Below are 72,089 nucleotides of genomic sequence, written 5' to 3'. Positions count from 1 at the left end.
CAATTGTTATTATTCGCAGTAAAATTAAAAACTCTCATTAAAATAAACATGAGAGAAATAAATCAAGCAAATAATAACATGAAACTGACAGAATGTAAAAAAAGAAGATGCGATATAGAATATCATTTTTGGCTGAAAAGGAACTGGAAAAAATTTAACGTAATGTCAAATGAAGACTTGGTAACGTTAACAGAGGAGTTTTTAGTAATGTCAGCTTTTAAAAATGCTGATTTTATTGCAAAAATAAAAAAATCTTTAGCGATCATAGGTAAATAAAAGGAGATATTATATATAGATATATAAAATTATTAAATCTGCATTTACGATTAAGAATAATATTTCATCAAAAAATTATATTATAGTATAATATATGATGTTCTATTTTGGTATATGGGCAAAAACCGAGTGATTAGAAATGAGAGGGATTAAAAGATATTGAAGCTACAGTATAACTATGAAAAAATTTCATCACTGTTAAAATTCAGCCTTATACAATATTTGAAAATCTGTTCCTTTTTAATCAATGCTTATATTTATTTTAAATTGATTTAGTTATTTTTCATACAGCTATAATAGCTATGAAAAGGTAACGATATAATAAGATTTAATTCGTTTTAAAATAATTTCAAGAAAACATTTTTTTCATTCCTTCAAGTATTGATAAAACAGAATAAAAAATCTTTTAGTTGTACCACCCTTATTAACATTTAAACAGTTTAAATTTTTTAACTTTAATACAGGTGAAGCCTTGCCTCTTTTAAGGGCTGAACGTATTATTGGCAAAGGAGTGGAAGAAAGAACATTAGTTATTTCAATGATATGTAAGACGCATTTATTTTATATCCAGTACTTATTCTCTTATCGAAACTTTAATATCTATTTCACTCGAGTATAAAATACATAGAGAAATTAAACAAAACCTATGTCTTCTCCTACTAGTAACAAAGCAAATATTGGTATAATAATTAATAATTTTTAAAAATTTACAATGTCCATATCTATGCAATATATATATATATATAATGATTTTTACCTTTATAGTGTCAATATTTTTTTGAATTAATGTTTTCTAAAGATATAAATTGTAAAATAATGTAGTATATACAAATAGACTTTTTCGCAAGTACATTATTGCAGTGTATGATGTATTAATATTTTGCAACTATTTTCAGCTTCCAAATAGTACTGCTTCGCTGCATGAATCCTTGGCAGATGTAACAAAAGGAGAAGAACCCTCAAGGCCTTGTCTGGATGCTCAAATACCTAAAGAAAAATATCATTCATAGATATTACTATTGTCGTTATATTATTAAAAGTTTTTATTCCTGTAGTTATATTAAGCATTTTGTGCAAATGATGATTTTAGTCATATATATTTTATTAAATCTATGAATAATCCAGTCTATAGGAAATGATACTTCTATTTATAATATCGTTGAAAAAAGAATTTCAATAAATTCTATAAGTTAACTCTGGAGTTCTTTTAGTTACCTGTGGCAATATTAAATAAAGTATACACATATATTCAAGAATTAGCATAATCAGAATTATGTTTAGAAAATTATACGCAGTAATGATTTAACTCTCATTGTTCGATAGAAAAATAAGTCTATTATAGGCTTACGTAAATGAATTAACAAATAATTTTCATTTCAATTTCATATGCCTTTGTGTATTGTATATTCTATAAATTAAGTTATACGTAATAAAGTACTATATATTTAAATTGCAAATTTTTCAATTACATATAAGGTATAGCCCAATAGTTGATTACCTTGTTATGGCAATACTCATTTTTCTCTCAATTCTCTGGGGTGCAACATATATGACAGAAAAATGTAAGCTTGCCTTATGCAGTTTCAATAAGTCTCACTACATGGACAGTTTTTGTTAATGCTGTAATATCCATCCAGCAAGCAGTGATGGGAACTTGTGGGAATTCGGTATCCCCACCATACCTCCTCGAGGGAACTAACACAATCGTATGTCTCGTTCGTGTGAGCCGAGTCTGCTGCACTCGGCTTGAGTCGCTAGTGCTTTAAGCGCAAGCGCATGTAAAGCCATCATCGGCTGAGTTCGGTGGACTTCGGTGCATGTCGGGTGTGCAAGCGTGATACACATAGATCTCTCTGTCTTTCGCGAGTCCTCGATGAAAGTTATCCTTCCTTAGGCGATCAGCTGGGCTGCTAGAGAAGGATAGCGACTATTATATTCTCCCTCTCTTTCTCTTCTAAGTTTAATTCGACTAATTTATGACTCTCCAAATAAAATCTCCTCGATCAATATTTTTGTTTAGCTGATCAGCTGGGCCGCTGGAGAAAGATAGCGACTGTTGTCTTCTCGCTCTCATTCTCTGCTCAGTTTAATCTGATTAATTTATGACCCTGCAAGTAAATATTGATAGAAGTATTCATTTTTCTGAACGCTGTGGGGCTTGGAAAAATATAATTTCTTTCAAGCTAACCTGGAGAAAACGCTTAATCAAATTTTCAATGTATACGTTTTAAAGGGAAAAATTTGTAATTTATTTCTGTAAAGTTAATAAAAGCATAAGCATAAATTACAATAACATATAGCAGTACAAAAGACTTCTTAAATTTAAGAGAATTGAAGAACTTGTAATGCTCCTTTATGTATATATTGTAGCGGAGCAGCTTCGGAAGATAGGGTAGAAATCGCGGGTATGGATGAATGAGTGTGAAAGTAGTGATAAGTTGAATGAGTGTGGGGGATAAAGGAATGTAAAGGAATGAGACATATAGTAGGTGTTGTCAAGGGATGTTTGGGGTGAGAAAAGAACATCGGTATGAATATGAACTAAGGCAGAGCAGCAATTACAGTCTTACCGAGTAGACGTGTTTCTAAGAATCTCTAAAAACCGACAAATAGCAAATATAATAAAGAATAGTAGTTTGTGTTTGGTCCTATTAAACGTTTTTGATTTCAAAGTATTAATAAGTGTTGTTTATTTCGCGCGCGGGTTACGGGAAACGTAACATTTGGTGTCAGAAGTGGGATTCGCGAAAGGAATCGTTTCCTTGTCCCACAATTTTTGTTTTTGAAGAATAAAAGGACTGATAAGCCTCATTCTGTGCGTGCGTGCGTGTAAAAGTTTGAACATTTTGATTTCGTGAGGGAGCGAGCGAGAAAAACATTGAGATGGCACAAGGATCAAGCCCTGGTAGATCAGCGTATGGAGAGCCCCAAAGGATGGGAGACATAGCGACTGGTGATGCATGGACTCTATTAAATCGAGAGGACCTCAACCGACTTTTGGACCAACGCGAGGCTGCCTTGGAGAAGCGGTTGACGGAGAACATCACCAGGGAGGTGTCAACGAGCGTTGTTGACAGGATGTCGGAAAGATTGCTGGAAGGGATTACCCAGAATTTACAGGCCAGTCTTTTCCAATTTGATAATAGGCTTAAGAATCTAGAAACTAGAAGCACAGCTTCCGCGTCCGCGACAAGAAGTGAATCGGTTTCCGTTCCGAGTAGGGAAAACGTTAATAGTGAAATGCCAGGAGGCAGGGATAACGTAGCATCGGTGTCAATTAGAAGGGAGGGAACAGTGGAAAGAGTAATAGATAGTCAGACAAGAAGTGAAATATGTCCGCTGTCATCTGAAGATCGGGTTGGTAATAACCTTCCGACTTCAGATCGATATGACATAAGAAGTGAGGAAAGGAACCAATATGGCGAAATCGATCGAGTGATATCATCTGGAGTTCTGGTTGACAGAAGTCTCCTGGCTTCGGATCGATATCGAATCGAAAGTACTAGAAATGACGTGCGAATTGAAGGTGGTCAACAGCTGTCATCTGGAGTGCGGGTTGACAGGAGTCTCCTGGCTTCAGGTGGTTGCTTCATGACTAACCCTCAGTGGCGACCTCTGTTGTTTGATGGAAGAGAATCATGGCCAGAATTTTATGCAAAGTTTTTGTCAATTGCATCAACCGGTGGGTGGGATGAAAGAACGAAAACAATGACACTTTTAAATTCTTTAGAAGGCCCAGCACTTTCAGTATTAGTAGGATTAAAGGATACTGAAAGAAATAATTTTGATGTTTTAGTTCAAACCCTAGATAGGAGATTTGGAAATAGGCATATGGAGAATTTATTTTATACAACATTCCAGACATATAAAAAAAAGAAAATGAAAGTATTCCAGCCTTAGCGAATGAGTTAGAAAGGTTAGCGTTAGCCGCCTTTCCGAATTGCCCAGCAGACATTAAGAATAGATTATTATGTGGGAAATTCATAGATGCTCTTAAGAATCCTTATTTACAAAGAGATTTAAGGTTATTTGGGGAAAATAGTTTTGATAGACTAGTGACTAAGGCAATGGAGGTTAAAGTAATTGTTGACATGTCGCGAAGGAAAGATAGTAGGTATTCGAAACAAGATAATAATAATGGGGAAAATAATGAAAGAAATAGTTCAGCAAAAGGATATAGGAATGATACTAGTATAAAATGTTACAATTGTGGAAAATCAGGGCATTTTAAGAGAGAATGTCCAGAAAGAAGAAATATTAATAAAGAGAATTCGAAGAAGGGAAACGCCAATTAATCGATATGGAGGGGAGAATGTCGATTCCAAAGGAATCCCCATTTAGTTTAGCATTAGTAAAGGGGGTTAAAGATTTCAGTGGTATTTATGTAACAGGAAAAATAGGTGAAACTTCAGTGGAATTTTTAATAGATACCGGAGCAGTAATTTCAGTTATTAATGAAGAATTTGTGCATAGAAATCAATTATTAATACAAAAGGAAAGGGAGTCTGAAGCATTAGAAGGAATAACAGGTGATCCTTTGTTTATTAGTGGAAAAACATCAATAATTTTACAATTTCAGAATTGGACTACGAAATTCACTTTCATTGTAGCAAAAATAAAGGAGATCTGTATTTTGGGAATGGATTTCTTAATGCAGTGTAATTGTTTATTGGATCTGGCTTCAAGAACTTTAAAAATCGAGGATGGAAGGAAAATACCATTACATTTCAACATTGAAGACAAATTACCTATGGAAATGAAATCGAAAACATTACCGGAATTTCTACAAGCAACTTTTAATAGGAGTTCAGAAAATCTGAAGGAAGCACAAAGCAATTTATTACAAGGATTATTATTGCATTCACATGAAGTTTTTGCTAAGGATTCAAGAATAGCAGGAAAATGTAATTTGGTACAACATTTTATAGATACAGGTAATCATTCTCCGATTAAACAGGTTCCTCGCAGAGTTCCAATTCACAGGAGGCAAATGATAGCAGACTTGATTAGTGAAATGGAGAGTAATGGGGTCATAGAAAAATCCTGTAGTCCATGGGCATTTCCAGTAGTCATAGTAACGAAAAAAGATGGAAAACCAAGATTCTGTGTGGATTACAGACCATTAAATGGGATAACAAGAAAAGATTCTTATCCATTGCCAAGGATAGAGGATCTTTTTGATGCAGTCACCGGATGTAGTTGGTTTTCAACTATAGATTTACAAAGTGGATATTGGCAAATAGAAGTGGCAGAAAAGGATCGAGAGAAAACAGCTTTCGTGGTAGGGAATGGTTTATGGCAATTCAAAGTTATGCCTTTTGGATTGTGCAATGCCCCTGCTACATTTGAAAGATTAATGGAAAGGGTACTGAAGGGCCTACCAGGATGTCGTGTATACTTGGATGATATCATCGTTTTCTCAAAAACATTTGAAGAACAAATATTTAATTTAAGGAAATTATTTGACAAATTGAAAGAAGTGGGTTTGTTAGTTAATGCAAAGAAAAGTGTTTTCTGTAAAAGGGAAATAGTTTTTCTAGGGCATAAAGTAACAGCAAATGGAATATCTACTGATATGGAGAAAGTGAAAGCAATAATGGATTGGCCAATTCCTAAAAAGAAGAAAGAGCTGAAGAGTTTTCTAGGATTGTGCTCGTATTATAGAAGATTCATTGAGAAATTTGCTTTGATAGCTAGACCATTACATAATTTAACAACAGATGTTAAATTTGTATGGTCAGAAGATTGTGACAAAAGTTTTTCAAAATTGAAAAACTGTTTGTCTTAAGCTCCAATGTTAACATTGCCTATTTTAGAAGAAGATTTTATATTGGATACAGATGCTTCTGGTGAAGCTATAGGAGCAGTATTATCACAAAAGCAAAATGAACAAGAAAGGGTAATTTCCTATTTTTCAAAATCATTAAATAAAGCAGAACGTAATTATTGTGTAACAAGGAAGGAATTGGTAGAAATAGTGAAATCAGTTGAGCATTTTAGGTATTATCTCTTAGGAAGAAAGTTTTTAATCAGGACGGACCATTCTTCTCTACGTTGGTTGTTAAATTTTAAGAACATTGAAGGACAAATGGCTCGCTGGTTGGAAAAACTGCAAATGTTTGATTTTGAAATAATACATCGTTCAGGAAAAAGCCACGCGAATGCAGATGCACTCTCCAGAAGACCCTGCCTAGAAAAGGATTGTGGATATTGTAATAAAAGAGAGATGGAAAATGAACATGTTTTACAAATTCAACGAATCAATTTCAGAGGAGAGGCAATAGATTGGAAACAAGCTCAACAACAGGATGCAATATTAAAAAGAATAATTGAAGCCAAAGAAAAGAACGTAGAATTAACGTGGCAGGACATTTCACAAGAATCGGAGGAGATAAAGATGTATCGTAATATCTGGAATTCTTTAATATTAAAAGAAGGGATATTATTCAGAGTTTGGCAAGCACCAAATGGTAAGAAAGAAGTGTATCAAATAGTTGTACCTCGCTCTGAAGTACAAGGAATTTTAAAGGAAACACATAACTCATGTACTGGTGGACATTTTGGAATTAATAAAACTTTAGCGAAGATTAGAAGAAAGTTCTTCTGGATAACTTATAAACAGGATGTGGAGACTTGGATCAAATTATGCTTAACTTGTGTGGCGAGAAAAGGTCCTATGGAAAAAGCAAAAGGAAAATGTCAAATTTATAATGTAGGGGCTCCTTTTGAAAGATTAGCTATGGATATTCTAGGTCCGCTTCCTAAGACAGGTAGAGGGAATAAATATTTATTAGTTATTTCAGATTACTTCACTAGATGGCCAGAAATTTTTCCAATTCCGGATTTCCAAGCGAAAACGGTAGTAGACGTGTTTGTCAGGGACATAGTTAGCAGATTTGGTATACCATTAGAAATTCACACTGATCAAGGTCGTTCATTTGAATCACAGGTTTTTCAGGGTATAATGAAAAACTTAGGGATTAAGAAGACTCGTACAACAGTACTTCATCCACAGTCAGATGGGCTAGTGGAAAGGCTAAATAGAACGATTTTGCAGTATTTAGCTTTGTTTATCTCTAAGCATCAGAAAGATTGGGATGATTATGTGCCATTATTTTTTTTGGCATATAGATCAGCTCAACATGAGACATTAGGAGAGACGCCGTCAATGATGCTTATGGGAAGGAATCCTAGAATACCCTTAGATTTACTAAGAGGGATTCCACCAGGAGATAAACAATCAGATATAGAATATTTGAATAGATTTAAGGAAAAATTAGGTAAAATACATGAAGATGTTCGAGGCAAATTATTAATCAGGTCTAATCAAATGAAAAGGAAGTATGATAGAAAATCTAATGAAATTCAATTTAAAGAAGGAGATAAGGTTTGGTTGTTTCAACCAATGAGAACAAAAGGAAAATGCCCTAAACTACAATCTAATTGGGAAGGACCGTATATAATTAGAGATAAAATTAATGATGTAGTGTTTAGGATTCAGAAATCAGGGAAGTCAAAGTGCAAAATAGTGCACATAGATAGATTAGCCAAGTTTTATGATAATTAGAATCATTTAAGTTATGCATAGGTATGAAATTTTTTTTTTTTTTTTTTTTTTTTTTTTTTTTAATGAAGTTCTCCGCCTTCACAGTTGTTTCGACTGGACCGGGATGGGAATTAGAACTCTCACGGGCTATCATGGTGCGCTAGGTTTCTATTCTGTCAGGGTCTGGGACGCAGGAGGTTTTAAGGTGCAAAAACAATTATTCCAGTAGGAGATAATTGTTTCTGAACTAAGGAGCTCTTAAAAGAGAACTACCTCTCAGCCGCCATCCATCTAACTTATAAGGTTAAAGACTGGTACGGGCATATGGTTGAATAGGAGTTCATGTATGAATGGTTGAATGAATGGTTAATAATTGTAAATGCATAATTTAAAATTATAGATAGTTAAAATTTTGACTTCAATGATTCCGTGAATGTGAGGGGTAAAATGAAAACGCTCACAATTAATAAAAATAGTTGAAAAGGAAAATATTACTGCCTCTACTTATTTTTCAGGAAAACAGAAGAGTTTCTGTTTCCTGGTCTCCTGATTCCGGTTCTGGAAAAAGGAGGGTGTCCATGCAGGATAGTCAGGCCTACATGGATGGCTGGGATTGAGTGGACTCTCCCAGGGTCTGGAAGGAGTTGATCGGCCTTCCAGGGTCAGGAAAAGTCGGCGTATTTTTCCTGGGACTCGGCTCGGGAGACGTCTTGAGTTCGAGGGACGGTGCAAGATAGAAGCTTCAAGCCTCTTGAGTGCCGGAGAAGAAAGAAAAGGGGAAGAAAGAAACCGCCAGTACACTACCGATCTTCCTAGGTTTTTGGCATAGGTTTTCCTAGGAATGCCAGTTGGGCAAGCGAATGCTGGTCGGTAGGGGAATTCATTTCGTCCTATGCGTATAGGTCCCGAAATGAATTCGAAGTTGCTCCGGGGAAGAATGAATTTCGCGACTAGGTTAAGTTAGGAAGTATGAGTGTGTTCGAGGACGAACAATTTTTTTTTAGTAGGGGAGTAATGTAGCGGAGCAGCTTCGGAAGATAGGGTAGAAATCGCGGGTATGGATGAATGAGTGTGAAAGTAGTGATAAGTTGAATGAGTGTGGGGGATAAAGGAATGTAAAGGAATGAGACATATAGTAGGTGTTGTCAAGGGATGTTTGGGGTGAGAAAAGAACATCGGTATGAATATGAACTAAGGCAGAGCAGCAATTACAGTCTTACCGAGTAGACGTGTTTCTAAGAATCTCTAAAAACCGACAAATAGCAAATATAATAAAGAATAGTAGTTTGTGTTTGGTCCTATTAAACGTTTTTGAGTTCAAAGTATTAATAAGTGTTGTTTATTTCGCGCGCGGGTTACGGGAAACGTAACAATATATTTTCAGCCGGATATATAAATGTAATTACTATCAGACTTTTCTTACCTAAATATGTATTTCGCTGACTAGAATAATTTTATATTATGTAATTACCTCTTCGACGATTCAATACAAACATATGATCTAAGACTTATTGTATTTGGCTAACGAATGTACATATGTAGCGTTGAAACATGTAACTCTTCCATGTAATTTCTCCGTTCCATTGTGATGATTCTGTAATAGATTTCATGCATTTATTTCTTGTTTACTTTCTCGAAATAAATATGTATTATAACCTAATCTGTACGTCAAAATTATTTATGAATATAGGATAATATGTGGAAACGTTATAGGGGTAATATAAATAAGAAACATCATTAATTCAACTTAATTATATTTATTTAAAAAGAAATATTAATAATAATAAAATACTCGCTCGGCATATGGCCGAGCGAGTTCCCGGGGCTCTTCCTCCCTCACTTCCCGGACCCGGCTTAAAAACTGCCTCCGGGATTGTCCGGCAGAGTATGGGCGAACTGAAAAAGAAAAAAAAACCTTTACTTAGTAAAAATAATAAACTATTTAAATGAAAAGTAAGGAGATCGAAATCAATTGTAACACGTGTCGATCGTAACATTAAAATTTATGGCTCTGTCCGCTAATGAAAATTAAAATCGTTTAGTCATGGTCTTGAATATTACAACTATTACAAATCGCTGTAATTAAAAATGTTTCACTACAATTGATTCCGGCCTCCAAAATTGCTCTTCGTTGAGACTTATAAGTTGACATTTTTTAATAATTAATATCTTCATATCTTACCAACATAGCTGGGTCTTTCAGCCCGGGCTGGCCGGGTCACCCTCTGCCGCGGGGGTTGTCGCTGCGGCGGCGGAGGTGGTTGTTGTTGCTGTTGCGGATGCTGCTGCTGCTGCTGCGGCGGCGGCGGCGGAGGCGGAGGCGGCGGAGGTGATTGTTGTTGCTGCTGGTGCTGCTGCGGCGGCGGAGGAGGCGGCGGAGGTGATTGTTGCTGTTGTTGCTGCTGTTGCTGCTGGAGCTGCAACTGCTCCATCTTCGCCCTTAGCTGTTGCAGCTCCAGCTGATAGGTTTGCAGCTTTTGCTGCTGCTGCTCCTGCTGGCGGTGCTGCTGCCGCAACTGCTCTTGCAGTTCGCCTAGGCGGTCCAGCAGCAGCTTCTGCTGGTTCTCCATATCTTTATGGTGCTGCTGCTGGATCCGCCTATCCTCTGCCCTCTGCTCCAACAGCTGCAGAATTAATTCCCTCTCCGTATCTGCAAAATAATTATATATTATTTAAAAATTATATTTTAAAATATCTTTAGTGTAAAATGTGCGTTTTTACTTACAAAGAATGGAGTCTTCTTCCGATATGGCCCTGCGAAAAATCAAAAAAGTAATTAATAAATAGTAATAATAATTTGTTTAAAGGGTTCTGAGATTAATTGTTAATAATTGTAATCATTAATATAAAAGCTAATTATATTTTTTCCGTTAATTTTGAAAAGTTCTATGTTTTGTCAACCGTACTAATATGAATTTATTTTAAAAGTGATTGAAGGTCAAAAGATTGGTTTTGTAGAAGTTACTGGATTTAATTTCATAAAAGAAATCTTTAAAAAATCAAAATTTATGCTAATTTAATATTACATGCAATAAACACAAAGGGGATAAATTCTAATATTTTACAGTGATATGATATCAATTTTAAATGTACTTACATGATTTTATTATCCTCTGTTTTGACACCTGTCACTGTCACAAGTTATAATACGAGTGAGCAACGATTATATTGTCTCTTCGTATCTTCTACAAATAAATATACAGGGTGTCCTATTGTTTCTCTGACTTTAGAGTTAAGAAATCATACATGTTTGGAGTATATGATTTCTTAAGAAATCAGCTTTTCTCCTGTTTATTTTTGTTGTGAGTAATTAGCTGTCTACCGTGTATATAAAGTGTAAACAGTATTACTTCAAAATATAGGAATACAGCAGGCCAGCATTTAATAAAATTACTGGTGTAGATAATTCAGCACCCCACGTAATTTTGTTACCTAAAATAATGTTGATTACTAGTAAACATGAAAAAGTATAATATTTTAAAATATGTACGCAAAATCAGAAAATATAATAGCGGATGTCCACTCAGAATCAGTCTATCGATTGAAGATTTGTAGATAAGCGTGGATAATGAAATAATGAATAATGACATTCTTAATTCAGAGCAAATTTGAAGCATCCAAAAATTCTATAAGATTTGAAAAAGGTTTCTTCATTATTTCTAAGTACACTCAATCCTCAAAAGTGTGCGTAATATATTTAATTCCTGTAAAAAGGCGAACGGTCGAGTACCTAGGGCGCGGGACTGTTAAACCTGTGGTCGCAGGTTCGAATCCTTGCGGAAAAATGAATAATTTTTTTTAAATAATTACTTGCTTATAATGTAACAGTCTTGAAATTAACTACTTTCCGTAAAAGTCGTATCGCTGCCTTTATTTGTAAACAATAATAAATGTATAAAGGAACATACAGCCGCTGTCTCTTGGGCAGTTGCCTTAAACGTTTTAAATTGGTAGCATATATCTTATCAATTTTGAAAGTTTGTGTTGAGAAGTGAAAAGTTCTGTTTTGCATCTGTGAAAAATGTCATCAAGTCCGGTGTCGAAAAGGATGAAAATGTCTTCTAGTCCGGAAAACAAGAAGAGAAGATGTAAAAAGAAGTTCCAATATCAGTGGTATGACAGTAATCCGTCTTGGAGCAAATGGGTACAACCGGTCCCTGAAAATGAAAGTAAGTTTCATTGTTTAATTTGCAAAAAATCCTTAGATTGCGGTCATTCGGAAATCGGGAAACACGAAAACTCCAGTATTCATAAAAGAAACGCAGAAAATTTTGAATGCCGCAACCTCCCGGGCACCTCTACTACCTTTTCAGACGTTGAAAAGGAAGTAAATATTGATTTTAATGATCGCGTAAAGGCGGCTGAAATTAGATTAGCTACTTTTTTCGTAGAACATAATATTCCGTATGTATCGAGTTCCGCGATGATAGATATTTTTAAAACTATAGGCAAGGATCCGCACGTCCTTCAAGCCATAAAATTAGGACGTCACAAATTATCGAAAATTGTGAATAACGTCGTTTGTCGCGAAGAAACGAAGAGTCTCACAGAAACGCTACAAAATACAAAGTTTTCTGTATTCGTTGATGAGACATCGGATATAACGAATGAAAAATGGTTCTCCATAATGGTACGGTACGTAGAACCAATAACATTACAGATACAAGCGCGCCTCTTGCAACTAATTAATCTTGATGCAAGAGATTGTTCAGCGGAAAAATTATTTACCGCATTTAATAACGAATTGATTAAGAAACAAATTCCTTTAGTTCAAGTAATAGCGATGAGCTGCGACAATGCATCGGTTATGATCGGAAAAAATACATCGTTTCGTACAAAAATGTTAGAAAAAAATCCGAGAATAATAACAATTCCGTGTATATGCCACGTATCAGCACTTGCTGCATCTGCAGCATGTAAAACGCTTCCTTCGTTTCCCGAGGATTTCGTGAAAAATATAGTAAATTTTATAAACGGTAGCCCTAAAAGAACGGCAATTTTCCGGGAATTTCAAAGATGTTTCACGGATAAGACAATCAATCTTTTGAAACACGCCGAAACTCGGTGGCTCACTCGCCACAAGTGTATTGATCGCGTAATAGAAAATTGGGACGTGTTAAATAATTTTCTGTTGGAACTGTCGTCTGAAAACAATAGACAAGCTACCGAATTGCACAAATGTATGCAAAACGCGGAGACTAAAGCGTATTTATATTTTCTGCGTTTCGTTTTAAATAAATTCAATGCTTTTAATGCAGAGTTTCAATCTCGCGATTCAAAAATCCATTTATTACAGCCGAAATCGGTAGAACTTCTAATTTTCATATTAAGCCAATTCTTGAAACCTGCATTATTAAAATGTCTCATTGATGAAGACAATTTCCGTACAATAACTTTTTCGCGTGAACAAAATATTATGGAAATAGAAAAAATAAATATTGGTATCGATTGTAAGGATTATTTGCAAGAGAAATTGGACGAAGGTACTTTAAGTATACTGCAAGCTGATCACATCAAACAAAATTGTTAATGAAAGCTGCAGATGAAATCCGTAACCGTTTTCCAATCGATGCTCCATTTTTCAAATATCTAACAATTCTTGATTACAAATGCTCTCTTTTCGATTCGGATCGTGATTCATCAGCCACCATATTATTAAAAATTAATAATTTATTCAATATTGGAAACGAAATTGAATTAAAACAAGAATGGTTTTCTCTACATAACAATGAATCGGTAAATCAAAAGGACGCGTGGTCTAAAATGTCTTTCGATGACATGTGGATTAAAATATCGCAAACTACATGCGAAGGAAAGGAAAAGTATCCTCAATTGAAATCTCTTTTAAATATAGTCCGATCCTTGCCACATTCAAATGCAGAAGCGGAACGTTGTTTTTCTATAATACCCGACGTGAAAACGAAAAAGAGAAATCGTATTAGCTCTGCAACTCTAAATTCAATTTGCGTAATTAAGAATTACTTAAAGTGTACAAACAGTGATAGCATTACAATGCCAATAAATAATAATCACTTAAAATTAACGGAAAGAAGTAATTTATATGCAAAAAGTTATGTAGAGAATGAAAGAACTTTGACCATTCACGCGTACAAAAGTGACGACGATGATGACGAAGATGATTTACTTAACACTGAATGAAAATATGTCTGACGGGTTCGACAAAGTTAAGAAAAAGAGCAACATATGTCTGACGGGTTCGACAAATTTAAGAACAAGAGCAAAATATGTCTGACGGGTTCGACAAAGTTAAGAAAAAGAGCAACATATGTCTGACGGATTCGACAAATTTAAGAACAAGAGCAAAATATGTCTGACGGGTTCGACAAATATTACAAGATATACATAAAGCAATCACAAGCTTTGCAATTTCATTTATCGAGTGTCTGACGGTTTCGACAATTCGTGAATTCAGGGTTTTTTAGTGGGTAGGTGCTATCATAAGAACCATGTAGCCCGATTTCAACATATTTACGATCGTATAAATAAGCAGTGAATTACATTCATTTGTAAACATTGTTCTCTGTCTTGAATATGTTAAACGGCACAGGCATGGAGATAGTGAGTCCCACACTACTCAGTAAACGGTTGCAATATACAATTACTATGAAATTTTGACCGATCAATATGAAAAATTTATAAATATTTTTCATCCAATATTTCAATATATTTTGTCGTTTATAAATAAATATTTATTACTAATAATTGCATAATAGCAAAGCAATAAGTATATATTCGTTACACAAAACAATTTGAAATATTGAATGATAGAAATTTGTATTTTTCTCGTAATATACGATAAATTTTTTCAGTAACTGTATCTACCCGTGTTACTTAGTGTGCTACGACGCATTTTTCCCTTTAAAAAAAAAAAAAAAAAATCATTTTTGTTTTGAAATAACTACGCACAAATTTCACATGACTTATTTCATGTAAATTATCGTAGTCGTAAACAAAAATGCTGAAGTAAGTAATTTTATTATATAATAGCATATTTATTTTATGCAATATTTTTCTCTATAAAGGATTAGTGATTGCATCAATTTTTCCTATAGATAAATTGGATGTGTACATATATAAATACTTAAATGTAAGGATTATAATACAATGATAACACAGATATTATATTATAATACATATTTATTTCGAGAAAGTAAACAAGAAATAAATGCATGAAATCTATTACAGAATCATCACAATGGAACGGAGAAATTACATGGAAGAGTTACACTGCCGGTCAAAAGTTTAAGACCACTTGAGAAATTTGGCTCAAAAACAGTTACCTCTTTAAATGCCCATAACTTTTCAATGAGAAAAGATAGGAGAAAATTCAAAACACCATAAGAAAGGTGATGAAATTCTACATATGATGGAATTACTTTCATTCGCCAGAAGCTTATAATTTACGAATATCCATTAAATGAAATAGGTGTAAAATTTTTAATTTTTAATTTTTTGTTTCGCAAATTTAACTGCTTCTACCACTTACGAGAATTGTGGTACGTATCTGAAACTTCGGTGACATAAAGCTCAAAGTTTTAGCTATAATTTGAGCCATCAAACGTAACGATATTCATCGTATTTCCTTATTTTCATAACGTTTTTCTGAGTAATGTCGAGAAAAATTTTTGACCGAAAAACAACTGCCCAAGCATTCAAGACAATTTCAGATCGAAGAATCCGTCGGTATTAACGACTTATTCTACTTATTCCATATTGCACTTTTATTCAATTAACACAAAGCACTATTCAATTTTAAATTAAATCAACAAATGTAGAGTAATAATTAACCAAATATATTTTATTAATTCGAAGATTTACAATTATCATATTACTTTTAATTGAATAAAAGTGCAATATGGAATAAGTAGAATAAGTCGTTAATACCGACGGATTCTTCGATCTGAAATTGTCTTAAATGCTTGGGCAGTTGTTTTTCGGTCAACAATTTTTCTCGACATTACTCAGAAAAACGTTATGAAAATAAGGAAATACGATGAATATCGTTACGTTTGATGGCTCAAATTAAAGCTAAAACTTTGAGCTTTATGTCACCAAAGTTTCAGATACGTACCACAATTCTTGTAAGTGGTAGAAGCAGTTGAATTTGCGAAACAAAAAATTAAAAATTAAAAATTTTACACCTATTTCATTTAATGGATATTCGTAAATTATAAGCTTCTGGCGAATGAAAGTAATTCCATCATATGTAGAATTTCATCACCTTTCTTATGGTGTTTTGAATTTTCTCCTATCTTTTCTCATTGAAAAGTTATGGGCATTTAAAGAGGTAACTGTTTTTGAGCCAAATTTCTCAAGTGGTCTTAAACTTTTGACCGGCAGTGTACATGTTTCAATGCTACATATGTACATTCGTTAGCCAAATACAATAAGTCTTAGATCATATGTTTGTATTGAATCGTCGAAGAGGTAATTACATAATATAAAATTATTCTAGTCAGCGAAATACATATTTAGGTAAGAAAAGTCTGATAGTAATTACATTTATATATCCGGCTGAAAATATATATACATAAAGGAGCATTACAAGTTCTTCAATTCTCTTAAATTTAAGAAGTCTTTTGTACTGCTATATGTTATTGTAATTTATGCTTATGCTTTTATTAACTTTACAGAAATAAATTACAAATTTTTCCCTTTAAAACGTATACATTGAAAATTTGATTAAGCGTTTTCTCCAGGTTAACTTGAAAGAAATTATATTTTTCCAAGCCCCACAGCGTTCAGAAAAATGAATACTTCTATCAATATTTACTTGCAGGGTCATAAATTAATCGGATTAAACTGAGCAGAGAATGAGAGCGAGAAGACAACAGTCGCTATCTTTCTCCAGCGGCCCAGCTGATCAGCTAAACAAAAATATTGATCGAGGAGATTTTATTTGGAGAGTCATAAATTAGTCGAATTAAACTTAGAAGAGAAAGAGAGGGAGAATATAATAGTCGCTATCCTTCTCTAGCAGCCCAGCTGATCGCCTAAGGAAGGATAACTTTCATCGAGGACTCGCGAAAGACAGAGAGATCTATGTGTATCACGCTTGCACACCCGACATGCACCGAAGTCTACCGAACTCAGCCGATGATGGCTTTACATGCGCTTGCGCTTAAAGCACTAGCGACTCAAGCCGAGTGCAGCAGACTCGGCTCACACGAACGAGACATACGATTGTGTTAGTTCCCTCGAGGAGGTATGGTGGGGATACCGAATTCCCACAAGTTCCCATCACTGCCAGCAAGTGATCCGTTAAAATATTTATTTCCTGCCCAAGTCTTCTTATCTATAATCAAAATTACATTAACACAATGCATCATTCATCATTTGCAATAAGGTTAATACTCCTTATCCTTGTATTAAATTACTCATCTATAAATTAAAATTCGCTGTCTACTGTGTTTAGTTCAATTAAATTAAAATGAACGTCCTGTCATCATCCATATTATTTTCTTTCACTTACATAACCTTCCTGCTTTTGTGTCTTCTGCCGTTTTGACAGCTGTTTGACACTTTAGAAGTGTTATTTCCTGCACTGTACACTCTACGAGTTGGAACATTCACTTTCATATGATTAACATAGATAGTATTCGCTCTTTGAAAAGTAAAGACTGATGACGCCATTTTGAAACTAGAAAAATTAGGACACTTGAACCCCTACCTCAGGTGGGTCGGCGTCAAAATACCGAAAAATGTATAGTATTTTTTTTTTAGCGGTTGGTATTGATGATATTTCCTATACAGTATCATGGCGGTTGCGACCTTGTTCGGATTCTGTCAAAATCACCTGCTTCCGGTATTGGTAAAAGGAAGAAATAAGGAATGTTCAATCTTTACAAACTATATTTGTCCGGTGTATGATGTGTATTGTGTGTTAATTAAATGGAATTGTGTGTAATTAAGTTAGATGATTGAAGTTAAAGAATTTATTCTTAGTATTTTATGAAAAACTAATAGTAAATGTCTGAAAAAAAATGAGTTTGTATATAAATACAGGAATATATTTTATTAGATCGATCCCTACGCGTGAAAGAGCGAGCAAAATCTATTAATCTACATAATTATATGTAACATTTATTTTGTACATTTTATCATAAAACAAAAAATATTTTAATTAATATTCAGATGTAGGATTTAAATAACATTTTATTCTTTCTACATTATGAAAATGATATTTAATAAATCTGAAATTTAGTCAGTATACATAAATATTATGTTGAAGCATGAGATAATTCAAGATCTGTTATATTCAGACATTTGTATTATTTTTAATAACAATAAATGTGAATTCTACGTTATTATGCATGTATCTATTTTTTAATAACATTAATTTATTTCTTATTTCTGACAAAGATTCATTATTACCTATAGTTATTTTTGGAATATTTTTACCTTCTTTCATGATTTTTGATCCGTTTTTAACTTGAATGCACCTTAAATAGTTTTCCATATTTTCAATTTCCTGATTTTTCAAATTTTTTATTGCTGTAAAATTATTAAGCAAATTCAAAATGTGTCGAATGAAGTCTTCGGGCTGTACAATGACCGGCAGAAATGGCGTCCCTTGATGCGTTTAGGAACTGCGTTTTAGGATCCTTCACTGTATACTCTATTCTGCTAGGCGGAGAGAGGGGAATTGAACGCGATAACTATAGTAGTTCGTCTATCTCGCTCTAAATGTGTGAGTGCGAGAGAGAGAGAGCTTTATACGGCATAGCAGGGCAAGCCAGGCGTCGCAAGGCTTATTTCTATCTGTGCCATTGCCTATGGCTATCTCTCTCGCTCGGTAAGAATCATTCGTCCGTCCTTGTTTAGGTCAGTTCTACGCCAATGGATACTCTCTAAAGAAGATTTTCTCAGGCGACACCATTGAAGACTGCGATTACAGCGGGGATTTTAAAATAATGTGCACCTGTCACTGTCAAACGTCAGTATGAAAAATTATTGTCACTACACCGTTTGGAGCAATTAACATTATAAGTCTGGATTATTATATGATATTCTGTAATTCACGTATATATTTATATGTTATTTAACTTTTAATTTTTTAAACCAATAAGTTATTGTCATTATAGAGGAACCTCATTTAAATATAAGAATATACTGGTTTCCACTTATGTAACTTTTCTTGTAAATATAACATAATTTTAATTAATAAAATTCACTCATTTATTAATCAGACTAAGAAGAGTTATTTCTTTCAAATTTTGACATAAATAAAATAATATCCTAAACTCACACAACAAATTATTATTATGGAAATATTTTTATAATCGTTACACATTGATAATAATATATCTGAATATCCTTCAATTTAAAATAACATTTATATTGAAAAAATCTTGATCAATGGTCATGAAAAGTTCATGGCTCAGTGGCTAGGTCGCTTGCCTCGAAGATTAGATCAAGCCCTTTTGTCAGTGGTTCAAATCCCGCGGGAGATCACTTTTTTTCGTTTTACAAGCATTACTATCTTTTTTTTGTTATTCTTTGGATTCTTTGGAAGATGTAGCAATGTTTCCAAAAAATTACAAAAAAAATAGTAATGCTTGTAAAACGAAAAAAAAAGTTCTTCCGCGGGATTTGAACCACCGACAAAAAGGCTTGATTTAATCTTCGAGGCAAGCGGCCTAGCCACTGAGCCACAACTCTTCATGACCATTGATCAAGATTTCTTCAATGTAAATGACATTTTAAATTGCAGGATATTCAGATATATTATTATCAATGTGTAACGATTATAAAAATATTTCCATAATAATAATTTGTTGTGTGAGTTTAGGATATTATTTTATATATGTCAAAATTTGAAAGAAATAACTCTTCTTAGTCTGATTAATAAATGAGTGAATTTTATTAATTAAAATTATGTTATATTCACAAGAAGTTACATAAATGGAAACTAGTTTATTCTTATATTTAAATGAGTTTCTTCTATAATGACAATAACTTATTTGTTTAAAAAATTAAAAGTAAATTAACATATATATATATATATATATGAATTACAGAATATATAATAATCCAGACTTATAATGTTAAATGCACTAAACGGTGTAAGTGACAATAAATTTTCATATTGACGTTTGACAGTGACAGGTCCACATTATTTTAAAATCTCCGCTGTAATCGCAATCTTCAATGGTGTCGCTTGAGAAAATCTTCTTTAGAGAGTATTCATTGGCGTAGAACTGGCCTAAATAAGGACGGACGCATGATTCTTACCGAGCGAGAGAGATAGCCATAGGCAATGGCACAGATAGAAATAAGCATTGGGACGCCTGGCTTGCCCTGCTATGCCGTATAAAGCTCTCTCGCACTCACGCATTTAGAGCGAGATAGACGAACTACTATAGTTATAGCGTTCCATTCCCCTATCTCCACCTAGCAGAATAGAGTATACAGTGAAGGATCCTAAAACGCGGTTCCTAAACGCATCAAGGGACGCCATTTCTGCCGGTCATTGTACATCCTCAATTACTTTTAACATTTTATAAAACTCAATTATTTCTTTATCTTGCACACGTGTTGCTTTTTTCTTTTCTCTTAGCTTTAACGTATTATTTCTTATTGATTCTAAAATGTAATAATTTTCTTTTATCAGCAGTTTTAGGAAGTCTAAAAAAATAAAAAAATAAAATTAATAATGTAGATCTCACAATATTTTAAACTCAATATTCAAGTGACAATATTTTAAGGGAGAGTCCGACCAAAACTTGTAAGGTAAACTTATACCATGAAGGATTGCCTATATGCTGTGAATTAGCCAATTAGCATACGTATATTCGAGAAATTGGTAATCCTACATGATAAAATTTTACCTTACAGATTTTGGTCGGACTCACCCTTAGATAAAAAGAGTTGGATCAAATTGCGATGTAAAGTACTAGAAATAAACTAAAAATTACAATACTGGAAATAAGTAAAACTAAACTATATTTCTATTCTACTATTAGATTTGTATTAATGGAAGTCCTTTATTTCATAGGTTTAGAAAATGTGGACAAAGAGATTGAGATGAGCTAAGAAAGGCTGATAGTACATTATAACAATTTTATAATCTACTTATACTGTTAAGAAATTAAAATCAAATTACTATTCTATGGTGTTCTATACTGAATAAGAAGAAATATATAGAGGCATGCATAACATATTTTATGAATAAGTTTTATGCTACAAGCTACAGAGAAGTATACATATATGTATGTACATTTTATACCAAAATTTGCAATAATAAAAACTACTTAAACTGGAGGAAAAATAGCATATGGATTTATCTTTAATAATTCATCTGAATTTGACAATACTGACTTCATTAAAATATATATTAACAAAGGAAATAATTATTTTTACTATTAAAAAATTTCATATTTCCTAAAAACTAAAGTTTCCAATTATATGCTATTTTGATACGAAACAGGAAACAATAAATATATATTAGATATTATCTCGACTTACTAAGAAGCTGATTAATATTCGATTTTTTATTTAAATTTTTATTTAAAACCTTGTGATATGCTTCAGCGTTGTTATTAGTTCTCTCTTTTAAATTAAAAACGCTAAAATTTGCAGGGGTGGTAGCAACTAACCATTGTCTTTCGTAATAACGAAAGTAGTTATCAAACAAATGATTGAACTCTGTAATTACTTCTCTTTTAATAAGGTTATAAGTCTCAGTGACATACTGCTCCGGTAAAAGAGCCAGTAAAATCAATTTTTTTATGACTATAAATCTTTCTGGGCATGTAAATTTATTATATTTTTGACTGATTAAACCCATTTTTTATTAAAGCCAGAGATGAAACGGGAGATTGCTCATGCGAGGTTCCGAGGCAATTCCTACCGGTAGGCGGCGCTAGTGTTGGCAAACGCGTGTCTCAGGTCCATCTAACCCCTAACGCCATCTATCGGAAGAGACCACGAAGCACGAGCGTTAAGCTTAGAATAGGGTAAAACATATATGCATTGTTGCCAGAAAGCAGAATAAAGAGAGAGCGGAGATATTTTCTCGGACCTCTCTGTCTTTCTCGCTGTTAGCTTCTAGCAGAAGAGTCGAGGCAAAATCTTTCCGTTTCGCTTTGCCGAAAATCTACCAATATTCGATGTCATTTATATTTGCAGGCCAATGCCTTTATACATGATTTTTTCAGCATATTTATTTATCAGCATTGACTTATTTAAATCAATAATAAATTAAGGAAATGCGTATTTGATATATAATAATTATTTTAACTATAATTTCATCGTTATATTTCGCCTATTTCCGTAAAATCTGCATTTCTTTAGTTTATTATTGATTATTGTAAGTCAATGGCAATTTAAAAAAATTTAATCTTAAAAAAAAAAGAAAAGTACCGATCAGGAATCGAACCCGGACCCACGAATCGCCACGCGATTACCTTACCTCTTAGACCACGAGGCTTCTTCAGTGCACCGTAAACAGATAGTCTTTTTAAGGGCTTGAAATCTTCTATTGAACCATATAAATAAACGAAGAACCGACATCTTTATTCATTATTATTCTATCATAATGGTACACAAATTAAAGAATAATTATATAATGTAGATTTTCAAAAGCTTTTCCAATAACCAAGAACGGAAACTGCGAGCGTTGATTATTTATCTTCGTTCTTGGCTATTGGAAAAGCTTTTGAAAACTATTCAAAATATAATTATTCCTTAATTTGTGTACCATTATGACAGAATAATAATGAATAAAGCTGTCGGTTGCTCGTTTATTTATATGGTTTAAAAGAAGATTTCAAGCCCTTAAAAAGACTATCTGTTTACGGTGCACTGAAGAAGCCTCGTGGTCTAGGCGGTAAGGTAATAGCGTGGCGATTTGTGGGTCCGGGTTCGATTCCTGAACGGTACTTTTCTTTTTTTTTTTAAGATTAAATTTTTTTTAATGGCCATTGACTTACAATAATCAATAATAAACTAAAGAAATTCAGATTTTACGGAAATAAGCGAAATATAACGATGAAATTATAGTTAAAATAATTATTATATATCAAATACGCATTTCCTTAATTTATTATTGATTTAAATAAATCAATGCTGATAAATAAATATGCTGAAAAAATCATGTATAAAGGCATTGGCCTGCAAATATAAATGACATCGAATATTGGTAGATTTTCGGCAAAGCGAAACGGAAAGATTTTGCCTCGACTCTTCTGCTAGAAGCTAACAGCGAGAAAGACAGAGAGGTCCGAGAAAATATCTCCGCTCTCTCTTTATTCCGCTTTCTGGCAACAATGCATATATGTTTTACCCTATTCTAAGCTTAACGCTCGTGCTTCGTGGTCTCTTCCGATAGATGGCGTTAGGGGTTAGATGGACCTGAGACACGCGTTTGCCAACACCAGCGCCGCCTACCGGTAGGGATTGCCTCGGGACCTCGCATGAGCAATCTCCCGTTTCATCTCTGTTAAAGCCTATAGTTTTTAAGTATAATTTTATATTTATTTCGAACAGTAGAAAAATATTAGCTACACTGTACAAGATTATAAAGAACATAACATTATACAAATAAGAATATGTAAAACTAACTTTCATTTAATGTAAATAATAATTAATAGAATATATAATGTTGTGTCATGAACACTCAATTTATACCAATTTTTGTATGCTGTGAATACTTACTTGTGAATAGTGGAAATAACAATAACATATTTTTACATGTGGATAATTTCTCTTTAAGCCATTCCCTATAGCTTTTTCATAATCAGTCATGACTGTAGCTGGGTTAAATGAAGGAATATTATCTTTTAAATATTCAAACACCTTTGTATAATTTTCCTCATTTCTATTATTCATAAAAACCCAAATTATTGGTATAGCCTGTAAGAAGAATAAATAAGATAAAAGTCAATGAGCAATGATTTTGCTGGTGTAAATACAAAATTAAAGGCATAAATTGAATAAAATATTCTGCAAAAATAGTTTCATTTAAATTTGAATAAATAGTCCTGAACTGATATAAGTTCAAGGGTAGTTCTCTTAAAAATATTAAAATTCCAAATTCAATTTAATTTTCTTCTTTAACTTACTTTACCAATATTCTTATTTTCTACTTTGGTTAAAATAGTTAGAAGTTGAACATGCTTTTCCTTAAAGTTTGGGACGATTCTATAGGTTGCGTCTATATATAGTACAGCATTTTTTAAATTTATTTTGTTTATCAAACTATTATCGTATAGTAAAATGTTTACATCTGTTTTAAGCGATGAATTGGAAATAATAGATTTAAAACTTAATTTACATTTCTCATCTCCATATGTGTATTCAAGAAAACATGTGCTTTTAATATTTTCTAAAGATCTTGCAAAATCTACCAAAGATTTTACTTTTATATTATTTTGACTCATAAGGTTATTGCTCATTTTATATTTTTGAATCCTCCTTCTACATGAAGAATAGCTTATGTATCTTCCAACATCAGGGCATCTTAAAAAAAATTAAAATTATTTACTTTAATAATCAAAATTGTTTAAGAAATACTTAATACATTCTCTTAACTATGACTAATGAATGTACACCTTACCTTTCTTTAGCAGATGCATAAACTTTTATTGGGTCAAGACCAGGAATTTTACATAAGTCTTTAAGAATACTATAAAATTTTAAATTGTCGTTAGCTTCTTTTAGCTTAAGGTGATTATGAGTTTTTATTAAATAAAATTTTCCGTTAACATATTTGCCTCTTCCTTTGCAATTTAACAATTTATGCTTTATACAGGATAAATATCTGGAAATAAAAAGTAGATGAATTTAATACATAAATGCCTAGAAATAATATTTGAAATATAATAAACTCTTAGCGGTTTTACATTAATTCACAGTATTTAATGGACATAAATTTGGTTGTATAATTTTCAGTCAATATGTAAAGCACTGAATATGATAGATTATAAAAAAAATAATAAGTATTCTAAATAGTTAACGTACATAGTTTTATCAGTCTTCTTTTTGATGTAGTACTTATAGCCATCGAAAAACCACATTTTTTAAAACAGGAAATTTATATTAAGAATAACTTCTTTGTTTACAATATTCTAATTTAGCTATCACAGTTATTTTCATTAACGGAATATATATCACACACCGGTCAATTTTAGTTTGCTCAACTTAGTAATTGTAAGCATGAACGTTTTTCTTTCTTAAATACCGGAAGTACGTAATTTCGATAGAATCTGAAAAACGAGGTGTCGCAGCCGCCATGATACTGTATAGGAAATACCATCAATACCAACCGCTAAAAAAAAAATACTATACATTTTTCGGTATTTTGACGCCGACCCCCTCAGGTCCATCTAACCCCTAACGCCATCTATCGGAAGAGACCACGAAGCACGAGCGTTAAGCTTAGAATAGGCTAAAACATATATGCATTGTTGCCAGAAAGCGGAATAAAGAGAGAGCGGAGATATTTTCTCGGACCTCTCTGTCTTTCTCGCTGTTAGCTTCTAGCAGAAGAGTCGAGGCAAAATCTTTCCGTTTCGCTTTGCCGAAAATCTACCAATATTCGATGTCATTTATATTTGCAGGCCAATGCCTTTATACATGATTTTTTCAGCATATTTATTTATCAGCATTGACTTATTTAAATCAATAATAAATTAAGGAAATGCGTATTTGATATATAATAATTATTTTAACTATAATTTCATCGTTATATTTCGCTTATTTCCGTAAAATCTGCATTTCTTTAGTTTATTATTGATTATTGTAAGTCAATGGCCATTAAAAAAAATTTAATCTTAAAAAAAAAAAGAAAAGTACCGTTCAGGAATCGAACCCGGACCCACAAATCGCCACGCGATTACCTTACCGCCTAGACCACGAGGCTTCTTCAGTGCACCGTAAACAGATAGTCTTTTTAAGGGCTTGAAATCTTCTTTTAAACCATATAAATAAACGAGCAACCGACAGTTTTATTCATTATTATTCTGTCATAATGGTACACAAATTAAGGAATAATTATATTTTGAATAGTTTTCAAAAGCTTTTCCAATAGCCAAGAACGAAGATAAATAATCAACGTTCGCAGTTTCCGTTCTTGGTTATTGGAAAAGCTTTTGAAAATCTACATTATATAATTATTCTTTAATTTGTGTACCATTATGATAGAATAATAATGAATAAAGATGTCGGTTCAATAGAAGATTTCAAGCCCTTAAAAAGACTATCTGTTTACGGTGCACTGAAGAAGCCTCGTGGTCTAGGCGGTAAGGTAATCGCGTGGCGATTCGTGGGTCCGGGTTCGATTCCTGATAGGTACTTTTCTTTTTTTTTTTAAGATTAAATTTTTTTAAATTGCCATTGACTTACAATAATCAATAATAAACTAAAGAAATGCAGATTTTACGGAAATAAGCGAAATATAACGATGAAATTATAGTTAAAATAATTATTATATATCAAATACGCATTTCCTTAATTTATTATTGATTTAAATAAGTCAATGCTGATAAATAAATATGCTGAAAAAATCATGTATAAAGGCATTGGCCTGCAAATATAAATGACATCGAATATTGGTAGATTTTCGGCAAAGTGAAACGGAAAGATTTTGCCTCGACTCTTCTGCTAGAAGCTAACAGCGAGAAAGACAGAGAGGTCCGAGAAAATATCTCCGCTCTCTCTTTATTCCGCTTTCTGGCAACAATGCATATATGTTTTAGCCTATTCTAAGCTTAACGCTCGTGCTTCGTGGTCTCTTCCGATAGATGGCGTTAGGGGTTAGATGGACCTGAGACACGCGTTTGCCAACACCAGCGCCGCCTACCGGAAGGAATTGCCTCGGGACCTCGCATGAGCAATCTCCCGTTTCATCTCTGTGGATATTAGAAAATCATTCAATTAGACAATGCTACGGAGGATGATAAATATAGATTTCGACTAAAAAGAGGCTTGGTATTTTACATTGCGTAAGATCTATAAGATTGTAAGACAAAAATATTAAAATATATAAATACATATTCATGTTTTTACAGATATATTTTTTTGTATTAATTTCAGATTATGTTGGAGAATTCTGTTTGGTATATAGTGATACATGGTGCTTATCAATAATCTCTAATACAATAATATTGAGATACTTATTTCAATTTAATTTGTGACCTGCAGGTAGTGGAAATTTAAATATTATCACATTTTCGGTTCATAGCCTCTTGTATTGTTATTATATTCTTATAAAATGATTACCAGGCAATATATTCTTAAATAATGCAACAACAAGCATCCGAATGGAAAAAAAGAGTAGTAATAATTTGTATCCAGCAGCTGTATGTTGAGTATGAGCCATTTGTGGATATTATAAAATTATTCAATTATATTATGTTTGAGATGAGCTTTATGTAGCAAAGCAACAATTAAAAGGAAAATTATATTGTATAATACGTACATATCCAATTTTAATTCAAACCAATTTTCTCTTAAGTAGCATTATTTATATAATAAATTTGTCTTATTTACAGGATATGTTAGAAAGAAGAAGGAGCATCTAGAATAGTGGAAAATTGGGTAAACTCTCAAATATTTGCATAAAGGTATGCAGAAAAAAATTTTAACATACGTAAACTGTTGGTGCCTATAATTATTGAAGATACAAGGTTTAAGTAATAAATAGATTTTTCATCATTTAAAATTGTCATTAATTGTTGTGTATGTATATTTAAATAGTCAGCTTGAGTACTATTATATTTGAGGTGAAGTTTCAGTAGCAAAGTAACAATTGAAAGGAAAATTGTATTATACGTATCCAATTTTAATTCAAACCAATTTTCTCTTAAATAGCATTTTTTTATATTATAAATTTATCTTATTTACAGGTTATCGTAGAAAGAAGAAGGGGCATCTACAATGGTGGAAAATTGACTAAGCTGTCACGTATTTGCGTAAAGATAAGTGTTGTGTATGTGTACAAGTGGCGCTACTGTTCACAGTGCCGCTTTACTTATAACGGGGAATAAAGTCAGTCTCATAGTAGCAATCAACCGAGTAATATCAATTTACCAAAAATACAATAACTGGCGACGAGGATATAAGTAACACTTACACTAATGCCAGGTGTCACAGGAACCTCATGGATATACGAATTAGCTAAAGAAGATTTAATAAAAGTGTGTAAAACTAACGGTGTTGAGGTTAAGAGTGAAAGCACATTAAACGAAATAAGAGTAATATTTCGTGATTATCTAAAAGAAGAACTTGAAGCAGGAAGAGGTGATAATATAAAAACATTGGAGGACATAAAAAGCGTGACAAAACAAATCAAAATGGAAGTATCAGCAAATTTAGATTTTGATATACGCAAAAATGATTGGGAGAAATTTGTTGATCGTATAGTCAGTATTTTATAGCCAATGGCGTAAATGATGAAACAAAGAAAAGAGCAATACTTCTGAGTAAGGTAAATGCAGAAACTTATGATGTTATTGACAAAATTTGCAAACCAAAAAAGCCTGGAGAAACAGAATATAAAATAATTATTGAAAAAGTAAAAGTTTATTTAAAGCCACCTGCTTCGTATTTAGTGCACAGAAATAACTTCCGTAAAAGAGTACAAGAAAAAGACGAAAATGTTAGTGAATATGTAGCAATATTACGTGAGTTAACAAAAGATTGTCAATTCGATTCAAGTGTTGACGATCAAATATTGGATCAAATTATAGTAGGACTAAAAAATAAAAGTATAAAAGCAGAATTATTGAAAATGGAGCAACCAACGCTAGAAGCAGCGTTAAAAAAGGCATTAGCATAAGAAGCAGCAGATAAAGGGGCAGAAAAGCTTCAATTAAATTTAACGCATAAGGCTGAGGAATTATACAAAATGGATGCCGCTACACATTCAGAACGTAAGCAGAAAGGACCACAACAACGACAATATAGACCAAGAAATATGGAAGGAACAAGAGGCCGAAGTATACATCGAGAAGTACATCGAGGCAGGTCGCATCTTCAATCATCGCAAGGCAACAAAACAACAAGAAGTGGTAGACAGCAGCAGCGTGAATTACAAAATGGCGGACAAACAGAATATGCATGTTATCGTTGCGGTCAAGCGAATCACAATGTTTATAATTGTCCTTATATTAATTCAGTTTGTTATGCGTGTAAAAAACGTGGACATTTGAAAATAGCGTGTAGAAACAAAACCACGAGAAGAGTAGGTTATATGAATTCTAAAAACAAAGATGATTGTTCAGAATCAGATAGCATTTCAAAAGAATTAAGCGATATGTTTATACGTCATAATTTACATTTTTTTAGTACGAAATACGTACCCGGAGATATTAACGTAGAACCGCAATACATGAATGTTAACATAAATAATGTTAAGGTCAAAATGGAAATTGATACGGGAGCTGCTATGTCAATAATACCTATAGAGTTAAAAGAAAAACATTTTAAATATGATAAGTTAAATGAGTCGAAAATTGAATTTGTAAATCATGACGGTAGCATAAATAAACCGCTAGGAGTTTGCAGGATATTAAGATTAAAGTAAACAATTTAGAGGTTAGAGCTGATGTTTATGTTACAGAGTCAAAAGGTCCACCTATAATCGGTCGATCATGGTTAAAAGCTCTAAAATTATGGCCATTATATAAAGTACCTAATTTAAATGCTATCGAAAGTAAAATCGATATACAGGATAGGCTAAAAACTATATTACAAAAACATAGTAAATTTTTTGATTCGAAAAATGGTTCCTTTAATAAAGGAAAAATAAAGTTAGAACTTAAATCAGGTGCTACTCCAAAATACATGTTAGCGAGGCCAGTACCGTTTGCATTAAAAGAGAAAATAGAAATAGAATTAGACCGATTAGTGGAAAATAAGAAGCTTGTACCTATAGAAACTAGTGAATGGGCTACTCCAATAGTTCCAGTAATAAAACCGACAGGTGGTGTGCGTATATGTGGAGATTTTAAAGTTACGGTAAACCCAGAGTTAAAAATAATAAGATATGCACAACCGAATTTTGATCATGCCGTAGCTAAATTGCAAAGTAAATATAAAATCAAGAACGGTTCGTATGTTAAAAAGTATTCAAAAATAGATTTAAAAGAAGCATTTTTGCAAGTACCAGTACACGAAGATTCACAACAAATAATGACAATCAATACGCACAAAGGTTTATTTCGTTGCACACACATGATGTATGGTATAGCATCTGGTCCAGGATTTTTTCAAAAAACTATTGAAAATATATTGAAAGAAGTAAAAGGTGTTGCAATAGTAGCAGACGATGTTGTAGTAACAGGTGATAGTGAAGAAGAACATTTAGAAAATTTAGACTTAGCATTGACAAGACTAGTTGAATGCGGTTTAGTTGGCAGAAAAGAGAAATGTGCATTTTTCCAAAAGGAAATTTCATATCTTGGTTATAAATTATCCGATAATAATATCAGTATAAATGATAGTAAATATAAAGCTATTGTAGAAATGAAAACACCAACTAATCATAAAGAATTACAACTTTTATTAGGTAAAATAAACTATTATGGTAGATTAATTAAAAATAGAGTGGAAATTTTAGCACCACTGTATAAATGTAATAATACAGAAAATTTTGAATGGACAAAAAGTTGTGATAAAGCATTCGATCAAACAAAGGTGGAACTAAAACGAATAATTGTAAATTATGATCCGTCTCTACCTGTAATACTAACATGTGATGCGTCACCAGTAGGTTTAGGTGCATATTTAAGCCAAATATATAAAGAAGGTGAAAAACCAGTAGCATTTGCGTCGAAAAGCTTGACAAAAGCACAGCAAAATTACTCACAAATTGACAAGGAGGCTGCAGCAATAATTTTTGGTGTAACAAAATTTTATGACTATATTTTCGCGAGAGAATTTATATTACGCACTGATAATAAGCCTTTATCTAGAATTTTTGCACCTCAAAAAGGCATACCTAAAATGGCAGCAAGCCGACTACAAAACTGGGCTTATTTTTAATCGGCATTTAATTATAAAATCGAATGTATAAGTACTAAGGATAATATTGTTGCAGACACATTGTCACGTCTAACAGGTTCGGACGAAAAACAAGACGAAATATTAAACACAGAAAGGAAATATACATATTTACACTATGTAATAGAAAGCAAAATCGCTTGTTTAGATTATAAATTAGTTGCTCGTGAAACAGCGAAAGATAATATATTATTAAAAGTTAAAAGAATGGTGTTAAATGGTTGGCCAGAAAGTAAAATAAAAAACTGGCCAGACGAATTTAAAGCGTACGCATTGCGAAAAGATGAATTGACAATCGAAAAAGAATGTCTAATGTGGGGCCAACGTGTAATTGTACCTTTTAAATTACAAAAGCAGGTTATAGATAAAATTCATGAAAGTCATTTTGGAATAGTAAAAATGAAAAGTGTGGCTAGATCGGTTGTATGGTGGCCGAAAATAGATAAACAAATAGAAGAAAAAGCTAAATATTGTAAATATTGTGTAGTAGTCAATGATACTCCTATTAGAATGAAACTTTCACCATGGCCATATCCAAATAAACCGTGGCATCGAGTCCATGCCGATTTTTGCAGGTCCGTTTTTTGGATATACATATTTAATAATATTTGATTCGTACTCAAAATGGACAGAAATTTACATTGTTAAGAATATGACAGCGCAGCATACAATAGAAATATTTAAAAAGGTATTTTTAAAACACGGATTGCCTTACCATATTGTTACCGATTCTGGGCTGCAATTCACAGCTGAAGAAACTACATTATATTTTAAGAGTTTAGGTATTAAACATACTTATTCTGCACCGAAACATCCAGCAACTAATGGTGAAGCAGAATGTCACGTAAAAGAATTTAAAAGAAAAATCTAAGCGATAATACAGAGTAAAAATGTAGATGTAAAAACAGCAATTCAAATATTTTTGTTTGCGTATAGAACTACAAAACATACAACAACGAACGAGACACCTGCAAAATTAATGTATAATCGAGAATTACGAACTCCTTTGCAATTATTACGTCCAGATAGCAGAAAAATTATAGAGATTAAACAAGAAAAACAAATTGAACAGTTTAAAGGTAATCGAAAAGATATGTTCGAAGTTGGAGAGTTGGTAATGGCAAGGGATTTTCGTAAAGATCACACAAAAATGTCTGAGGCTTATATTGTATGTATTCTATCTCCAAGAAGTTGCATTGTGGAATTTAAAGAAGGAGGAGGAGAACATAAAAGACATTTTGATCAAATTATAAAATGGCGAGAAATTGATAAAACCGTAATTGAAAACCGAAATGTTGATAAAGTTAAAAATAACATCAAAATTGAACAAACTAAAGAACTTAGAAAATCAACAAGGAAAAAAAAACTATCGATCGCTATATAGCATAAAATATAATTGTACATAATTGTTATAAAATATATATGTAAACTAAATAAAAGGTGAAGGATATTGTGTATGTGTACAAGTGGCGCTACTGATCACAGTGCCGCTTTACTTATAACGGGGAATAAAGTCAGTCTCGTAGTAGCAATCAACCGAGTAATATCAATTTACCAAAAATACAATAATAAGCATATTAAACATTTTAACATACGTAAACTGTTAGTGCCTAACTATTGAAGATAGATGGTTTTAGTAATAAGTAGATCTTTCATCATTTAAAATTGTCATTAATTGTTGTATATGTATATTTAAACAGTAAGCCTGGGAACTATTATATATGACTTGAGCTATAAGTAGCAAAGCAACAATTGGAAGAAAATTGTATCGTATAATACCTATCTAATTTTAATTTATACATATTTTATCTTAATTAGCAATGTTTATATTATAATTTTCTTATTTACAGGTTATATCAGAAACAAGAAGGAGCATCTAGAATAGTGGGAAATAGGCTAAGCAGTCACATGTTTGCGTAAAGATATGCAGATGAAACATTATAACTTACGAAAATTTTTGGTGACTAATTTTTTATGAGGATAGAAGGTTGTAGTAATAAGTAGAACTTTCATCATCTAAATTTGTCATTAATTGCTGTATATATAAATGATATTGATTAAAACATAAGAGGAATAATGAAACGTGATTATATTTCTTCATACGCAAATGCAGTTATACAATGCATTGTAAATTGTTATTCAATTAGAAGTGTACTATTTCGTATAGGAGCAGACAATTCTCTAAAATCTTTTATTTTTGCTTACAGAAACTTTTGATAAATCTTTAGAGAATATTGATATTAGACAATATGCTGAAATCCAATTTGTTGGAAAGCGGCAGTATGATGCTGGTGATTTAATCACTGCTCTGTGTGATAAATTAAGTTGCTTGAATCGCGTTGTGCAACATTATCTAACAAAAACGGACGAATGTAGTACTTCATGTTATCATACAAATATTACCCAATCTTATAATAATATTTTATTACTTACGCCATTTAATGGTATGAAGAGTTGGTTAATTCCCAAAAAATTATGCAAAAGTAATTCTTGGAGCACATGAAAGAAATAATTCAGAGCAACTTCTCTAAGTGGAAAAAAACTATTGAATTCTTTGTGCAGTAATTGCATGAGTTCTTTAGAACTTCAGCAAAAAATTGCTAGTACAGTTACTAACAAAGTTCTGATTGTTAAATTATATCATTATATAATACTAAAACTGAAATTATAGAAAATGTTAAAGATTGGATTGTTCTTAAAAACTGAAACATTAAAGGTATACCTATTGAGAAATTAGAAATGGGTGCTAAAGTTTATAAAGCAAATTGTGCGATTTTCCATGACGGCAAGGATGCTGCAACTGGTCATTATACGTCTCTGATACGTAAGGATAAATCATGGATATATGCGAACGATCATATCGTTCAAAAGAAAACATGGCCCAGAAATTCAAAAGGTTCGTTTATCATATTCTTTAAGGAAATTTAATTAATTCAATATTACGTTATTCGTATTTCTAACGGCTGCTTTTATAAATGTTGAAAGTTGTTATCATGGGTAAAAACATAAATCTTAACATGTTCAACAATATTAGCACCACGGCTGCGTTTAAAACGCCATTTCACTAAATATTGGCCGCAATTATAGCGCCTTCGGCTGCAATATATCTAGTGAGTAAACTATTTAAAAATGATATGATTTCACAATGAGTTTCTATCATTATTAAATTATTTTCTCACTGAGTATCGCGCAGTTTCAAATAAAATCTCGTAATACATATTTTTTGTGCAGAAAATTATTGTATCTTTCATCAGCAAAACTATTTATAACGAGTTGATATGTAACTTTTCAATATATCATTTAAAATGTTGTACTTTCCCTTTTTTAATATTGTTAAATAAAATTGATTATTGTTAACAATATAATTATTTATATATTTCAATTTATATTCCCGTCCAATAAAATTTAATTATTAGAATACACATTCTTTCTTTAAGAGTTTCACTACATTTTGTATTATTTGCATAAAGAATTTCTTAAGATGTATCTTTGTCACATTACAAAAAGCTCTGAGATCCCCCAAAAAAACACTTTCGTGTAAAAAAAAGACGGCAAGTAATTGAAAGTGATTCCACTGAACAAAATAATCTATAAGACCAAAAATTTTTTAAACTCAAATGTTCCTTTAAAAATTTCTAGGTAAAAATATTTCCACACATCAAACATCAATACTTTTACAATAAAAAATAATACATTAAAAACGAAATATTGCAGAAAAAGAATTTTAGACAAAAATATCTGAAAAAACACTTTACAGTTAAATATTTCAGAAAAGGAAGTAGTTCTTCTGGTTACTTATAATAAATATATCTGGCAACATAAAGCATGAAGATCAAATAAATTAGGCAAGTAAGTCAATCAATCGGCAACATAAAGTATTGAGATCACATAAATTCAGGCAAGTAAATGAATGAATAATTAATTATTATATAATTTTTGTATACGTACACAGTGGGAAGTTGAATCGTGTGTGGTTCCAACTACAGTGTAGTATATCATTTTCCAAGTTAAATTACAGAGTGAAGCTAGCTGAACCACCCACGATTCAATTTCCTACTGTGTACTACTTGCCCGGACGGGCCGAAAAGTGTAAAGTATATTTGAGTATTCATCATTTGCACTTTGAACTATTTTCTACAGTACACATTTGGCCCGTTCCGGCAAGTAGTACACAGTAGGAAATTGAATCGTGGGTGGTTCAGCTAGCTTCACTCTGTAATTTAACTTGTAACGAAATTCCCCGTTACGTATGCAAGATACCGAATAAAAAGTATGAAAGCTACCGAGCAGTGGATATTATTAATCCCTACGTTACCGACTCGTGAGATAGGCTCACGAGTGGACTATAGCTAACGTCAAGGATAGACCCCGTTGACAGGCAGAGGCCCGGATGAAAAGACCGGCGCTCCAGTAAACGATGTCCAGGTTGTCCTGAGAAGTAAGGCAGGGCCATGCCGAACAACCCAGGCAACCTGAGATAAGGAGAAGCGGCCTCGGGGAGTCCTAAAGGAATGACAGTGTCTATAAGTCCCCACGAGGAGGGGAAATAGAACATCGAGTCTGGCTTGAACGCTGGTTACGCGCTTCAAGCAGGCTGCGCGAATGTCGTGCGCAGACTGCCATAGCAGGCAGTCGGAACGCGACCATGGGACTGTGCTGATGTGTCCGTGCGTGCTGGTGAGCGCGTGACGCGACACTCAGCCAGCCATGGGTCGGTTCGCGTACGTGAGGCGAGTGCTATAAGCCAGCCTGCACGTACGTCACGACTGGATACCGGCCAATGCATAGTGGGTTGTGCAGGGGCGTAGTTAGCCCGTTGGAATGTGTCCCGGTGCCCTCCGTAATCCCATAGGCTTGCGCTATGGCTGGACGGGCCGCGAACATTGCCTTCGTGGTGGTCCGCTCCTGGCAAGCTCTATGCTTGGCAAATGATACCGCATGTTCCCGCACTCCTCACCACCACCTGGGTGTGGGTGGTGAGGGATGAATGTATGCCCCTCAGCAGGTAGGTCTGCGAGGCTCGGACTTTCATAAGGAACCCTCCCCTCTCTCCACGACCTAACATACTGAGCGACCCTGGCTACCGCTACCGTCCATGTGCATGGCCGCAGGGCTGTATAAGATGCATAGAGAATGGGGTCGAAGGACCCAATTGATAACTTAGGGTTGTTGGCCACCGAACTGACCAACTGGCGCCCTGATGCCGATAGAAAAGGACGGGCGAAGGTAATGGGAAAACCCGTAGTGTGAGTGGCCCCTCACACTGACGGGAATAACCTTACAAACTTGGAAAATGATATACTACCAGAGATGAAACGGGAGATTGCTCATGCGAGGTCCCGAGGCAATCCCTACCGGTAGGCGGCGCTGGTGTTGGCAAACGCGTGTCTCAGGTCCATCTAACCCCTAACGCCATCTATCGGAAGAGACCACGAAGCACGAGCGTTAAGCTTAGAATAGGGTAAAACATATATGCATTGTTGCCAGAAAGCGGAATAAAGAGAGAGCGGAGATATTTTCTCGGACCTCTCTGTCTTTCTCGCTGTTAGCTTCTAGCAGAAGAGTCGAGGCAAAATCTTTCCGTTTCGCTTTGCCGAAAATCTACCAATATTCGATGTCATTTATATTTGCAGGCCAATGCCTTTATACATGATTTTTTCAGCATATTTATTTATCAGCATTGACTTATTTAAATCAATAATAAATTAAGGAAATGCGTATTTGATATATAATAATTATTTTAACTATAATTTCATCGTTATATTTCGCTTATTTCCGTAAAATCTGCATTTCTTTAGTTTATTACTGATTATTGTAAGTCAATGGCAATTTAAAAAAATTTAATCTTAAAAAAAAAAGAAAAGTACCGATCAGGAATCGAACCCGGACCCACGAATCGCCACGCGATTACCTTACCGCCTAGACCACGAGGCTTCTTCAGTGCACCGTAAACAGATAGTCTTTTTAAGGGCTTGAAATCTTCTATTGAACCATATAAATAAACGAAGAACCGACATCTTTATTCATTATTATTCTATAATAATGGTACACAAATTAAAGAATAATTATATAATGTAGATTTTCAAAAGCTTTTCCAATAACCAAGAACGGAAACTGCGAGCGTTGATTATTTATCTTCGTTCTTGGCTATTGGAAAAGCTTTTGAAAACTATTCAAAATATAATTATTCCTTAATTTGTGTACCATTATGACAGAATAATAATGAATAAAGCTGTCGGTTGCTCGTTTATTTATATGGTTTAAAAGAAGATTTCAAGCCCTTAAAAAGACTATCTGTTTACGGTGCACTGAAGAAGCCTCGTGGTCTAGGCGGTAAGGTAATCGCGTGGCGATTTGTGGGTCCGGGTTCGATTCCTGATCGGTACTTTTTTTTTTTTTTAAGATTAAATTTTTTTTAATTGCCATTGACTTACAATAATCAATAATAAACTAAAGAAATGCAGATTTTACGGAAATAAGCGAAATATAACGATGAAATTATAGTTAAAATAATTATTATATATCAAATACGCATTTCCTTAATTTATTATTGATTTAAATAAGTCAATGCTGATAAATAAATATGCTGAAAAAATCATGTATAAAGGCATTGGCCTGCAAATATAAATGACATCGATTATTGGTAGATTTTCGGCAAAGCGAAACGGAAAGATTTTGCCTCGACTCTTCTGCTAGAAGCTAACAGCGAGAAAGACAGAGAGGTCCGAGAAAATATCTCCGCTCTCTTTATTCCGCTTTCTGGCAACAATGCATATATGTTTTACCCTATTCTAAGCTTAACGCTCGTGCTTCGTGGTCTCTTCCGATAGATGGCGTTAGGGGTTAGATGGACCTGAGACACGCGTTTGCCAACACCAGCGCCGCCTACCGGTAGGGATTGCCTCGGGACCTGGCATGAGCAATCTCCCGTTTCATCTCTGATACTACACTGTAGTTGAAACCACACACGATTCAACTTCCCACTGTGTACGTATACAAAAATTATATAATAATTAATTATTCATTCATTTACTTGCCTGAATTTATGTGATCTCAATACTTTATGTTGCCGATTGATTGACTTACTTGCCTAATTTATTTGATCTTGATGCTTTATGTTGCCAGATATATTTATTAAGCAACCAGAAGAACTACTTCCTTTTCTGAAATATTTAACTGCAAAATATTTTTTCAGATATTTTTGTCTAAAATTCTTTTTCTGCAATATTTCGTTTTTAATGTATTATGTTTTATTGTAAAAGTATTGATGTTTGATGTGTGGAAATATATTTACCTAGAAATTTTTAAAGTAACATTTGAGTTTAAAAAATGTTTGGTCTTATAGATTACTTTGTTCAGTGGAATCACTATCAATTACTTGCCGTCTTTTTTTTTACACGAAAGTGTTTTTTTGGGGTATGTTTATACTTATTCTTTAAATTTTTCCATTTACTCGAGCATTGTTCGCCGTTCAATTCTTCAGCAATTTCATCCCACATTTTTTTTTTTTTAAAAATCCTTGTTATTAATTATTTCCTTTCTTTGCCTTGTATTTTCAAATCATAATTTAGTACTCGCAACTGTCCACGAATATTTGGTTTGATCTATTAAAAGAGAGACAGAATTCATTAAATATATGTTAATTATTTCCTTTTATTAAATATTAGTGAAATTAGAAGTTCAAATATGACAAACAAAATATTCAGTTATTCCAAAATAAAGTATTACAGAACATACCTATATATCTGTTGTGTGCGATATATTTATCCATATTGAAGCTTCTACAACAAATTCAATGAGATAAAAAATGATAAAATTTATTATTATATAGAAATAATGTATCCTTACGTTTTTCTCAAATATTTTAAAAATAATTATAAAATTCTGACAATCTGTAGTGGGATTCTGTAACTCTTAGCGACAACTTTCGGTATCGTTAAGTCCAGTTACCGACAGAAATCGCTAAGTGCGATTCTGTAACTCAGAGTCAGCGATGATTGTCGCTTGTAATGTCGGTACTGTCGGTAACCTACCGAATCCTACCGAATAAACGTACCTTTCCTTTTTAAGAAAACTCTCAGTTCAATCTTAGTTAATCGACGGAGTTACGAACAATTGAAGTTAATATAAATTGTACTAAACCGAATCATTTAGCTGAGAATTGATATTTCACTGAGTCTTTTATTGAAAGGAAAACTAATAATATCGTTATAACTTAACAACGACCGAGATAGATGTCGCTAGAGGTTCAACGGTACTAATATAAAATTTATCCGACGAATAATTTTAATAAACCTTTGCTTTTCCTTGCACGCATTCCACCAAAAACTCACAATGCTCGTAATAAATAATATATACCACATCAACTATTATATTGTGAGTGTTTTTGGCCTCAAGTGGGTCAAACCCCTTAACGACAACTGTCGGTATCGCTAACTACCGACAGTTATCGCTTGCGCTAACGAATGAGCGATTCTGTAACTTTAGTTTTACGACAATAGTCGGTGCAACTCATATTTGTACGATAACGATAAAATTCGTTAAGGTTCTAGGGAAGTTGGTAATATTGGTGTATTTAATACCAACCGAAATAGGAATTTTTATGTTACTTGACTATATCAATTTTGACTATAGCAATTCTTACTATAGCAAAATTATCATATTTTATTTAAAAGAAGTATTAAAACGTGGTAGTGTCAGAGATGAAACGGGAGATTGCTCATGCGAGGTCCCGAGGCAATCCCTACCGGTAGGCGGCGCTGGTGTTGGCAAACGCGTGTCTCAGGTCCATCTAACCCCTAACGCCATCTATCGGAAGAGACCACGAAGCACGAGCGTTAAGCTTAGAATAGGGTAAAACATATATGCATTGTTACCAGAAAGCGGAATAAAGAGAGAGCGGAGATATTTTCTCGGACCTCTCTGTCTTTCTCGCTGTTAGCTTCTAGCAGAAGAGTCGAGGCAAAATCTTTCCGTTTCGCTTTGCCGAAAATCTACCAATAATCGATGTCATTTATATTTGCAGGCCAATGCCTTTATACATGATTTTTTCAGCATATTTATTTATCAGCATTGACTTATTTAAATCAATAATAAATTAAGGAAATGCGTATTTGATATATAATAATTATTTTAACTATAATTTCATCGTTATATTTCGCTTATTTCCGTAAAATCTGCATTTCTTTAGTTTATTATTGATTATTGTAAGTCAATGGCAATTAAAAAAAATTTAATCTTAAAAAAAAAAAAAAAGTACCGATCAGGAATCGAACCCGGACCCACGAATCGCCACGCGATTACCTTACCGCCTAGACCACGAGGCTTCTTCAGAGCACCGTAAACAGATAGTCTTTTTAAGGGCTTGAAATCTTCTATTGAAACATAAATAAACGAAGAACCGACATCTTTATTCATTATTATTCTATGATAATGGTACACAAATTAAAGAATAATTATATAATGTAGATTTTCAAAAGCTTTTCCAATAACCAAGAACGGAAACTGCGAGCGTTGATTATTTATCTTCGTTTTTGGCTATTGGAAAAGCTTTTGAAAACTATTCAAAATATAATTATTCCTTAATTTGTGTACCATTATGACAGAATAATAATGAATAAAGCTGTCGGTTGCTCGTTTATTTATATGGTTTAAAAGATTTCAAGCCCTTAAAAAGACTATCTGTTTACGGTGCTCTGAAGAAGTTTCGTGGTCTAGGCGGTAAGGTAATCGCGTGGCGATTCGTGGGTCCGGGTTCGATTCCTGATCGGTACTTTTTTTTTTTTTTTAAGATTAAATTTTTTTTAATTGCCATTGACTTACAATAATCAATAATAAACTAAAGAAATGCAGATTTTACGGAAATAAGCGAAATATAACGATGAAATTATAGTTAAAATAATTATTATATATCAAATACGCATTTCCTTAATTTATTATTGATTTAAATAAGTCAATGCTGATAAATAAATATGCTGAAAAAATCATGTATAAAGGCATTGGCCTGCAAATATAAATGACATCGATTATTGGTAGATTTTCGGCAAAGCGAAACGGAAAGATTTTGCCTCGACTCTTCTGCTAGAAGCTAACAGCGAGAAAGACAGAGAGGTCCGAGAAAATATCTCCGCTCTCTCTTTATTCCGCTTTCTGGCAACAATGCATATATGTTTTACCCTATTCTAAGCTTAACGCTCGTGCTTCGTGGTCTCTTCCGATAGATGGCGTTAGGGGTTAGATGGACCTGAGACACGCGTTTGCCAACACCAGCGCCGCCTACCGGTAGGGATTGCCTCGGGACCTCGCATGCAAGGTTGCCAAGTGTAGTACTTTCGGTACTACCGTAGTACCCAAAAGCGACATATCCTATAGCGTAGTACTATTTTGGGTACTACGCTATAGTCGCTGCTGATACTACTGGTCGGCGGAAATACGTCAGAGGGTAGAGACTGTAGAGGGACCGCAATATAGATATTTCTAATTACTAATTTCAAAATACATAATGCATGGTCCGTGAGCCAAGACAAATGTTAGTATATACATACCACAAGTTATAAAGTAATATAAAGAAATAAAGTGACAGTTTTAATCTTACTGACAGCTGATATACTGATGGTATAAGTGAATAAATAAAGTGACGAAATTTGTAAAATGTACATAAAAATAATTTTTAAAAGTATATAAAGGACTGAACATTTTAGATAAGTATAACAATAAATTTTATAATATAAAATGTAAGATATAAATATTTTGTGGTACTTTGTGGGATTTTATTTCAGATTAAATTATAGTAATGTGTTTACTATGTCACTGTGCTGAGGATGGAGCTATGCGGATTTTCAAAATTAAAATAAAGGAATAGACTAAACATAATGTGGTTATTGTGTCATCGTTGAGATTCAAACTATGTTAATTGAGACGGATAATAAAATAAATGAGTGAAAAAACTGGGTAAATACAATAATAAATAAAGAAGCTGACAAATTAGATATATAATATAAAATGGAAGATATTTTATAGTACTTTCTGGGATTTTATTTCAGATTAAATTATAGTAATGTGTTTACTATGTCACTACTGAGGATGGAGCTATGTGGATTGAACATTAAAATGAAAGGAATAGATTCACCATATTATGGTTACTGTGTCATCACTGAGGATCAAACTGTGTTAATTGAGATGAATATTAAAATAAACAAGTCAACACATTGGGTAAATACGATACAAATAAAGAAGCTGACAGATTACATTTGTAATTTCAAATGTAAGATTTTCTATAGTACTTTTTGGGATTTTGTTTCAGACTAAATTTTTGTAAAGTGTTTACTATGTCAATGCTGAGAATGGAGCTATGTGGATTGAACATTAAAACAAAAAGAATAGATTCACCATAATGTTATTTCTGTGTCATCGCTGATGAGGATCAAACTGTGTTAACTGAGACAGATATTAAAATAAATGAGTCAGCAATTTAGGTAAATGCAATAATAAATAAAGAAAATGACAGAATAGATATATAATATAAAATGTAAGATGTTTTATAGTACTTTGTGGGATTTTGTTTCAGATTAAATTATAGTAATGTACGTGTGTTTACTGTATCACTGCTGAGGATGAAGCTATGTGGATCGAACATTAAAAAAAAAGAATAGATTCACCATAATGTGGTTACTGTGTCATCGCTGAGGATCAAACTGTGATAATTGAGATGAATATTAAAATAAAGAAGCTGACAGATTAGATATATAATATAACATGTTAGATATTTTACAGTACTTTGTGGGATTTTATTTAAAGTTAATATATGTAAAATAAAATTTTTGTTTTCTTTTTACAATTGTATCTATATTAATTACTATATGTTGCAATCTCTTAAAATTAAGCCTCTGCTTTTATTAGCAAACTAATAGTTCCACACGGCAGTGATGCCAGAATCAAGCTTTTAGCAACAAAAATGAAGATAAGCGCTAGCCAGCAGCAGTATAGAAAATTTAAAGGGAAGCGGTACAAACACAACTATGCCTGGAGAGCATAGGTGTGATTTGGACTTCAGGCAACATTGGCGTCAGAAGAAGAGCGACTACCGCTAACCGTGACATTTTTACGTGTCATCCGAGTGAAGTGGTGCTGCGTTTACCTAAAAACTCAAAGCAAATAAAAATGCTTTTCCTAAATTGATTTTTAATATTGATAAAATGGTCAAATGTAGCCATTAATTAATTAGATTTGGTAATAAATACAGAAAATACGTTTTATTATAACAAATGAGTTGAGGTAAAATAAACTCAATGTTTTTATATTAATCTGTTAACAAATGCATTTTTTTATTTATTATTGATTCCAATAAATTAATGGTTATTAAAAAAAAAATTCCTTGTAATGAAAAAAAAAATGAAAAAATTTTAAACTTCACCAAGACTCGAACACGAGCCCACCGCATGACAAACGGCAACCTTACCGCCTGCGCTACAGCGCTCACTTGATGTACTAAGAGCAAAACAGCCTTTTAAAGACTGACTACAATTCTTTCACTAACTCGTCATAAACGATCAAGAATTAGCTGCGATAATAAATACATTTATCTCCACAGCATTATTGCACTAAATTTATTATGTTTTTAATTTGAAGCATACATTTTCCATGAAGATACGATACTTTAAGGGTGTTCATGCAATACTCTAAATACAAAACTATTCATATGCTCGTTTATCATAGTTATTCAACTACATATAACAAATATTATAATATTACTTAATTAATTTATGATAGTTGAGCATATGAATAGTTTTGTATATAGAGTACTGAATGGTTACCCTTAAATTATCATATCTTCATGCAAAATGTATGCTTCAAATTAAAAACAATAAATTTAGTACAATAATACTATATAGATAAATGTATTTCTTATTACAGCTAATTCTTGATCATTTATGACGAATTAATAAAAGAATTGTAGTCAGTCTTTAAAAAGCCTGTTTTGCTCTTGGTGCATCAAGTGAGCGCTGTATCGCAGGCTGTAAGGTTGCCGTTTATCATGCGGTGGGCTCGTGTTCGAGTTTTGGTGAAGTTTAAAATTCTTTCATTTTTTTTTTCATTACAAGGAATTTTTTTTTTAATAACCATTAATTTATTGGACTCAATAATAAATAAAAAATGCATTTGTTAACAAATTAATATAAAAACATTGAGTTTCTTTTACCTCAACTCATTTGTTATAATAAAACGCATTTTTTGTATTTATTACCAAATCTAATTAATTAATGGCTACATTTGACCATTTTATCAAAATTAAAAATCAATTTAGGAAAAGCATTTTTATTTTATTTATTCACTTATACCATAAGTACATCAGTTGTCAGATAGATCAAATATTTCTTTATTACACTTTATTTTTCCGTATACTAACTGTTCGAAATCAGAAGAAGCAGAAAAGCTCAAGGACCGCCAGCGTCCGTGCTCACTCTTTCTTCTATTTATCTTGCGTTCAGGAGCTGAACTGAACACCGATATCGCGCTTGGGCGAACCCTCGAATAGTTCCTCCCGACCGTTTCTCCCTTCATTTTCACAATTTCCTAGAAATAAGCATAGCTACGCATAGCCCCGAATGTTTACTTTCTATAATGTCTAAACAGCCTTTTTCGATAAAATCTGTTTTTACGGCTCAAAACAGCATTTTACTGATTGCATGTCTGGGCTTCTATACCCGTCTCTCTCGCTCCGCGGCGAGCCAGCGTGCCTCGTAGGCACTGGCACGCCGCGGTAGCGACACTGGTTTCGCTCGGCCACCAGGTGGCCAGCACCACGATCGCTCTCGCTAGCGAAAATTGCATCGCACAACTATATAGATGGGTCCTTGATAAGGACCCATCGCAGCCTAATCACGCTCGACAGCACCTCAGCCTTGCTCGACCGCTGCTACCCGCAGCAACAGCAGCACCTTTTTTTGAGCCTTTCGGCACCACCGCCTCCACGGCATTTTTGACGCCTCCACCAGGCCAGCCAACGAGCGCCTCCACCGGCGAACTCTACGGGTCGACTACTTTGTAAGTATCACCAAACCACCCACCGCCATCCTAGGAGAGGACTTCCCTCCTGCGGCCTTCCACTCCCCTCTCCTACCCCCTCAACACTGCCTTCCAGGGGCTCGCCTGGAACAGTGTTCCTTAGTTCTCTTCCAAGGCTCTCGAGGAGTCGGGTAGTGGGAGGAAACCTCTCCGAGGCAAATTCCCTAGGACTTCTGACGGCAGGAAATTCCCTAGAAAAACTTATAATTGCGCGGCACCTTTAAAAGTGCGAAAATCTATCTTTGTAAATTGCGTGAAACACATTACGTGCAATTTTATTGTAAAACTTTGTATATATTTATTTATTTATTTTAATAAACCACCTCTTGTCAACCGACAATTTTTCGCTCTTTTTATTTAAGGCAAACCTTCCCATTGTTCCTCAACAGATTTCTAGGTTAAGTTTCGGCGCACCATTTCGTACAAATTTTTGGTCCTTCGAGCCGGATATCCGGCAAAACGTTTGAGTGCATTTGGTGTTGTCGGCTTTGCTTGGAGCTGTTGGTGAATTTTGGTTTTGTTTTGAGTAAGAATTCGAGATGTCGAAGACAGAGGACGTTTTCGAGCTTATGGCTCTCGTATCTACGCTCCAAGGCGAGTTCAGCCGCTTTTTAACAAACATTAAAAAACGCGGCGTGAAGAATTTTACGGTTCCTTTCCTTGAAGAACGTCTAGCCACCATCGGGAAACGGTTAACGGAGTTACATATAACTCATGCCAAGATTTGCGCAGCATTTAAGTCTGCTGATTTCAGTAAATCTGAATATGTTATACGTGGCACTTACGACTTAGCATTGGATGCGTTTGATGTGGCAGAAAGTTACATTTTGGAACAATTAGAGAACTTACGTTGTTCGGAAGCAGCCGGGCCTAAAGCATCAGCAGCCGATGTTTCCAACATTCGTCTTCCAATAATTGACTTGCCAAAATTCTCAGGGGACTATTCAGAGTGGTCAACTTTTTTTGAAACGTTCCGCTCTATTGTACACGACAATCCAGCTTTACCGGGAGTTCAAAAATTCCATTATTTAAAAGCTAGTTTAAAAGGGGAGGCTGCTTCAATCATTCAATCATTGGCGGTCACTAGTGAAAACTATGCCGTGGCTTGGGGTATTTTAGTTTCGCGTTATACCAACAAACGATTGATCACAGCTACTTTTTTAAATAGAATTACTCAAGTTTCAGTAGCTCATGGGGATAATTTGAACTCACTTAAAACCATTCGGGATTCAGTCGCTGTAGCATTAGACGCACTTAAGGCCATGGGTTATTCGGTCGATAGATGGGACCCTCTGATAGTACACATTTTAACCAATAAATTGGACAATTCATTAAGGTTAGAATGGGAGAAATTACTAGGGAGCAGTACGGACTACCCTACTTACGCTCAATTTTTGGAATTTTTGTCCTGCCATATCAATACGCTAGAATCAATCGGCGTAAAACCAAAGACTTCTAGAAGGGAATCAGAAAAAACGTTCAAATCACATACAGCCGGCGTCGATAAAACAAATTGTGTTCATTGTGGAAGCAATCACTTGATATACCAATGTAAGGACTTCCTTGCCTTAAGCCCGAATGCTAGGTCTAAATTCGCGCTTTCGCAGAATCTTTGCATAAATTGTTTGCGTCCAGGACATAGTTGTACCTCGTGTAATTCTTCGTCGCGCTGTCGTAAGTGCAACAAATTGCACCACACATTATTGCATTTCGAGAGGTTAGGCACCGGGGGGAGCAAACCTAAGGAGACTACTCCTTCGTCGCGAACCGCCGTGGATCCTGAACCTTCTTGTTCAAATGCAGTTTCACATCTGAGCATAACTGATACTAGATCGGTTCTTTTAGCTACTTTCTCTGCTCGAATTGAGACCAACGATGGTTCTCATGTACTGGTACGCGGTTTAGTTGATCCGGGATCTGAAACGTCATTCATCACGGAAAACTTAGCTCAACAGATTCACGTTAAACGTAAACGTATCGCCGCTACCATTTATGGAGTCACAGGAGACTCTGCTCATACAGTTCGGGCAGAAACCGAATTAAAACTGCATTCTATCGCTCGTCGTGGTCTTTCTCTGGATGTAACTGCGTTAATTTTGCCGAAAATTACGAGTTACACTCCGCCGACGTATTCTCCGTCCATGTTTCCACAACTTCGCGAGCTAGAATTAGCAGATAACTTCGCAGCTACTAAAGCTCCAATAGACATACTATTAGGAGCCGATTATTTTCCTGCGTTGATCGAAGGTCCGGTAATTCGTTCTCCAGATCGATCTTTAGTTGCACAAAAGACGATTTTCGGATGGCTCGTTTCTGGGGTTCTGCCTAGTCCGGTCCGACATAGCGCGTTAACCGTTCATCATTGTTCTGGCCTCGAAAAAACGCTTCGTGACTTCTGGGAACTGGAAGAAGTTCCAGAAGTAAAATCCGTGTCCACAGAGGACTCTCTCTGTGAACAGCACTTTGTAAATACTTTTTCTCGTACTCCTTCCGGTCGTTTTGTCGTAGCATTACCTTTCCGGTCTGAGGAATCGAAACTTAGTTTAGGGTCTTCTTCCCGCGCCGCGGAAAAGACATTATCACGCATACTCCGTAAATTGGAGAGGTCTCCCTCTCAGGAAGATAGCTATTCTCAATTTCTACGCGAGTATCAATCTTTGGGACACATGTCTCCCATTAACTTAGATTCCGGTTTTCGAGTCTTTTTACCTCATCACGCGGTTTTTAAGATAGAAAATCAGAAGGAGAAGATTCGCGTCGTGTTTAACGCATCTTCTAAAACCTCGTCCGGTGTCTCGCTCAACGATACGTTGTTTATAGGCCCCAAGCTTCAACAGGATATCACACGTATATTAATGAATTGGCGCGCTTTTAGACACGTGGGTGTGACAGACATCGTTAAAATGTTCCGTCAGATACTTGTGCGCTCAGAGGACCGCAAGTATCAGAACATTTTGTGGAAGACTGAATCTGGTGGGATTCAGGCCTTCGAACTCAACACGGTGACGTACGGCACTGGGCCTGCGCCATTCTTATCCTCGCGTGTCTTACGCGAACTAGCATTTTGTGATGGAAGGGACTTTCCCTTGGCACAAAATGTTTTGCTCAATTCTACGTACGTAGATGATATCCTTTTCGGTGCTCACGACACAGAGCAGCTAGAAGCAACCCAGGATCAACTGATTCGCCTATTGGCAAAAGGAGGATTTTCCTTGAGCAAATGGGCATTTAGTGAGTCACGGTCTTCCGTGAATGAGCCATCCGAACCGCGCGTTTTCTCTGAAGACCCTTCGGATTCGGGTAAGATTTTAGGGATAGCTTGGGATCATGTACACGATCATTTCCGGTTTTTCGTGTCTCCATCGTCGATACTCGTTCTTACCAAGCGCGTTTTGCTGTCTGAAAACGCCCAAATCTACGATCCGTTGGGTTGGATCTCACCGGTAACGGTCGTTTTAAAGCAACTAATGCAATCAACCTGGTTGCTAAAATTAGCGTGGGATGATGAGATTCCAGATCCTATTCGTTCGAAATGGCTTGCGTGTTATGATCAACTTCAGGATCTACGCACCCTGCGCATCTCACGGTGGACTGGTCAAACTCTGACTACGATCAAACGTGAACTCTTAGGATTTTGCTATGCGTCTGAACTCGCTTATGGAGCCGTAGTGTACGAAAGAATTACTGCATCCAACGGGCAGATTTCAGTACATTTAGTTATGTCTAAAACCAAGGTCGCGCCGATCAAGACTACATCCATCCCGCGATTGGAATTGGTCGCTGCCGCACTATTAACCAAACTTATTCTTCATGTGAAACGCAGTCTAACCGGAGATCTCGATTCTATTACGTGTTACTCGGATTCACAAGTTACCTTGGCTTGGCTAGCTAAACAACCGGTTAATTGGAAGACGTTCGTAGCTAATCGCGTATCGCTTATCCAAACGCAACTTCTGAATGCCAAAGGGCACTATGTAAATACTAAACTCAATCCCGCGGACCTCTGTTCACGCGGAATCAGCGCCAAACAGCTCACTGAGGACTCACTCTGGTGGCAAGGGCCAGCATTCCTTCGTGAACAGCCTACTCATGACATTCAGGTTTACGAAACCTCTGAAGAGAGTCGCAAAACCAATCTGAACGTTCACGTGGGTGTCGATCAGTGTTGGTTTTTGGATAAATACTCCTCTTGGCATAAACTCGTTCGCGTTATGGCTTACGTCATTCGATTTGTCAATCATGCACGTAAACAGAGTACGCACTCGGATTTAGCCTTCTCGGTCTCCGAAGTTCGTTTTTCTGTCGAAACTTTAGTGAAAGTGGTGCAACGAGCACAGTTCGCTAAGGAATTAGCCGCTTTACAGCAAGGGGAAAGGGTCCCCACGCGGTCAAAGTTGCTTCCTCTCTATCCAACACTGGATTCCCGTGGAATCTTGAGGGTGGGAGGTCGATTACGGAACGCGAATCTTTCGGAACACGCGAAACATCCGATCGTACTGCCTGAGTGCCATCTCGCGTCCATTTTAATTCGCCAAACACATTTAGATACTCTTCATGGGGGACTTCAGTTAACATTGGCTACACTGCGCCAAAAGTTTTGGATCATTAATGCTCGCAACCTTGTCAAATCGGTGGTTCATAAATGCACCTCATGTGTTCGTGAACGCGCTAAATTAGGGGTTCAACTCATGGGTTCTCTTCCGGCAGCTCGGGTCTCCCGGAGTTTCGCCTTCGAGAACACCGGAGTGGACTATGCCGGGCCTTTTTCCATTAAACTTCATCATGGTCGCAATGCAAAATCGGTTAAGGGGTACGTAGCAGTTTTTGTGTGTTTGGCTACTCGCGCCATTCACCTTGAACTCGTGTCTAGACTCGATACCGAGGCCTTCCTCGCCGCGTTAGCTCGATTTATCTCTCGTCGCGGAAAACCTGCCGCAATTTACTCGGATAATGGCTTAAACTTTCAAGGGGCAGATGCTGAACTTACGCGCGCTTTCAAATCATCATTAGAGATCGCTCGCTCTCAAGACACTGAACCGATCAGTGAAATCGAATGGAAATTCATTCCTGTCGCAACTCCGCACTGGGGCGGTTTATGGGAAAGCGCCGTTAAAAGCATGAAGCACCATCTCAAACGATCTATCGGTGTTTTCGTGCCTAATTTTGAAGAAATGACCACACTCCTCTCGCGAATTGAGGCCTGCCTCAACTCTCGTCCGATTTCTCGTATGCACGACGATCTCGAGTCGCTTGACGTGTTGACCCCAGGTCATTTTCTGATAGGACGGCCGCTTTTAGCCCCCCCGGAATTCGCCACGCTTGATCTTCGCGAGTCGACTCTCAATCGGTGGCAATCCGTTACGAAAATATCAGAAGTATTCTGGAAGAAATGGTCTTCAGAATACCTTCACACTTTACAAAATCGGCCTAAATGGCAAAACGCTAACATGGACTTTCAAGTCGGAGATATCGTTCTCGTTAAAGTTCCAAACAATCCGCCTCGTACATGGACATGGGGTCGGATACTAAAACTTATTTCTGGGGTGGATGGGCTTGCTCGTGTTGCCACTATTAAAACAGCAAAAAAAGAGATACAACGCAGCGTTTCTCAACTTTGCAAGCTTCCTTCTTAAACCACTCTCTCTCTGTCTTCACTTCTCCTCCTAAATAGCCTTCTCTTATGGCCTCTTGGGACTTCCCAGGTCGCCATTTTGGTTTTTCTTGTGAACTTTCTGGGACTCCCCAGGTTGTTCCTTTCCTGTTCCGGGTTTCCTGGGACTCTTCAGGTTGCCGCCATACCGTATCTGTTTGTGAGTTTCTCCTCAAAAGGTTCCCAGCAACTTATGGTTTCTTCTACTCACTACAGTTTCAATTAATTCATGGCGGACAACCCGTGGGCCCATTTATTGGGCGTAGGGTATAAGGAGGAGGAGGAAGATGACGTTTTGGAGCTCCACGCTCCTTTGGAGGAAATTGACCTCCAGAAGGTTTTTGACCTGGAAGAGAGAAAGGAGGAAACCCCACCACCACCAGAACCGCTCATGCGACCACGGCGACAACGCCCTACCGTCGCGTCCACCGTGAGCATTGCGCCGACCAACTGGGCTGGAGGAGTTCTCCACGATCCCAGTGCCAGGGAAGTCGAGCGCAATGCTCACAAAATCATAATCAGGGCCTTTGGTCAAGAAATCGCGGTGCCATTCATATCGGCATTGAAATGCCGCAAATGGAAGGCCTGGGCCCCTCAGGGTAAAATTATCCTGAAGTGGTCTCCCACTCTTGCCCTGAGGGGTGCCAGCCTTCTCCTGAAGCCGAAGCACTGAGCTTCACTCTTGTTATTGTCCCTATCTGTTTTATATTTTTTTTTTTTTTTTTACTTTATTCTGTTAATAAAAATTGTTTGTTGTCTATACAACTTCTTTTATCCTTATTTTGACACCATCGTGTCAACGGGGGGAGTTTGTTCGAAATCAGAAGAAGCAGAAAAGCTCAAGGACCGCCAGCGTCCGTGCTCACTCTTTCTTCTATTTATCTTGCGTTCAGGAGCTGAACTGAACACCGATATCGCGCTTGGGCGAACCCTCGAATAGTTCCTCCCGACCGTTTCTCCCTTCATTTTCACAATTTCCTAGAAATAAGCATAGCTACGCATAGCCCCGAATGTTTACTTTCTATAATGTCTAAACAGCCTTTTTCGATAAAATCTGTTTTTACGGCTCAAAACAGCATTTTACTGATTGCATGTCTGGGCTTCTATACCCGTCTCTCTCGCTCCGCGGCGAGCCAGCGTGCCTCGTAGGCACTGGCACGCCGCGGTAGCGACACTGGTTTCGCTCGGCCACCAGGTGGCCAGCACCACGATCGCTCTCGCTAGCGAAAATTGCATCGCACAACTATATAGATGGGTCCTTGATAAGGACCCATCGCAGCCTAATCACGCTCGACAGCACCTCAGCCTTGCTCGACCGCTGCTACCCGCAGCAACAGCAGCACCTTTTTTTGAGCCTTTCGGCACCACCGCCTCCACGGCATTTTTGACGCCTCCACCAGGCCAGCCAACGAGCGCCTCCACCGGCGAACTCTACGGGTCGACTACTTTGTAAGTATCACCAAACCACCCACCGCCATCCTAGGAGAGGACTTCCCTCCTGCGGCCTTCCACTCCCCTCTCCTACCCCCTCAACACTGCCTTCCAGGGGCTCGCCTGGAACAGTGTTCCTTAGTTCTCTTCCAAGGCTCTCGAGGAGTCGGGTAGTGGGAGGAAACCTCTCCGAGGCAAATTCCCTAGGACTTCTGACGGCAGGAAATTCCCTAGAAAAACTTATAATTGCGCGGCACCTTTAAAAGTGCGAAAATCTATCTTTGTAAATTGCGTGAAACACATTACGTGCAATTTTATTGTAAAACTTTGTATATATTTATTTATTTATTTTAATAAACCACCTCTTGTCAACCGACAATTTTTCGCTCTTTTTATTTAAGGCAAACCTTCCCATTGTTCCTCAACAGATTTCTAGGTTAAGTTTCGGCGCACCATTTCGTACACTAACATTTGTCTTCGTTCACGCCGTTCACCGTGACAGGCTGTGAATATAATATATATAATTTTTGATATATTACGTTCTGCATTTAAGATGGCTACTGACGTATTTCCGCTGGCAGTATACTTTGTGCAGTCATGGTGCAGTCTGCATTCCTTATGGACGCTTACGTTCAGTGGTCTGTTCGGGTGACGGTTCAGTCTAGTCACAGTGAGGCAACTGAAGAAAATTCCCTAGATGGATCAGATTTAGTGAGGAGGCTTCCGCGAGTGAACCAGATCTGATCTGGTTAAGGGAATACAGCAAGAATCTAATCAAACAAATACGGTCAATACCGTGGACCCTAATTTACAAAAATAAGCGGGCGGGATTAAAATTATCAGACAAGTAAGTTAACGGACATAAATGACGTAATACTATAAAATTTACTAGCAATTAAAATAAAGGAAGAATTGTAAATATTATCAACAATTTATATTTCTTGGATAATATATTCTTATTATAGCTGTTTGACTAATTATCAATTTATATTTACAGGTTAAACAAAAGAATGGATTATTTAAATATTTGGAGCCTATTATTTGAAGATGACGATGAAGAAGATAATCTCTTTTTATTACCTTCTACTAGAGAGAGTCATAGAAGGATTGAAAATTATGTTCCAGATATGATGCTTAATTATTCTTTGACAGGTAATTGTGATCATTTTTAACTATCTGTGTATACCATGTATGATTTAATTATGTCAGCTAGTATTTTGTAAAAAATATTATGAATAATATTTTTAGGAATTATGATTTGCTTCTGTATATTTTGACACTATAATATTTTTGCAGACTTTAAATCACATTTCCGACTATCCAAAGCGACGTTTGAAATGTTATTGGAGAAAATAGGTCCATGCCTAATGCAAACAATTAATGGGCCAAAAATTCTACCATTTAAACAACTTGCTGTTACGCTATGGATATTGGGAAATCAAGAAGTATATAGGTATATTCTCTAATTTTAATCCTTGTTAGCATGAAAAATTCTTTCACTATAGTTTTGAACTTCCATCTTATTACCATAATAAAAAGAATTCTATCATCAATATTTTAAGAATTAAGAATTTTCCTAAGATATTTGCAACTCTAGAAAGAGTTTATTTTCTCGTTCATAAAAAGGACATCAGCCAAATTCTTTGTGCTAGCTAGGATTGAACGATATCTTTTTGCATTCATTTGTAAGACTATGTACTGCGTGTAAAATATACAGTTCTTAAGAGTTAACCTATAATGAACATTATTTATTTATTTAAATTGTAGAAGCATTTCGAAGTACAATATAATAAATAATAATAATACCTCAATCATTAATTATGTTGAATATTACCAACATATTCCGTTATAGATCTGTTTCTGATAGATTTAACTTGGCTAAAAGTACAATTTGGAAATGCGTCTTCAATGTGGCATATGTTTTGCAAAATCACAAAACAGAATACATAAAATGGCCAGATCAACATCACTCAATGCGGAATATAGAAAAGTTTGCAGAAATAAGCAATTTCCCTGGCGTAATGGGTGCTATAGATGGATGTCATGTGCAAATAAGTGCTCCCATTGACCATGCTAATAGCTACATTAATCGAAAAGGCTTTCATTCAATAGTCCTCCAAGGAATCTGTGATCCTAATAGGAAATTTATTGATGTTTTTACAGGCTATTGTGGTAGCGTTCATGACGCTCGAATTTGGCAGCTTAGCAAAATTAAACGTGCTATAGACAATAGCCCACAACAATTTTTTCCTGAGAATACTCATTTATTAGGGGATTCTGCGTACCCACTGTCCAAAACTCTTCTCATTCCATATAGAGATAATGGGCATCTAAATGAAGTTCAAGTTAATTATAATAGAAAACTATCTGCTACAAGAATGGTGATAGAACGAACGTTTGGTCTACTGAAAGCTAGATTCAGGAAATTGAAATATGTGTATATGTACGACACAGATATGATCCCTCTTATTATTTTAACTTGCTGCATATTACATAACATTTGTATTGACAATGAAGAGGAACAATTTGATCCAACTGTAAATGACGAAGACGATTATAATGTAGAAATCGATAACGAAGCTGTGGATGCTTTTGTGGATGGAGAAGAAAAAAGAGAGGTAATAGCCCACTTACTTTTTTAATATGCGAGAATATATTAATATTTCTTATATAGATTTGAACTCTCAAAAATTGTATGAGTTAAATTTACATATAAATATATTATTCAACCAGACATTCAACGCGATAATGTATACGTTGAGTTTTACTTATTGACATTGTATATAACATTCAAGATGAAATAAAACAAGTTATGTAAATAAAATATTATCACTCAGTATAGGTTTTAAATAAGTACTTCCAAATTATATTGTTATAAGATTTGCGTTAAACGTGGCTGGGTTAGTAGCAACGGCATAATTCGTTTTTTGTTTGTGTTCCAATCCTAAAAAGGAAAAATAATGTATAAGATTGTTCAAACAAATGAATCATTTAATTTAACTGTTTTATACTACCTTGATTTATTATGTTGAAACATATTTATTTTAATCTAATTTGTTTATCAGCTACTTTTAATATCATCAAACTTAAATATACATTATTATGCTCACAGAACAAGAGTCATAATCTAGTTTTCAGGATGGTTCACAAGATGATATCTGATGTGCCTTGGTAGTAGGCAAAGGTGTCTCGTAACATCTTGTAACAACATTTAGATGCCACTGTTATCTACAGTAGATACAAAATATGTTTAATATATAATGTTTTTAATACATATCTTAAACAGCAAAAGAATTTCTTACCTGCACTTTATACGGTCAGTATTTTAATAGGTTTATCTCATTGCGTTAGGTCAGTTTTAATTAAAATTTAGCTGCAATTTATAATTCTTTGTTGCTAGAATTTGATTAATCCTAATTTATTATATTGGGACGTATTTATTCTATTGAAACTTTTCTAATACAATATCACGAAACTTTATTATACTTACAAAGCAAGAGCCATAATTTGGTTGTTGTGAAGTTACGCAAGATAACATTTGTGCCTTTGTGATCAACTAAGATTCATCAAACCTTTTGCAATAATATTTAGATGCCACTTATGTCTTCTACAAATAGAAAAAGTTTATTAATATACTATAATCTATTTAATACACACCTTGAGCAATTATACAGTCTACCTGCACCGTATACAATAAGTCTCTCATAAAGGCTTATATCTTTGAATATGATAGTTTTGCAAAAATCATATTTTTTTAACAAAATTTTAAAACAGTAGAAAGTAGAACGATGGTTTGACCTTTGACATGGGGCTAACATCTTCTCTGTTTAGAACAAAAACATAGGCCTCCTAAAAAAAAATGCATGCTGTCAAATGGTGTTGTTCAACAATTAATTAATTTTTTCTAGTATGAAGAATCTGAAAATTTAATTGCTTAAAATAACCTGTCGTTAAATCCATGTCCAATTAATGTTCCAATAAATTAAAATATCCACAATTATTTTGTCAAAAAAATATTAATAAATTAGTGTTTATGTACATATAGTTAAAAGTTCAAAATTTGTCGATAAAGGCAGTTAGTATAAATTAATGTTTAAAAATGATAAAAATTTGTAGATAATTATGATGAGCTTTCTAAACACAACATTATGCATACATATAGTCATTTTTATTTATTTAAAATGCTGTTTCATAATACTTAAAAATTCTTTTTTTAATTCCATATTTTCTTGATGATGCCTTTCTCTTTGCTCATAAATGTGGTCAATTGTTTTTTTGGCAGTTTTAATTGACGTTCGTCATCTTATGCTTCTCCTATCACCCACTTTCGAACAACAAGCATTATTATTAAATTCACTAGTTACTATTTCTGTAACAGGGTCATCTGTATTACTTATTTCTGTTACTTGTGGCCTCACTATGGAATCAGAAATACTATATGCTATTGATAAAGGGGTTACTTCAGGCATCATATACATAATTTCATCTATTATTTCAAAATGCTCCCAATTTTCTCTGCTACCAGCACCAGTTCTGTTGCTATTGTCCTTAATATGCTTATACTTCTTTTTTAAATTTCTCCATTTTGTTGAACATTGCTCCCAGTTTACTAAATATCCTTTGTTCACTAAATCTGCAGCTATTTCATCCCAAAATTTTTTTTGAAGCTGGTTCTTGTCATGTATGGTTGTTTTATGTTTGTGTAAGTTCTCTAACAACAATTTTGTACTCTGACTTGTCCAGGAATGTCTAGTCTGATCTGTTTAAAGTAACAAAGTTAAATTGCTTTAGTATTTGGTTTTTAACTACGTGATATACTAGTGAAATTAAGTAGAAATTATACAACAAGCAAATAGTTTTCATTCTAGGTATTCCCTTTTTGTAGCAGCAAACATAAACTTAATTATTATTTTTCGTTTTTCCTGAATTTCCTACATTTAAAAGAGATAACATACCTACATATTTATTATGCGTTTGATATTGATTCATCTTTAAATAAATTCTGAAAAACAAGAAATAATTTCAAACACAAAATATATTTTCATCAATAAACAAAAGTTACATTTATGACTTTCAATAATTCTCATTTTACCATAAATTGTATTTTTTAAAGGATAAATGAAACAGCAAAGAAAGAAAAGATAATACAAATGATAAAAAAAAATTTATAATTTGCTTACATTTATATTAGCTTTTTGAATATTTCTGCTCTTATTACGTCTGTGAAGTCCCAACTGAAACCCCTTAACCAGATCAGATCTGGTTTACTCGCGGAAGCCTCCTCACTAAATCTGATCCATCTAGGGAATTTTCTTCGGTTGCCTCACTGTGACTAGACTGAACCGTCACCCGAACAGACCACTGAACGTAAGCGTCCTATATCAAAATTCACTTACTATAGAGCGTAGTACTATTCAAGATGGCGGACTTGGCAACCTTGCTCGCATGAGCAATCTCCCGTTTCATCTCTGGTAGTGTACAATTTGACCCAAAATTTTTGGAGACAGTCGAAGCTGCTCTATACAATAAGTGAACATGGTGGAAAATCACCGGAAGTTTCGTAGCATGCGCAAAAAATTTGCGCATATAATCTGTATTTATAAAATGTCCAATTTGTATACCGGGTGAGCAGAAATATTAGGTTACCAGAGATAGCAGATAATCAGAAAAGAAAATAATTTTAATTCTAACTCGAAGAGAGAATTATCATGGAAATATAATTTAAGATACGTATGAGTGATTGCATTTTTATATGTATTTCGTTTTTACATATTTATGATATAAGCCTGTTACTTTGTGAACACTTTTTTGGTTTCAGATAAAATTACATAAATAAATGAAGAGGACAATGATTAATTAATTATTCTCATAGACATTAGATACTTTAAAATACATTGGTTGAAAAGAAATATCACATTTCTCATCCAAGTTTTAAATATGAGGTATGTTCAAACTCAGAGTTTTCTCTTCGCTACAGCATCTTTAGAAAGTTACACTGAGCGCAGTGAGTATTTCATATTATTATAATATTTAGAGATAACGCTTTTCTTACATTTTATATTACTAAATGCAATGTTGTACTACACTAATACTAACATACCTGTGGTACTGACAATATTTTGTTGCGCATTTGAAATATTTGTAAAGGTCTCCCATATTTTAAGTTTGATTATATTATTTTGAAACATTGTGCAAATCATTATAAATTAGAAGTTATTTTCCTGAAATGTTTATAGGTAAACTTGGTGCAGTTTGGTATATACAAACAGATATTATAATGAAAGGAAAAATGGTATCTATTGATAATATGCCTGATGAATAGATGGAAGAATTGCAGCTTTGACTATCACGCCTTTCAAGCCATAATGCCAATGGTACAATGAATAATTTAATAGAACGACCGACTATCGATGCTATTAATAGAAGAATCTACTATACTTTGGCATCAATTTTATACGGTAACAACATACTTTAATGCTTTTAATTACTTATCTTTTTAACTGTGGTTGAGAACTTCGTGGTATTCATTATTCCTATTTTAAACGTGAGCAATGTTGAAATTAGCTTTGATTATAGCAATTTTAAAGAATTTAGTTTACAATTTGTGCCTAAGACTAATAAGACTTTTAATGCCTATTAGTAGCTAGAATTTGTATATTGACAAAGCATTCTTATCATAGCAATTTACTTTTTATTAAGTTGTTTAATTTTAATAAAACTTTCAAATAAATAAATTTAGATTTAATAATATTAAGCCTTTGACTTCTCCAACACCTACTTTTTCTATTTTATAAGCATGAATATTTTCAAGCAACAATTCTGAAAGATAAAAGTCCATGATTTATAACAAATTTTAGAAGATTACATATTCAGTTATTTATTGCTATTAAAGAATGATAAGAATTATTTACCTTCATTTTTTAATAGTTTCTTTCTTTGAAGTTGAATATTTTTATTTATCAACACAGAGGTAGTGATAAAATTATAGACGTGTTTTAATTTTTCATTTTCAGTTACACATACTTCCATCAATTTTTCCATGCCGGCCCACCCTCCTTCATCGTCCCAGAGCCAATTTTGAAAAGAGAAGCAATTTTGCCGCTTGTGCACAATACTTTTGCCGTAGCCTCTATTCATTTGGGCCAATTCAATGTCATAGAGTTTTATCATTTCAATCAGCTTTTCTGAAAGTTAAAAGTTGGTTTATTACCAAGAGTTAACTTTACATTATGTTAAATATTAAAGACCAAACGACTCTGATACCTAGGGCTCTTACCGTAGCCACTCTCTTCAGCTATACTCACCAACAAAATTACTAAGAATGGGATGAGAGCCCATTTTTTCCTTCAAAGCTCTGTGGTATCTTTCCTGACCATTGTTTGTGTTATCCTTTATCCGATAAATTGAAAACACTTGTAAACCTATTTGTTTTATCCAATAGTTTTTGAAATATTTAAAAAAGTTTTCAAAATTTTCATAGAGGATCTGATCTTCCGCTGTGTTTTTTACGATTTCCATAAATGCTCGCTCAATATAATCTTTAGGCAAATAAGCTAAATTGCATATTTTTCGGAATAGTACAATAACTTTGGAATATTCTACGATGTTGTTATCTTTGGCTTTTTGAAAAATTTTATATTTCCTGGCTTTTTTTCTCAAACTCTGTTTAAAATTAAAAACTAAATGTTCAGATAGAGATGTATAGTTATATAAAATAAGTAATTGATGTTGTAAAAGGAAAACAAACTTGGACAAAATGAAAGAAGCGTCCAGTGATGTGACAATCCTGGAACACTCTTTTAATAGCGTTATGTAGACCCGTTTCATAATCGCAAATGCATTGTAGGGGCTCCAAAGACCTCATGACTTTTTCCTTTATAAATTGAAAAATTTGTACATAGGTCCTTTCAGATTTATTGGACATAAAGACCCAGATGATTGGCACAAACTGTCAATATATAAAAAAAGACATTAATGAAACTTTTGTGAATCACATTAAATATTTAAAACAATTGGATAAAATATTTTTAAAAACCTTTTCACGATATTTGGCCATAATTGTCAGCAGCTGGTAGACGTAATCCATATCTGGTGTTGTTTCGAATGTTGCATCGATAGAAAATATAGTGCAACAAGCAAATTTTTTGATAAACTTTTTATCAACTAAAATAACTGAAGTATTCTCTTTTCCATGCTCAAATTGAAAAATGGAAATTTGGTGAGACTCATAATTTATATTGAATTTCAGTAAGTTCTTCCATTCCCTTGTATCAATTATTTTTTCGCAGTCTCTCAATCGCTTGGGATTTTTGACTGGTTTCTTAATCCTCCAATTATGCATTGTACTTTTAATTTTTTTGTAGGGTACATTTGAAGCTTCGGTCGGGTTTCTAAGACCATATTACGTTAATAATTTAAAACAAAAAGAAAAAATTATCTCCCCTACCATAATGCAACAGAGTTGTATATGTTTTTCGGCGTACCTACACCCTTATGCATAGCTTTTAATAATCTATACCGAAATTGCGCTATTTTCGCGAATTTATCAGCAGTCTCATGATTATGTTGTTTCATAGATTTGAATTGATCATTCATGATTTGTGCGGTTCCCAAGCAATTTTTGTCCTCGCATCTTAAATATCTATTAACATTTGCTAAATCAGTATTGATTTTGATTATTTCTTTCATGTAAATACAAAAAATTACGTAATGAAGAACGAATGCGCTAACATTCGGGTTACACTAAATTGGACGTTTCAACTTACGATAATTGAAATCGAGCATAAAATTAAATTTACTTACGTTATTAATTGCCCCTTTTTATTCGTGTATAAATGTTTTTTATAATAAATAAATCCATCAGGATATAAAACTGTAGGCATCAGTTTTTTTTTGCAATTAGCCATATCTTAAAACGAAATGTTGCAATATGAAGTGCTTCGATTATTAATATATATATTAATAATCGAAGCACTTCATATTGCAACATTTCGTTTTAAGATATGGCTAATTGCAAAAAAAAACTGATGCCTACAGTTTTATATCCTGATGGATTTATTTATTATAAAAAACATTTATACACGAATAAAAAGGGGCAATTAATAACGTAAGTAAATTTAATTTTATGCTCGATTTCAATTATCGTAAGTTGAAACGTCCAATTTAGTGTAACCCGAATGTTAGCGCATTCGTTCTTCATTACGTAATTTTTTGTATTTACATGAAAGAAATAATCAAAATCAATACTGATTTAGCAAATGTTAATAGATATTTAAGATGCGAGGACAAAAATTGCTTGGGAACCGCACAAATCATGAATGATCAATTCAAATCTATGAAACAACATAATCATGAGACTGCTGATAAATTCGCGAAAATAGCGCAATTTCGGTATAGATTATTAAAAGCTATGCATAAGGGTGTAGGTACGCTGAAAAACATATACAACTCTGTTGCATTATGGTAGGGGAGATAATTTTTTCTTTTTGTTTTAAATTATTAACGTAATATGGTCTTAGAAACCCGACCGAAGCTTCAAATGTACCCTACAAAAAAATTAAAAGTACAATGCATAATTGGAGGATTAAGAAACCAGTCAAAAATCCCAAGCGATTGAGAGACTGCGAAAAAATAATTGATACAAGGGAATGGAAGAACTTACTGAAATTCAATATAAATTATGAGTCTCACCAAATTTCCATTTTTCAATTTGAGCATGGAAAAGAGAATACTTCAGTTATTTTAGTTGATAAAAAGTTTATCAAAAAATTTGCTTGTTGCACTATATTTTCTATCGATGCAACATTCGAAACAACACCAGATATGGATTACGTCTACCAGCTGCTGACAATTATGGCCAAATATCGTGAAAAGGTTTTTAAAAATATTTTATCCAATTGTTTTAAATATTTAATGTGATTCACAAAAATTTCATTAATGTCTTTTTTTATATATTGACAGTTTGTGCCAATCATCTGGGTCTTTATGTCCAATAAATCTGAAAGGACCTATGTACAAATTTTTCAATTTATAAAGGAAAAAGTCATGAGGTCTTTGGAGCCCCTACAATGCATTTGCGATTATGAAACGGGTCTACATAACGCTATTAAAAGAGTGTTCCAGGATTGTCACATCACTGGACGCTTCTTTCATTTTGTCCAAGTTTGTTTTCCTTTTACAACATCAATTACTTATTTTATATAACTATACATCTCTATCTGAACATTTAGTTTTTAATTTTAAACAGAGTTTGAGAAAAAAAGCCAGGAAATATAAAATTTTTCAAAAAGCCAAAGATAACAACATCGTAGAATATTCCAAAGTTATTGTACTATTCCGAAAAATATGCAATTTAGCTTATTTGCCTAAAGATTATATTGAGCGAGCATTTATGGAAATCGTAAAAAACACAGCGGAAGATCAGATCCTCTATGAAAATTTTGAAAACTTTTTTAAATATTTCAAAAACTATTGGATAAAACAAATAGGTTTACAAGTGTTTTCAATTTATCGGATAAAGGATAACACAAACAATGGTCAGGAAAGATACCACAGAGCTTTGAAGGAAAAAATGGGCTCTCATCCCATTCTTAGTAATTTTGTTGGTGAGTATAGCTGAAGAGAGTGGCTACGGTAAGAGCCCTAGGTATCAGAGTCGTTTGGTCTTTAATATTTAACATAATGTAAAGTTAACTCTTGGTAATAAACCAACTTTTAACTTTCAGAAAAGCTGATTGAAATGATAAAACTCTATGACATTGAATTGGCCCAAATGAATAGAGGCTACGGCAAAAGTATTGTGCACAAGCGGCAAAATTGCTTCTCTTTTCAAAATTGGCTCTGGGACGATGAAGGAGGGTGGGCCGGCATGGAAAAATTGATGGAAGTATGTGTAACTGAAAATGAAAAATTAAAACACGTCTATAATTTTATCACTACCTCTGTGTTGATAAATAAAAATATTCAACTTCAAAGAAAGAAACTATTAAAAAATGAAGGTAAATAATTCTTATCATTCTTTAATAGCAATAAATAACTGAATATGTAATCTTCTAAAATTTGTTATAAATCATGGACTTTTATCTTTCAGAATTGTTGCTTGAAAATATTCATGCTTATAAAATAGAAAAAGTAGGTGTTGGAGAAGTCAAAGGCTTAATATTATTAAATCTAAATTTATTTATTTGAAAGTTTTATTAAAATTAAACAACTTAATAAAAAGTAAATTGCTATGATAAGAATGCTTTGTCAATATACAAATTCTAGCTACTAATAGGCATTAAAAGTCTTATTAGTCTTAGGCACAAATTGTAAACTAAATTCTTTAAAATTGCTATAATCAAAGCTAATTTCAACATTGCTCACGTTTAAAATAGGAATAATGAATACCACGAAGTTCTCAACCACAGTTAAAAAGATAAGTAATTAAAAGCATTAAAGTATGTTGTTACCGTATAAAATTGATGCCAAAGTATAGTAGATTCTTCTATTAATAGCATCGATAGTCGGTCGTTCTATTAAATTATTCATTGTACCATTGGCATTATGGCTTGAAAGGCGTGATAGTCAAAGCTGCAATTCTTCCATCTATTCATCAGGCATATTATCAATAGATACCATTTTTCCTTTCATTATAATATCTGTTTGTATATACCAAACTGCACCAAGTTTACCTATAAACATTTCAGGAAAATAACTTCTAATTTATAATGATTTGCACAATGTTTCAAAATAATATAATCAAACTTAAAATATGGGAGACCTTTACAAATATTTCAAATGCGCAACAAAATATTGTCAGTACCACAGGTATGTTAGTATTAGTGTAGTACAACATTGCATTTAGTAATATAAAATGTAAGAAAAGCGTTATCTCTAAATATTATAATAATATGAAATACTCACTGCGCTCAGTGTAACTTTCTAAAGATGCTGTAGCGAAGAGAAAACTCTGAGTTTGAACATACCTCATATTTAAAACTTGGATGAGAAATGTGATATTTCTTTTCAACCAATGTATTTTAAAGTATCTAATGTCTATGAGAATAATTAATTAATCATTGTCCTCTTCATTTATTTATGTAATTTTATCTGAAACCAAAAAAGTGTTCACAAAGTAACAGGCTTATATCATAAATATGTAAAAACGAAATACATATAAAAATGCAATCACTCATACGTATCTTAAATTATATTTCCATGATAATTCTCTCTTCGAGTTAGAATTAAAATTATTTTCTTTTCTGATTATCTGCTATCTCTGGTAACCTAATATTTCTGCTCACCCGGTATACAAATTGGACATTTTATAAATACAGATTATATGCGCAAATTTTTTGCGCATGCTACGAAACTTCCGGTGATTTTCCACCATGTTCACTTATTGTATAGAGCAGCTTTGACTGTCTCCAAAAATTTTGGGTCAAATTGTACACTACCTTAAAACGTAAGTATATTTTAATTAAAATAACTATTAAAAATTAATGTTTTAACATTTTTTTGAGTCAGACAATGTACAGTTAGTGCCTGTGTGCTATAGTTAAATAATACAATTAATTCTATATTTTAGAGAATACCTCTGCATATATACATATATATATATATTTAGTTATTTTTAAATATAAAAATTGGAAAAATATTAAATTTTATTTCCTATGATTTTTACTGTAAGCCTTAATTTATAAAGAAAATTTATTGTAAGTACTTTTTTGTGATATCTAAATATTAATTTAAGAAATATTTGTGACATTTATTATATTTACTTTCTCGGTAAACTTCTACCGACGCCTATCACGGTCGTCGTTAAGTTAACGATAGAATTCGGTAGCGACCGCCCTTTTTAACGACAATTATCGAAATCTTTGTGTTACAGAATCGCTCTTAGCGATATCTCTCGGTAACTCGATTCAATTACCGAAAGTTGTCGATAAGGTACATACTAGATTGTCCGAAAACTTTTGTAGAAGTGAGTCGACTACCTATATGACTAGTGAATATGGCCGAAATCTAGTAATATATTGCTATAATGTCGTAAGGCATTTATTGTAGTATTCATTTAGATATCAAGATGAGAAAAAGATAATTGAATAATCTTCAAGATAACGTCAATTTAAAGAAGCAGAAGAAAAAACTGCAAAATAAATGTAATTAAGAAAAACTATGGATCTTAGATAAGTAAAAACGTTTGAATAATTTAAAGTATTTATATATTGAATTTACTAGTGTTACTTTGTGGAAATATATTTTGTACAAATATGATTTAGGTGTTTGTGGCTTTCGCAAAGGATTAAAGAAATGCAGCATAAATGTTTATCAGAATAATAATGAGAGACGAGACAAAAATGACTGATAAGTGTAATTAAAATATTCATGCGTACTTTATTGACATATATGTCATCTGGTATAACTTTTACTGCTACGATGTTCATATTAATTATGATTTTATGATGAGAAACGCATGGGTCAAAGAAGGCAATACTTCTTACAAGGTAAATGTAAACAATTTGCAAATGTATTATACTTTCAATTTCAAATATAAAACTGTGTCTTAACTGTTTAGTTGATTAATTATTTAGATATTACTTTTATCGCTGGAATGATATCTTGCTCATATCTACGATGAGCAGAAATAAGAAGATATGAAGGACTTTCGACTAATCCCATCCATGTAAATTGCTTCCTTTGGCACAGAGTTTATGGTTAGTAATCGCAAGGTATATGTAATTTTTATTACAGTGTTTATTAATTCAAAGTTACTTTTAATTTGCTTAGCTTAATGAGTTTATATATTAAATATGGTCTGCTTTGGTTTTTCAGATATTACTGAGCGACTGAAGTGGAACTTTTATCAAATAACCTATTCAAGGATTATAATAAATATATAGAGTATGGATATATATATAATTATTAATAATCATACGCTGCAAGATTTGTACAGATGACAAGTGTCTTTATAACAGTGATTTTGCAATACTTAATTAGAACAAGTTCAAGCAAAGTTAAATTATACAAGTTAATATTGAAATTTTATCATTTTCACTATTATTAAATATATTTAATAGATATACAATATGCAGGGCGTACCACTTAAATGCCCCAGAGCATGGATACAAAAAGCGTGTATTGCGTTAATTATAAGAGATATTCAATTTTTTCATATGACCCTTTTGGAAGCAAATAACAAAAGGTTTCGAAAAAGTCCTGTGCAAACATTGAATATCTCTTATAGTTGAAGAGGTACGCGTCTTTTTGTATCTATGTTCTGGAGCATTTTAAGTGGTACGCCCTGCATATTGTATATCTATTAAATATATTTAATAATAGTGAAAATGATAAAATTTCAATATTAACTTGTATAATTTAACTTTGCTTGAACTTGTTCTAATTAAGTATTGCAAAATCACTGTTATAAAGACACTTGTCATCTGTACAAATCTTGCAGCGTATGATTATTAATAATTATATATATATCCATACTCTATATATTTATTATAATCCTTGAATAGGTTATTTGATAAAAGTTCCACTTCAGTCGCTCAGTAATATCTGAAAAACCAAAGCAGACCATATTTAATATATAAACTCATTAAGCTAAGCAAATTAAAAGTAACTTTGAATTAATAAACACTGTAATAAAAATTACATATACCTTGCGATTACTAACCATAAACTCTGTGCCAAAGGAAGCAATTTACATGGATGGGATTAGTCGAAAGTCCTTCATATCTTCTTATTTCTGCTCATCGTAGATATGAGCAAGATATCATTCCAGCGATAAAAGTAATATCTAAATAATTAATCAACTAAACAGTTAAGACACAGTTTTATATTTGAAATTGAAAGTATAATACATTTGCAAATTGTTTACATTTACCTTGTAAGAAGTATTGCCTTCTTTGACCCATGCGTTTCTCATCATAAAATCATAATTAATATGAACATCGTAGCAGTAAAAGTTATACCAGATGACATATATGTCAATAAAGTACGCATGAATATTTTAATTACACTTATCAGTCATTTTTGTCTCGTCTCTCATTATTATTCTGATAAACATTTATGCTGCATTTCTTTAATCCTTTGCGAAAGCCACAAACACCTAAATCATATTTGTACAAAATATATTTCCACAAAGTAACACTAGTAAATTTAATATATAAATACTTTAAATTATTCAAACGTTTTTACTTATCTAAGATCCATAGTTTTTCTTAATTACATTTATTTTGCAGTTTTTTCTTCTGCTTCTTTAAATTGACGTTATCTTGAAGATTATTCAATTATCTTTTTCTCATCTTGATATCTAAATGAATACTACAATAAATGCCTTACGACATTATAGCAATATATTACTAGATTTCGGCCATATTCACTAGTCATATAGGTAGTCGACTCACTTCTACAAAAGTTTTCGGACAATCTAGTATGTACCGTCGATAACTAGTTACTGAATCCATATAGACGGAAGTTACAGAATCGCTCTTTTCGTTACTGCAAGCGACAACTATCGGTAGTTAGCGATACCGACAATCATCGCTGGGAAGTTACAGAATCCCAGCACTGATTGAATAGTCCGAGTATATAGCTCCTACTTACTCTACTTAATCCGGATCCGGATTCCCGCTCGCGGAAGAGCCTCCTCACTAGATCCGGATCAGCCTAGGGTGGTCTAGTATTTTTTTCATAAGTTGCGATACTGCGGCAAGTCTGGATCTGAATCTGATCTCGGAAAATAAACGTCCTGTGTCGATTTTCAGTCTAATCTCCATGAGTCTAACTGGAAAGCACCCCTCGCCCAGGGTGTAAATTGTAAATACATACAAACTTCCGTGCCCTGTGTATCTTTGATTAAAATGACGATCTAATCTACACTTCAAAATTACAAAATTGAATAAAAACATGTGTTTTGTTTGGGATACTTTTCGTCACAGATCCATCAAAAATCCAATTGTAAAAATAATTAATAAACACTGCTGAAAAACATGAATTCTACGAAAGACGATGAAGACTTTTGGTATAGCAGTGAAAAACGTTCATTCTGTTTTGAAAATAATGAGGTTACTGAACTGTAAATAATGTATTACTTTTTGTTTTCTTTTTTACTAGTGGTAATTATTCTTTCAGCAAGTAGATGCTTTGTTTGGAGTAACAAAAAATGATACTGAAAAATTATGGGCAGGAATATCAAATGCACCTACATCGGACACTTCATTGAAATTTAATGATGAGATACAAAATTTGAAGCCAATACTCTCTGTCATATCAGAGAAAACTCTGTCTTCTAGTAAGTATCAGTTAACATTTAGAAATCAAGAAAAACAATTGTACATCAGCTTGATGTAAGATTAATGAATAAATATATGTTATAGTTCTTGCTGCTGACAAAATTCAAAATTTACCAATTGAAACTGCTGGTTTACAACCAGATATTACTTTGAGAAAAATATTACTTGGGAAGGCATATTCATTAGAACCATATAAATCTTTTATAAGTAAAACAAAATTATTAGATGCTGCCATATTAAGTGGGGATGGAAATGCCATATTAATTGTAAATTCCAAAACAAATGCACTATTATGTTTACTACAAATTACTGTTAATTGCTGACAAAATATTATTTGCAGATTATTCTATTTCTTATAAAAACACTTAAGCGGCAGTTAGTTCAAAAATTATTAATGGAAAGACCAGCTGCAGCACATATATATATACATTATCTTTCAATTAGAATGCAAATCCATGATATTACTGATATATTGACGTAAGTGTATTTGAATTAGGCATTCAAAATAAGCAATATGATTACTTAAATTAATGATCAAATATTACAGGATGCTAGGAAAATCAACAGATGCTGCTGTGAGTGATTTAACAAAATTATTAATCTGATAAGTGCTTTGTGTTAATCCAATTAATAAAATTAATTATAGATGAAAAGTTTACATCTTCTTATAAATAATACAAGGGATCCTGAGCGATTGCTTCAAAAGTTGAAAAACTGTTACAAAACACAATTTTCTTCTTTACCTGATTGTAAAGAAGGACTTTTTGTTCAACATTATATCAAATTGTTGGGTAAGTAGCTATTTTTTTATATTTTACATTATGATTGCAAACTGATCAAAAAAATTATATATACAGAATGGCAAGCAGCTGCAAGGCTTACAGAAAATGGAAGATCCTTAGAAATTAATTCCTCTGTGTTAGAATCGTTAAGTTTAACATGTAAAGAATTTTGGGACTCAGGCGAAAGTGCTTTCTCTCCTACAGCATTGTCTCAGCAACATGAAATACCCCCAGTACAATATCAGAAAGTTGCTTTAACTGTACGAGCTTCAGTTAGTGCTTGGGATGACATAGATCGTATACTTTTAACAAAGGTATTTAAATTGTATAATTTGTGTAAATATTATTAATTATTATTATTATTATATGAATTGAATTTATAGGGTTGGCTTGGAACTAAAAAAAAGCTGCAAACAAATCTTCCTATCGAGAAGATATTAGATGTATTGCATAAATCACATGCTCCATTAAATATTTTGGAAAAGTATTTAAAGTATGTGGATAATAGTGAAGACCGGCTAGAATTGGCAAAGAAGTTGTCCTGCTGTAGAGCAGTGATCGATGTATAGAATTGTATTTATATAAATGCATGGTAAACTGTAAGATTGTATGTTTAACTATCAATTTTTCTTTCAGATATTTGTATTGCAAGGAGATCGAACTGCATTATTAGAATATAAATCTAAATTAGAGCCACAGTCAGAGGACTATTTTTACGCAGAAAGTGCATTACGGCAGCCTTCAATAAAATGGAAGGCATAAGATTGAAGTATTGTTATTCTCCATTCACTTCTGTATGTAACTAAAGTTGTATTGAGAAATATTTTTAATGAATTTTTCATATAAAAATGTGTAAATAATATTTTTAAAGAATCTGAGCTTAATAATTTATGTTTCAAATGCTTTTTAAATCAAAAATATGTTTTGTATTCTTGAGGTTGGTGTTTCTTCAGAATCGATGGTTTTATCAGTTTACAAGATTTGAATGTTATAGTTTATTGCTCTGAAAGAATTTCCAAATTGAAAAGAAAATTATACCTTGTAGTACATACGCAAAATACAAGATCAACATTCGTAACTTAGAATCAGCGTTGCCAAATGTAGTGTAATTACACTAGTTGAGTTCGGAATTAAACTCTTTTCACTCCGACGGAGCTTTCCCTAGAATTCCCTATTCACTCCGTCTAGTAATTCTTTGTCCGGGAGCAAGTTAGAGAGTGAATAGGGAATATGGAAGAGCTGTGATAGCTAATTGCTATTCTATCCCCACTTCTAAAAGGAAAATAGGGGTAAGGATAAATAAGAAATATTGGCACTAATTGGGAGCTCCGTCTGACTAGTTTAAGCGGGAAAGAAGCAAAATTGACAAATGTTGGTTTCATTATTTTGGAATTAAATTTCAAACGTTTGTTTATATAAATCTAAGGGCCTGATAAAGTAAGTGAAATAAAATTTAAAATAATACAATATCGTGTATAGTTAAAAAATTAATCTTTTATTTCTTTTTAACAGTTGTTATGAATAATGAATTTAGTTCGTGTAGACTCTACCAATTTTAATTTAATTTATTTTGATAAAATAAAAATGGATGTCCTACTGCAAGAAAAAAGTAGTGAGTAGTTTATAAAATTATATTAAAAATATATGGAGGGATAAAGTTGCTACTGGAATTTTTCATTTTTGCTGTACTACTAAATTATTGCAATTAATTGAAAGAAGACAGTTATCAAAATAAATTAAATTAAAATTGGTAGAGTCTACACGAACTATATTCATTATTCATAACAACTGTTAAAAAGAAATAAAAGATTAATTTTTTAACTATACACGATATTGTATTATTTTAAATTTTATTTCACTTAGTTTATCAGGCCCTTAGATTTATATAAACAAACGTTTGAAATTTAATTCCAAAATAATGAAACCAACATTTGTCAATTTTGCTTCTTTCCCGCTTAAACTAGTCAGACGGAGCTCCCAATTAGTGCCAATATTTCTTATTTATCCTTAGCCCTATTTTCCTTTTAGAAATGGGGATAGAATAGCAATTAGCTATCACAGCTCTTCCATATTCCCTATTCACTCTCTAACTTGCTCCCGGACACAGAATTACTAGACGGAGTGAATAGGGAATTCTAGGGAAAGCTCCGTCGGAGTGAAAAGAGTTTAATTCCGAACTCAACTAGAGCTGTCAAAACCTAAATTAACCTGTATTTTGAAGAAATACAGAAAGATAAATATTTTTAAAAAACGAATAAAAGGAAAGAAAGAAAGGATTTTAATAAATATATAAAGAAAAAATATCAGATGAGTATTAGTTAATAGGAAATGTTAAAGTAATTGTAAATTATTAAGAAAATATACTTTGTGGTTTTTTTATATATGTTACAGGTTAAATGCTGTTTCTGATGAGTTTAAATTACAGCAAAGAAATATATATAGACCAATGAATAAAAAAGGACTAATTTATGAAGCATTTCTGTGTGGACCAGTCATTTCAATAATTATGGTTTAATTATGTTATAATAGTGATTGTGAAAGCGTTTGGTGTATATACACAAAGAAATTCTATTATAAATTAATAATTATATATAATAATGTGTTGATTCCTATTACTATAAATTAAAGCTAGTTCAATTAAAATACTCGTTCTCTTTCTTCCTTATCCAAATTCTATACATACATAGTAATTAGATATTCTCATAGAATCTATCCTTTAAACTAATTAAATTGCAACTATTTGAAATGTGCAAGTCATAACTATTTGCTTCAATTATTTGTATTATTCAATGCGAGACAAATTACATAGAGACTCTTCAAATTTCTTATTGATCTGTCACATTCTTTCACATCTTGTGTGACATTTATTTGCCTTGTTTGTTCCTTCTTCTTCTAGTTCTCAACATATACCAATATTTCTCTAGATATTTTCAAATACGCTGAAGTATGCTTATTCTGCTGTCTAATTGATTCTATCAATGTGAGGATGATAGGTAAGCTATTGCTTTATTAAATTTGAAGAATCTAGACAC

The 72,089-nt window shown here is 33.6% G+C and overlaps 6 protein-coding genes across 9 annotated transcripts; 4 read left to right on the top strand and 2 right to left on the bottom strand.

Moving 5' to 3' along the window:
* Positions 1-9,676: 9,676 nt before the first annotated feature.
* Positions 9,677-11,070, bottom strand: LOC136784115 (mediator of RNA polymerase II transcription subunit 15-like). Its single transcript, XM_066744633.1, has 4 exons — positions 11,048-11,070; positions 10,548-10,576; positions 10,045-10,472; positions 9,677-9,718 (listed from the first exon to the last, which is right to left on the bottom strand). The coding sequence occupies exons 1-4, from the start codon at positions 11,068-11,070 to the stop codon at positions 9,677-9,679; spliced, it is 522 nt and encodes a 173-aa protein (XP_066600730.1).
* Positions 11,071-11,843: 773 nt separating this feature from the next.
* LOC136784113 (protein FAM200C-like) lies at positions 11,844-13,352 on the top strand. Its single transcript, XM_066744632.1, has one exon. The coding sequence runs from the start codon at positions 11,844-11,846 to the stop codon at positions 13,350-13,352; it is 1,509 nt and encodes a 502-aa protein (XP_066600729.1).
* A 6,977-nt stretch (positions 13,353-20,329) lies between these two features.
* Positions 20,330-24,913, bottom strand: LOC136784133 (uncharacterized). Of its 2 annotated transcripts, XM_066744651.1 has the most exons (5): positions 24,806-24,913; positions 24,402-24,605; positions 24,070-24,304; positions 23,501-23,698; positions 20,330-20,470 (listed from the first exon to the last, which is right to left on the bottom strand). In XM_066744651.1, exons 1-5 carry the CDS (start codon positions 24,859-24,861, stop codon positions 20,462-20,464), a joined length of 702 nt encoding a protein of 233 aa, XP_066600748.1. In that variant the 5' UTR covers positions 24,862-24,913; the 3' UTR covers positions 20,330-20,461. The 2 variants fall into 2 exon arrangements, with proteins under 2 accessions (XP_066600748.1, XP_066600747.1); XM_066744650.1 differs by lacking the exon at positions 20,330-20,470 and having other exon boundaries at positions 23,413-23,698.
* A 20,537-nt stretch (positions 24,914-45,450) lies between these two features.
* Positions 45,451-50,544, top strand: LOC136784112 (uncharacterized). The gene has a single exon (XM_066744631.1). It carries the CDS (start codon positions 45,451-45,453, stop codon positions 50,542-50,544), a length of 5,094 nt encoding a protein of 1,697 aa, XP_066600728.1.
* Positions 50,545-52,589: 2,045 nt separating this feature from the next.
* Positions 52,590-54,672, top strand: LOC136784111 (putative nuclease HARBI1). Its single transcript, XM_066744630.1, has 5 exons — positions 52,590-52,717; positions 52,990-53,144; positions 53,289-53,445; positions 53,845-54,610; positions 54,667-54,672. Exons 1-5 carry the CDS (start codon positions 52,590-52,592, stop codon positions 54,670-54,672), a joined length of 1,212 nt encoding a protein of 403 aa, XP_066600727.1.
* Positions 54,673-67,451: 12,779 nt separating this feature from the next.
* Positions 67,452-71,694, top strand: Vps16B (Vacuolar protein sorting 16B). Of its 3 annotated transcripts, none has more exons than XM_066744622.1 (10): positions 67,452-67,654; positions 67,748-68,047; positions 68,115-68,274; positions 68,360-68,541; positions 68,616-68,752; positions 68,823-68,850; positions 68,922-69,066; positions 69,133-69,371; positions 69,441-69,620; positions 69,694-70,326. In XM_066744622.1, the coding sequence occupies exons 2-10, from the start codon at positions 67,973-67,975 to the stop codon at positions 69,817-69,819; spliced, it is 1,272 nt and encodes a 423-aa protein (XP_066600719.1). In that variant the 5' UTR covers positions 67,452-67,654; positions 67,748-67,972; the 3' UTR covers positions 69,820-70,326. The 3 variants fall into 3 exon arrangements, with proteins under 3 accessions (XP_066600719.1, XP_066600720.1, XP_066600718.1); XM_066744623.1 differs by lacking the exon at positions 67,452-67,654 and adding an exon at positions 71,449-71,694 and having other exon boundaries at positions 67,730-68,047; positions 69,694-69,851; XM_066744621.1 differs by lacking the exon at positions 67,452-67,654 and having other exon boundaries at positions 67,730-68,047.
* The last annotated feature ends 395 nt before the right edge of the window (positions 71,695-72,089 follow it).

Source organism: Prorops nasuta, unplaced genomic scaffold (assembly GCF_024137725.1).
Source record: "Prorops nasuta isolate Cenicafe-Biocafe unplaced genomic scaffold, Cenicafe_Pnas_1.2 PNAS00048, whole genome shotgun sequence".
Taxonomy (NCBI): domain Eukaryota; kingdom Metazoa; phylum Arthropoda; class Insecta; order Hymenoptera; family Bethylidae; genus Prorops; species Prorops nasuta.
This window is presented reverse-complemented; position numbering and strand designations above follow the sequence as displayed.

What these genes read in the sequence shown, in the direction of transcription:
- LOC136784115 (XM_066744633.1), bottom strand. Translation starts at nt 11,070, where the DNA reads ATGTATGATTTCTTAACTCTAAA. An exon ending in TATGATTTCTTAACTCTAAA is followed by an intron (nt 10,577 to 11,047) that starts GTCAGAGAAACA and finishes GATTTTTCGCAG; the next exon opens with GGCCATATCGGAAGAAGACT. An exon ending in GACAACCCCCGCGGCAGAGG is followed by an intron (nt 9,719 to 10,044) that starts GTGACCCGGCCA and finishes TTTCTTTTTCAG; the next exon opens with TTCGCCCATACTCTGCCGGA.
- LOC136784113 (XM_066744632.1), top strand. Translation starts at nt 11,844, where the DNA reads ATGTCATCAAGTCCGGTGTCGAAAAGGATGAAAATGTCTTCTAGTCCG.
- LOC136784133 (XM_066744650.1), bottom strand. Translation starts at nt 24,861, where the DNA reads ATGTGGTTTTTCGATGGCTATAAGTACTACATCAAAAAGAAGACTGAT. An exon ending in AAGAAGACTGATAAAACTAT is followed by an intron (nt 24,606 to 24,805) that starts GTACGTTAACTA and finishes TTTTATTTCCAG; the next exon opens with ATATTTATCCTGTATAAAGC. An exon ending in TATGCATCTGCTAAAGAAAG is followed by an intron (nt 24,305 to 24,401) that starts GTAAGGTGTACA and finishes ATTTTTTTTAAG; the next exon opens with ATGCCCTGATGTTGGAAGAT.
- LOC136784112 (XM_066744631.1), top strand. Translation starts at nt 45,451, where the DNA reads ATGTCGAAGACAGAGGACGTTTTCGAGCTTATGGCTCTCGTATCTACG.
- LOC136784111 (XM_066744630.1), top strand. Translation starts at nt 52,590, where the DNA reads ATGGTGCAGTCTGCATTCCTTATGGACGCTTACGTTCAGTGGTCTGTT. An exon ending in GCTTAATTATTCTTTGACAG is followed by an intron (nt 53,145 to 53,288) that starts GTAATTGTGATC and finishes ATATTTTTGCAG; the next exon opens with ACTTTAAATCACATTTCCGA. An exon ending in GGAAATCAAGAAGTATATAG is followed by an intron (nt 53,446 to 53,844) that starts GTATATTCTCTA and finishes ATTCCGTTATAG; the next exon opens with ATCTGTTTCTGATAGATTTA.
- Vps16B (XM_066744623.1), top strand. Translation starts at nt 67,973, where the DNA reads ATGAATTCTACGAAAGACGATGAAGACTTTTGGTATAGCAGTGAAAAA. An exon ending in GATATTACTGATATATTGAC is followed by an intron (nt 68,753 to 68,822) that starts GTAAGTGTATTT and finishes CAAATATTACAG; the next exon opens with GATGCTAGGAAAATCAACAG. An exon ending in ACATTATATCAAATTGTTGG is followed by an intron (nt 69,067 to 69,132) that starts GTAAGTAGCTAT and finishes TTATATATACAG; the next exon opens with AATGGCAAGCAGCTGCAAGG.